At 41.4% G+C, this 72,089-nt stretch overlaps 1 long non-coding RNA gene across 1 annotated transcript; it reads right to left on the reverse strand.

Moving 5' to 3' along the window:
- Positions 1–17,392: 17,392 nt before the first annotated feature.
- On the reverse strand, positions 17,393–41,546 carry LOC133625634 (uncharacterized). Its single transcript, XR_009818933.1, has 5 exons — positions 41,461–41,546; positions 41,059–41,196; positions 23,671–23,805; positions 22,626–22,766; positions 17,393–21,111 (listed from the first exon to the last, which is right to left on the reverse strand). It is a non-coding gene; the product is annotated as an uncharacterized LOC133625634 (long non-coding RNA).
- Between the last annotated feature and the right edge of the window lie 30,543 nt (positions 41,547–72,089).

The raw sequence follows: 72,089 nt of genomic DNA on the forward strand, positions 1-72,089 counted from the left end.
ACATTTTCCAGCTGAATGTGCCAGGTGGGAACAAAAGGACTCATGAACATGGGTGACAGTACAATAATAGAATCACAGAATGGTGAGGGTGAAAGGGATCTCCAGAGCATATCCAGCCCAAGGCCCTGCTAAAGCAGGTTCCCCTCCATTAGGAGGCACAGGAATGTGTCCAGGCGGATTTGGAAACCTCCTAAGAAGGAGCCTCCACACCCTCCCTTGGCAGCCTGGGCCAAGGCTCCCTCACCTCAACACCAAAGGAGTTTCTCCTCTTGTTCCAGTGGAACTTTTCGTATTCCACATTACATCCATTACTCTTTGTTATGTCACTGGAGACATCAGAAAAAAATGTTGTTTTATCCTCTTGACATACACTCTTTAAATATTTGTGTTGATAGGATCCTCCCTTAGTCTTTCTAAGCTGATCAATCCCAGGTCCTGCAGCCTTTCCTCATAAGGAAGATGCTCCAGTCCCCTCAGCATTTTGGTGGCCCTGTGCTGGGCTCTCTCCAGCAGTTCTCTGTCCCTCTTGAGCTGAGGAGCCTGGAACTGGACACAGGACTCCAGATGAGACCTCAAGGAGAACCTCACTTGGTGTGCTGGCCACACTCTTAATACACTGCAGTAGAAGTGCATCATGACCTTTCCCACAGCTGAATGTCTTCTCCTGCTGTTTGAAGCTGCTTTCATGTTGCATTAAGCTGGGCAATGACACCACCAGGTGTAATTAATTAATCTCTGTGCAGAGAATGTTCTTAGAGAAAAGACCATTTACATGAGTAAGACATGCCAAGCAGAGCTTTGAGCAGAGGAGTAACACGCTTGTCTGAACTTGTCAGAGTTCTGACAGCCTGCAGGGACAGGGACCACAATCATTCTAGGGATTTTGGCTGGGACATGGTTAATTTTCACAAGAAGCTAGGATGGGGCACAGCCAGGACAGTAGCCAAAGGAGTACTTGATGTCATGCATCATGTATAACCTGGGGAGCTGTCTGAGTAAGGGAAAATCACACCTTGAGTCCACACTGAATGTCAGGTTCCAGGTGATGAGCAATTACATTGTACATCACTCACTTTGTATATTCTTTTATTATTATTATAGTTATTATAGCCTTGTCTCTCTGGATGGTTAATTTTGAGATCTGTCTCATACTCCAGAGGTTAAATTGGTCTGGGAAAGAATTCAGTCATTGACAGCTCTGATTTTTGAGGATATTCCCTTCCAGCCTTCTTCTGACACTTCTAGGTGATGTGGTAGTGTCTTTCACGAGGCCCTTAGCGGCAAAATGCCTTTCTTAATCCAGTGAAATGAAGTAGAGTCTGGAGTTTGCAATCACTGGAATTTCCCCACCAAGAAATGCAGTATTCTTGCCTCTGCAAATGCTGATGTGCCCACTGATAACGCTGCCTGCTTGCCTCCCTGCTTAAAACATCACTGTGCATTGCCAATGAGAGTGTGGGAAGGTGAGAGAAAGAGCAGGGCACCCACCAGTCCAACATAGCTTTGGTCCCTCCTTACCTTCTGTCTCTGGCCACATATGTAGCTCCTCTGTGCTCTCTCAGACTGTGCAATCCACACCACAGTTACAGCTAAGGCAGTACTGGGGACACAGGTCTCCTTGAGTAAAACAGCCTCAGGTCCACAGCTGGTGCTCCCTGAAGCTGTGCACCAGCACATATCCCCATAGTCACCCTTGGAAGACATCTCCTCCTCATTCCTTGGGAACGAGGCGGGTGGAAAGACAAGACCCGTGCATCCTGGGGGCTGAGGGCTCTGTTGCACGCTCAGAGGTTTCTCACTAGCCTCAAGCTTTGAAGCTGGATGCAGCTGAGTGGATCCTTGTCTTCAGCATTACTGCACTGCTCTGCATCAAAAATGATCCAGCCAATGCAGAAAGCATTTGAAATAAATATTTCTGGTTTAAAGTAGAATGAAAACTTCAAAAGTAATTTACACATCTGTTATTTCTGCTTCCAGCACTCAGTAAATCCATTTTTATTCATCTGCCTTTGGCATGCAAGCATCTGTGATTAATACTAGTATTTATGATGACTCTAACTGGCAATGACATTTGTCCTCAGAAAAAAAAAAAAACCACAATGGGGAAAAACCTTTCTTAGTCATTTTAAACTAACTCTGCAAGCCTGGGAATCACTGATGATATTTCATACATTTTCCATTAAAATAATGTAATTTCAGAGGTCTTTTTTACTCTCACAGGGGTTTGTGACAGAATTGTGTAACATGATGAGCTGGCAGTGCTGACTGCACTCACACACCTCTCATTTGGAAGTGCTTATTCCTGTATCAGCATCAATAAGTGTCTTACCTTAATGCCCGACCACCTCAAACGAGGGAAGGCTTTGAGCATATTTTTTAGAGAGAGCATCATGGGATAATTTATTTACATATTTTACACTCCAGGATCTGTCCAAAAATAGGAATATTTTTTAAAAGAAGTCAGGGACTTCACTGAGAATATTTCAGGCTGCCAGCCTTCATAATGTTCCCATATTTCTCTGGGCAGCACAGAAGGGCATGCAGCCAAGACATGCTGCAAGGATTCAAGGCTTGTTCCTGTTTTGGCACCAGCACTGGGCAGAAGTATTTTAATTTGTAAATGGCAGTTGCCAGTGATAAAGGAAGAGGTCAGGAATAATGATGATTGGCACAACAGTGCAAAACACATAGTATTTAGTTGTATGGTTCTGAAAGCACAGACAGTAAAACAAATCAGATAATTAAACAATGTACCTGTGCTGACCAGAGGAACCAACGAGGAGGGACGTGCTGATGGACCTTGGGCTAACAAATAAGAACAGTCTGGTTGGGGATGTGAAGGTTTGCAGGCAACTTTGGCTGCAGCGGCCATGAGATGATAGACTTCAAGATCCCGTGTGGAAGGAACAGGGCACAAAGCAGGGTTGTGACCTTGGATTTCAGGCAAGTTGACTTTGGCCTCTTCAAAAGACCTGCTTGGAGGGATCTCATGGGACAGGATCCTAGATAGTAGAAGTGTCCATGAGAGCTGGTCAGTCTTTAAGCACCAATTCCTCCAAGCCCAGATTCAGTGTGTCCCAACATGTAGGAAAGCAGGAAAAAGAGGCAGGAGGTCTCTGTGGATGAACAAATACCTGCTGGGATAACTCAGGCAGAAAACAGCCATCTATGAGAGGTGGAAACAGGGGCTAGCTTCTTGGGAAGAGTATAGAAACATTGCCAGAGCATGCAGGGGTGGAGCCAGGAAGGCTAGAGCCCTATCAGAATTAAACCTGGCCAGGAAAGTAAAGAAAAATAAGAAAGAGTTTTTTCAGGTACATCAGCAGCAGAAGGAAGATGAGGGGGAACTGCTGCTGAATGCAGAGAAGACTGAACTACTGAATGCCTTCTTTGCTTCAGTCTTTACAGCCAAGGCTGGCCCTCAGGAAGCCCAGTCCAGCAAGGATAGTAGGATAGTCTGGACAGCAGAGGACTTGCCCTAGGTGGAAGAGGAAGAGATTAAAGACTTGTTGGCCAGGTCTAATGCTCATAAGTCAATGGGACCAGATGGGATGCATCCAAGTTGAGGGAACTGGCTGATGTGACTGCTAAGCTGCTTTCCATCATTTTTGAACATTCATGGACGACAGGTGAGGTGCCAGAGGACTGGAGAAAGGCCAATGTCACACCAGTCTTCAAAAAGGGTAGAAAAGACAACCTGAGAAACTACAGGCCGGTCAGCCTCACCTCCATCCCTGGAAAAGTGATGGAACAGCTCATCCTGAATGTTGTCACTAAATATATGAAGGAAAAGATGGTTTTCAGGGGGAGTCAACATGAATTCACCTAGGGGACATCCTGATTGACCGACCTGATATCCTTCTATGAGTGCATAACCGGCTGACTAGATGAGGGGAGAGCAGTGGATGTCATCTGCCTTGACTTCAACAAGGCTTTTGACACTGTCTCCCATAACATCCTCATCAGAAAGATCAAGCAGTGTGGCTTGGATGGGTGGACAGTGAGGTGGATGGAGAGCTGGCTGAATGACAGAGCCTAGAGGGTGGTGATCAATGGCACAGTCTAGTTGGAGGCCTGTGGCCAGTGGAGTTCCACAGGGATGGGTTCTGGGGCCAGCCTTGTTCAACATCTTCATCAACCACCTGGATGAGGGCACAGAGTGTACCCTCAGGAAGTTCCCTGATGACACCAAACTGGGAGGACTGGCTGATTCCCCAGAGGCTGTGCTGCCATTCAGCGGGATCTCGACCGGCTTGAGAGTTGGGCAGAGAGGAACCTCCTGAGGTTCAACAAGGGCAAGTGTAGAGTCCTGCACCTAGGGAAGAACAACCTAGGTTTGACCTGCTGGAGAGCAGCTTCAGGAGAGGGACATGGGAGTCCTGGTTGATGGTAAACTAAATATGAGCCATCTGAGACCATAAATGAGGCAGCAATGCTTTTCTAAGTAATGTATTCAACAGTTGACAAGTGAAGATGATTATGGATGTGTTTGTAATTCCTTTTTCTTTTAAAATATTGGTTTTTGTCTCATCATTGAAGGAGCTAAGCACAGTAATCTGTCTCAATACCTAAGCTCTATGGACAAAACCCATGCTGACCTGGCATCATGTGACACTGGGGAGCCAGTAGCAAGAGCAAAGACCTTCACTTCACCCTCACCTGCAAGTTCTTGCCTGCTTTCCTACGACATGGGAACACAGGGAGATATTTCTAAAATAATGGGTATTTCTAAAATAAACACCACTAAATGAGACCAGCTTTCCTCACTTGTATTCCTGAAACACAAACACTAAATCAGCTCTTACCTGCAAACTAGCATGGGCATAAAAATTAATGATGGGCAAAACCGTCACCTGCTCTGGGATGGAGGCATTTGTATGCAAGAATTAGATGCTCTTTTTACCTGCAAGTCTGGGCTGGACATCTGCATAGTTCTTTTCTTTTTTTTTCTACCTTTTCTCTGGCTAGTATAAGGTAGTAATCTTTTTCTTCCACATCTACATGAGGAAAGAAAGAAAAGCAGAAGTGAAGAAGAAATACACCCAAGCAGTTCTGTATCTCAGGAAAGAAAACATGAGTCTGAAATCTGGCAAAGGGTTTTGAAAGAGTGTGAAACATCCAGTCTGTACCTTGTCAATTATTTTTCTTTACATCTTTTACTCACAAAAGACAGTCTCACTCAATGAACCATCCTCCACTTTGTCTGTAGAGTTTCACCATCAGAAGATATGCACAATGTGAGATCCCAGACATGTCTTTCCATTTGCTTTTGCATTTTATTCTTAAGAATGTGGGCGTTAAGGCCAAAGAGGACCATTAAATTATTTTATCTGCTTGTTTGACTAAAGTGTTCTCTTCAGAAGGGTATCTGCTCTTGTTTTGGTGCCGTCACGAGGTGCAAATCTGTTGTTTCCCTCAGAGTCAGTACCAGAAGTTCATCAATGTTGTAAGTCAGTGCCTTTTTTTCACTATTGAATGTCATTAGCTGTCTCATTATGCCTTTTGCTTTCTTTTTGGATTCTTTATTTCCTGCTGTTCTCCCACTACCACAGCGAGAATGTCTTGAGTATACATTCACAGTTGTGGCAGCTGTGGGTTTAACTTTCCTTTATCTGGCCATGGTACTTCCTGTGCTCAAAACCACCAGATGCCACACTTGCATGGAGGAAGCTGCAGGTGTAAACATTGCAGCTTGCATATAGGGCTGAATTAATTGGCCAGCACTGGCCCACCATCTCAGTCCAATGTTCCCATAGTTCCCCCTTTATCCCAACCAGTTGGGCCATCTCTAGTGCAGCCTATGATTTGTTCTGAAGTGACTACATTGTCCTTTCTCCTGAACGGGTTTGGGAGAGCTATATTCCTGAACACCACTTCCATGAAGCATTGAAACCACAGAACAGCGGAGGAAGAGGACACCTCCAGAGATCAATTGCTCCAACCCTCTGCCACAGGAGGATCACCCAGAGCAGAATGTGTTGAACTGGAAACTCCACAACCTCCCTGGGCAACTTTTGCCACCAATTGACCACTCTGATAGTCGACAAAAATAAACACCAACCACAAAACAGGATTTGTGGCATTCAATTTGTTATTACTCATGCGGTGGTAGCCACAGCTGAGACTAATTGGTGATGCCAAGAGGGGGATCACTCATCTGAGGCAGAAATAGCAAACAGCAATGGGCAGCAGGTGGCCAAAAACAGGTTGGATGTAGCAAGTTTCATGCCACCAGGTTATTGCAGACCTGTAGGAGCCGTGCCTTAACCTTCAATTCCCAGGTTTGCCCTGGCAGCTAAGCTGTCTTGGTGTCCGTTGGAATGCACACATACAAATCAGAACCAGTCATCTGAAAATGACATATCTTCTATGCATGTCTCTATAAAACTTCTCAAAATCAATGTTAAGAGCATCAGCCATGTTAAAGAAATTACTGTCTCAGACTTGGAAATTGCTTTCTTGCCTACTAACAAGAGTTTGGCGAGATGAATTATTGGAACTCAGTCTGCTGGAAAAAAAAATGACACCTTTGCTCATAGAAGCAATCCAGACTGCTGTACAAAAAAATGATCCACCTTGTTAGAATTCTGTGAAGAAAGCTCCCTGTTCTTACAGCAGTGACAACTTTCACTACAAATATTTCCTTCTTTATCTGCAGTTCTTTCTCTGTGCTTTGTAAACTGTCACATCATTCTGTGTGCCTGCACTGGAGTGCTACTGGGCAACTGGTGGAAGTTAACATTCCCATATTTTAAAAAGTAATTTAAAAAGCATTGCACTTTTGCTAGCTCACTCATACAGCTCATACTGCCTGTACCTGGGAGGCTCTGGTTTCCTTCCTGCATCTCTGCCTGGAGGACAGGTGCAGTTCCTCTCCAGCCAGTGTCCCTCTATGCAAGCCCTCTGTGCTCACAGTTATTTCAGTTTTCCATGAGAAAGTCCACTTAGCTTCTCCTTTCATCCTGGCTCTGGCAAATAGCCACACTGCAAGTTAGGAGAGTCAATTCTTTTTACTACTAGAAAGGATGATGCAAGAGGTAACAGCCTCATGTTGTACCAAGGTAGGTTTAGATTGTATATTAGGGAAAATTTCTTCACAAAAAGGGTTGTCAAGTATTGGAATAGGCTGCCCAGGGAGGTGTTTAAAAGCCATGTGGCTGTGGCACTGAGGGATGTGGGTTGGTGGTGGCTGTGGCAGTGCTGGGGTAATAGTTGGACTCAAGGATCTTAAAGATCTTTCCCAGTGATTCTGTTATTCTGATTTGCTTGTGTGCTGATTTATTTTGCTTTTGCAGCTTCATTAACCACCTTCACTAGATCTCTCCTTCTGCAACACCATACATTTAGGTGGGCAGTATCAATGAACTGGAGGAGCCAGAAGGTTCACACTAACGCTCTAGTTTTCTCACGTGAACCCTCTTAGAGAAATCCTGGTGTAAGGAGAGTTGTGAGAACACCTCTTCTCGATCTGCTCCCTCTTCTACACTTGACTTTGAAGTCCCACAGGTGACAGTGTGGGACTTTGGCTACAGTAGCCATTGCTGCTACAGTCTATAAAAGGATTCACATCAGTAGGATCACTTTTAGTCATCTCCCGCACAGGATAATGGAGAGCTTCATTAGCTCAGCTTAAATCACTTTTCAAACTGCCAGTAAAGTTAGGAATGCAGTCGACAGCAGGAGATGCGAGAAGGCAATTAAAGAAGCCTTTTCTCTGCACAAGCAGGAAGGAGAGGTGGCACACCCCAGCAGTGACAGCGAGGGAGTGAGGGAGTGTCACCGGCACACTCAGCCCTATGTGCATCAGTCTGGCCAGCATCAAAGCAATGCTCAGGTTGAGCTGCTTCTGACAGAGACATTTGTTCAATCACTAAATGTTTCTGTCAGGTTGCAGGGCTCACAGTGGGTGGCTGAATTATGGTGATCTGCAGTGCTAATACTGACTGATTTGAGATGGAGCCTGTGCTTGTGGGGATTTGTGACTCAACCTTTTCATGCATTTTGTATGCTTCTCTCTTTCTCATTTATTTTCTTTTCTCTTTTAACTTGGCAAAAAAAGAGTGCTCAGCAGTGCAGAGGCTGGCATCGCCTGTGAGAAAAGGCACCCAACCACAACACCCTGTGCCCTGACTGCTCTCTGTCTTCAGTCACCAGCAGCATCTCGGAGTCGGAAAATGTTGGCTCAGGAGCAAGAGGCTCATGAAGCAAAGCAGCGATTCCAAAGTGTCCTCCAGCACAGTTCCCACAGATCTCCAAACACCCAAGCCAGCAGCATTTGCACACTGTGCAACATCCTGCTCTGAGCCAGGGGCTGTGGTTGTCCTGTTGCCTATCCCATACCCAGAATAGTCTAAATGCAAATAGTTCAGTCCCTGCTGCTCTGATACAGGGTGGAACAGAACCAACACCATAACTACAGTTCTACAGACTCAGGGTGTCATTTGCATTGAGAATGTTGCCTGGACGTGCAGGTTTATATCTGTCTCCATCCAGCAATAGGCATCTGTTTTTATTAGTATTCTCTCAGTTTGAACAAGAGATACAAAACATTTAAGAAAATCGTGTCTACCAAGACAGCAAAGTGACTCCAAGGCTTCTTTAACTTATCTGGTGTGCCATTTATTATGCTTACACGTGCCAAGATCCAGACAGAGCCCAAGCTGTGTTGCAAATATACATATGGTGCACATATGCACATGTCTTGCAGGCACTCATGCTCATGGAAATCTATAAAGACAGAGGAGCTAGAATACCTAAAAGCCAGGCTCTGCCCTGTAGTGACAGTTTGGCAGGATTTCTAGCTAGGTGATTAAAGCAGGCTCCAGGGTGACTTTCCAAAGTGCCCCAGAAAAAAAACAAACAAACAAACGAACAAAACCAAAAAACCCTGTCCAAAATATAATGTATACATACATAAGTCAGGATAGGTTGGTATGTGACAATACACCATGGTAGCCCTAGCATGAGACATCACTGGCAGGGTTTTCCTGAAAGGACATGGATGGATGGGTCTCACACTGAGGCTCCTGAATTTCCTTTTCAACTGTTTCTGTGAGTGACACAAAATCTCAGCTTCACCTTAGCTGCTTCAAAGCATATCATAGACTCTTCACCTCAACATGCTAGAAGAGTGTTTGACAGAAGGGTCAGAGGCACAAGCACAGAAATTCAACTAATGTGCCTCAGTGCAGGAATGTGAGAGTAAAAGTTAAAATATCTTTCAGCCATTCTACCTCTCTGTGCTGCATCTGAGCCACAGAAGGCACAAACAGGCACCTCATCACGCAAGCTCAGATCTCTGAAATCCCAGTCTGGGTTATCAGATCATTCAAAAGCCTTTAGTAGCATGACTTTAATCCGCTTGTTAGGCCAGCACTAGACAGCAACTATAATAGCCTGTCCTCTGAGCTACAGCACAGCTGAGCAACTAGACTATCTTGGGTCTCTTTTTCAAACTGGAACTGGAAATATCAAGCTCTGTGAGAGCAAAATGGACTAAAAAAAAATAAAACTCCCATTTGCTTTTAAAAGGCCACAATTTTGTAAACTTTTAAAGTTATTCCATACATCTGAATGAGACAGCCCAAAGAACAGAGAGCTGCTGTGTATGTCTGAGGCCTGTAGACTCATGTATTATTCTTGCATCATTGATTTAGAGAGCGTTTGAGCTTGTATAGGGTTTTTTTCACCTTGTTCTCAAATATTTTCTAAGTCATAATTCTTGAATCTCATCACTTACCCTTTTGCTCTTATGAGCAATGGTAAAATCACTCTAATGAAGAGAACTCAGCTCATGAAACACAGAAACTGCTGCTACTGTCCAAGCCAAAGGTGAGAGTGATCAATCAGGTATATGTCTGCATCCACTTTGCAAGTTTCTGCCTTTAAAACCAGACATTTACATAAAAGACATATGCATATTGTACATATATGCATATTTGGGGGTGTGTACCTATATACACATGTCCATATATATGCATGGAAATGTTACAGAAGGTACATCTGAACCAATCCAGCATGTTCCTGCACTGCTTATACGTATTTCTTGACCGGCATGAACACAGGATTACTGAGAACCGGATGGGCTGTCACATCCAGCCCTCACCATTCCCACCACACAGCTCTCTCTGCAATCCTTTCATGCTCTCAGGTAAGATTATGTGGTTTGGCCTTAGTAGTTTGTAGTAAGACCCTTTATGAAACTTTGTATGACCCTGATTAAACGCCATCTAAATTGCAACCTAAATATGCTCATATATCTGCATGTTCAAGAGCCTACACTGCCTATTAGAGTCCTTTCTGCTCCCTGATTTTCACCCCCATGACTACTCACAAACAGCAGCTCAGCTGTCTATTCCTTACAGCTAGCCTCTTTCTGAACGATGCAACATGATGCAGATTTGTCTGCACACAAACCAGTATAAAAAGTTGAAGCAATTTTCCCACTCGAGCCATGAAGCTCACTGCTCCTGCCCTAAGACAACACAAGTATTTGTAAGCCCTGAAGTGGGCAGCCTCACTGTCATGATCCCAATTACCAAAATGCTGCTTTACAGGCCTGTTACAAGCCCTGGCCATTTCTGTGATGCCCTTCACAGTACAGCTGCATAGTGCCTGCATTGCCAGAGAGAAGGGAGGACAAAGCCTTCAGTGAGGTGGTGGCAGAAAGTGAGGAGCAGCCAGGGTGAGACCTTTGGCTTGTTACCAAAGAAAGCACATTATTTATGACATCTGCAGTTTCCTCCAACAAGAGTGGCTTTTCAGTACCACTTTGCCATCTTCCACAACATTTCTTGTTTTTCAAATGAATGGTTTTGAACATAGATAAAGAAAATTATTCAGTCTTACAGATTGACTTGTGCACCAGGAAAAGCCTGTTGTTTTTCCAGGAACACACTCTACATTGATTCGATGCTGCCTGAGCTGTATCTACTGCCCCTTGTGATCAGAGTACACTGCGATCCATCTCAGCTGATTCCAGCTAATGATATCCAACTTATTTGGAGAAATTCCTACAATTCATTGTTGAGACTGTGCTCTTGCAATCTTTAAACCAGTGTTGTATACAATTTCTGTTGTCATTACTCTCAAGGTCAGACAATATCTCCAAAATGACAATTCCCTCCTCTCCAGTCTGGACTGTATGTTCTGGCTTTTCACTAGGCATTGTGGTTGGCATACTCCTGAACAGGACCAGCCCCAGGACAAGTCATTGAGGACCATGCTTGCTCCTGAGATAATGAATCCCTGTCCAGCAGTGTCACTCTCCCTCAAACCAAACTCTTCTCCACAGCATGCCACCCCATCCCTTGCCCCAACAGCCCCTCCTGTACTCAGGTTTGATGTTGGGTCTCCAGCAGTGCCCATCCTCCCTCCCCTTCCCTGAAAAGCCTCACCACATTTCCCAGACAAGCAGCTCAGAGTTTCTTTCCTCCTTTTTCCTCCAGTCCTACAGTCCCTCACACCTCCCTGGCCCCTCTAGAGCTGTTCTGTGGCATCTTGGTAAGTCAATCACTCATACAGCAGCTGCTGCAAGTGCATCTTCTGGCAATGACAGTCACTTATAAACTCCTTTACAAAAGTTTTTTTAAAAACACATACAAGCTGCAGAGCAATATCAGCACATGCAAGTGTGGCCATGCTGAGTCAGGCTGCTTGGCACTGGTGTGAGCCCAGTAGCGAGCACTACAGGGACAGACGGGGGCTGGAAGCTGGTGCTCAGCAATTGTTCTCTCTATCTTGATCTTGATATTTCAGTGGGTGAAGATACTGGTGCAGCTTTTTATCTGCTCTACCTTCTCCCAAGGCTGTGTAGTCTGGTTTGGCCAAAGGAGTGCTTGATTATTTCAAATCTGAAGTGTCACTGCACCATTGTGACTGAGACACAGGCAGCAGCACGTTCCTTCTCTTGCACAGGGCAGCTCTTTCACAGGACACTGCTTCACCACTGGAGCACTCCCAGTCATTTAGTTTATTTTCTTTATTGTATTACAGTTACTGTCTACCTGTAACACCTAATAACTTACACCAATACAACAAATAATAGAGGCCTCAACAGAAGGGAACTTATGACTTCTGTTTGGTGGGTGAAGAAAATTTCATGTTGGGGAGAAAGCAGAAGGGATGGCTCTATTTTATTCTCATTTTCATTAAACTTGGTTCAAATACCTATAAAGGAAAATGGAATGCTGAAATAGATTCCTGGAAGAGAGATGAATTGATGATCCATGTAAATCAATGAAACATGCAGAACACAGTAACTGATACTATATTTACTCTGTCAAGACACAGCATGCAGTTTTTGTTTATAAAGAAGACAGTACTTAAGCTTTAAAATTCAACTGGTTCATGCATATTAGTCATTGACCAATAAATAAACCCCACATTTTTCTCTAAATCCTCATTGTTGAATCTGAATAAAATGATTTATAATGTGTTGCACACCATAATCCCAATATGCTGTGTACTTTAATGATAATGTTGCATGTATCTTTCTTTGTAAGCCTTCACTTCAAGCTGTGCCTCTGCAAAAACACTCACAAAGCTGGTCCATTTATTAAGCCTGCTCCTCTATATTTTCCTCTAAAATAATCCCAATCATAAATTATTTGGGGCTACCGAGTATCTTTACCACACGTGTGGTAGGCTAAGTATTCCCATGTAACACAGTGAATGCTTTTAAATTGTTCCCTTTTTTTTGTCATTTTACTTTTTATTTCTTCAGTTGTAAAAAATATGTCAGAATTTTTTTGGTAATTCATTGAAGACTGTGACTTCTGCATCTTGACATGTAAAACTGACAGCTTTATGTCAGTTTAAAGATCTGGCATTTGTGGGGTCTGTTCACATACAAGTGTTCACACTGTGATGTTTGTCAAATTCCTGAGTAGAGGCCACATACCTCTGCTGAAGGCTGAGGACAGTGGATTCTCTCAAACTAAATCATTACAGTGTTACAAGAGATGGCTTGCACTAATAAAATTTTACAAATGCTAACTTGTATGATTCAGTAAGAAGGTGACACTGTGGTCACAAAAACAAGAATGCAGGGAAATTGAAAATCAGTCTGAAATCTCTTGTCTTCCTCACAAGCTTACTGTTAAGGGTGTTTCTCAAATGCCTCTTCGACAGTGACTGACATCCACTACCTCTCTAGGATGCCTGTTCTAGCATTTGGCCACCCTCTTGGTAAAGAAATGTTTTCAAATATCCAGTCTAAGTCTCTTCTGGCACAGCTTTGAACTGTTACCAAATACCCTGTCCCTGGATCCCAGGGAAAAGAGATCAGAAGTCATTTATGCAACTATTTTACTTTTACTTTGTTCCTGAGTGTTTATGTGCTTCTCCAAAAAACAGCTTCAAATAGACAAAGGCACAATGCTGTCCTGAGATGACACTTCTCCCTGTTACCTTCATCAGCTGCAGGAAAGAGTTAACAGGTCTCTAGAGGATCCATCTCACCCCTCTCAGCCAGGGAGGTAAAGCAGACAGTGAATGTGGAGCGGGGAGCTGGACACACTCAGCTGAGGGCCTCATCCCTTGCCAGCCTCATAATGGCTGAGGTCAAGCACCATAACCCTAGAGCTCCCATGGGGCCACCATGCCAGAGCACCCAACTCATCCCACCACAGCCCCCACCCTGGCTGAACTGGATGATAACAAAGAGAGTGGGGGGATCTCGGAGCTGCTGTTGCCTCCTGAGCCCCACAAGCTCAAGCATGGTTAATGTATGTTATAGAGACCAAACACTGCAACAATATCCCCTGCTTACCAGTAGGCTTTAGCAGGCAGGAATACTCATTACCTTGATTATGAAGCAGCCAAGGAAATAATTTTAGCTTCAGAAGAGGACTACATTTTGGTAAGGCTGTCTGGAAGGCCACACTAGCACGTCTCTAGAATTATTCAAGACCTAAATTATATTGCAGCCAATTACTGACTGCACAGTGGAGACCTTGGTGCTGCAGAATGGCTGAATCTCCAGAGAAAAAAAGCAAGGATTCAGATGATATATCACTGCTTGTATCTCATGTGGCCATTTATCTCCCAGTAAGATATGAATAATGAAGGAAAAGGTTTTTTGCTGACTGGCACAATTTCTTCACCTCTCCATCCTGAAGTCTGTTAATTGTGCTCCAAATACATGGGCAGGGAGACTACTTGTGGGCTGCAAAGATTCAAGAGGTAGTTCTGCTTACCCAGAATGTATAGTCAAAAAAATCTCACACGAATCAGGTTGATGCCAGACTAAGAAAATACAAATGGAAATGACAATTTAAAGGCTTTTTTGCAAGGGACTACTATTTAATGAAAGTGAATCATCCCTTTGTCTAATTTAAGCAGCAGTATAGCTAGCCAAATCTAGCTCACTGGCCCCATTGCCCTTTAAGTGCACAATTCTATGCCAATACCTCCACACTTGCCTTTCCTCTTCCTCTACTTTGATACAAATTTAAAGGAGACTTTTTAAGAATTTATGAAAAGCTATTAAGAAAGAAGAAGTCCAGGATGAATGGATGAAAAATCCAAATGTCACAGAATTACCTAGTCATAGAATCCCAGAATGGTGGTGGCTGGAAGGGCCCTGCAGAGCTCATCCAGCCCAATCCTCTGCTAAAGCAGGTTCCCCTCAGTCTGGGAGAATAGGAATGTATCCAGGTGGGTTTGGAAACCTCCTGAGAAGGAGCCTCCTAAGCCTCCCTTGGCAGCCTGTTCCAGGGCTCCCTCGCCTCAACACCAAACAAATTTCTCCTTGTGTTTAAGCAGAATTTTTTGTGTTCCAGCTTATATCCATTACCTCTAGTCCTGTCACTGGAGACAACAGAAAAAGCATTATCCCATCTTCCTGACATACGTCCTTCAGGTATTTACAAGTATTGATAAAGTCCTCCCTCGACCTTCTTCAGGCTGAACAGTCCCAGTTTATGCAGTCTTTCCTCATAAGGAAGATGCTCCACTCCCCTGATCATCTTGGTAGCCCTGTGCTGGCGTCTCTCCAGCAGTTCCCTGTCCCTCTTGAGCTGGGAAGCCTAGAATTAGACACAAGACTCCAGAAGAGGCCTCACCAGGGCAGAGTAGAGGGGGAGAAGAACCTCCCTTGACCTGCTGGCCACACTCTTCTTGATGCTTCCCAGGATGCCATTGGCCTTCTTGGCCAGGAGAGCACATTGCTGGCTCATAGTTTATTGTCAACCAGCACTCCCAGGTCTCTCTCCACAGAGCTGCTCCCCAGCAGGTCAATCCCCAGCCTGTACTGGTGCAGGGGGTTGTTCCTTCCCAGATGCAGGACTCTGCACTTGTCCTTGTTGAACCTCATGAGGTTCCTCTCTGCCCAGCTCTCAAGCCAGTTGAGATCCCGCTGAATGGCAGCACAGCCTCTGGGGAATCAGCCAGTCCTCCCAGTTTGGTGTCATCAGGGAACTTGCTGAGGGTACACACTGTCCCTCATCCAGGGTGTTGATGAAGATGTTGAACAAGACTGTCCCTAGAACCAATGTCTGTGGAACTCCACTGGCCACAGGCCTCCAACTTGACTCAACTCCATTGATCACCACCCTAAACTATGTAATAAAGATTGCACAGAAGTATGACCCACAGTCTCAAAACCCGCTGAATCTCACACAAAGTTGCCTTGACTATTTTCTTTCTTTGCACTGTGATTTCCCTTAACCCTTAATTTTATATAGGAGAGGGATTCTTTACGTTTCAAAGTTGCAGAAAATAAATTGCTTGATCAGAGACTGACATATAGAGCAGTTGCTGAGTTTAATAGTGTAGATAAGCAGCTGAGAAGTTACTTGGTGAAGTTAAGATAAATGAATATATACAGACTGAAATTGTGTTGTTTGAATGGTTATTGTAATACTTCTGCATGGAGTTACATAAAAAGGAAGCACCGAGGATATTGTTGTAAAATGAGACAAGAAACAACATATCTAGGCAATCTGTGACAGTGCTCACTCACTCTATCTGGTGATTTCCAGGGCTCTTTATTTAGGGAGACACACACCATAGCTTTGAATGCCCCCTCTTCCTCCTCCTTCTCCAGGGTTTATTGCTGAGCATGATGTCCTGTGCTCTGGGACATCCCTTGGGTCAGTTGAGGTCAGTTGTCCCAGTTGTGTCCTCTCCCAAATCCTTGTGCAATCCTAGCTACTTGCTGGTGGCGAAGGGTTAGGAGCAGAAAAAACACTCAAGGCTGCACAAACACTGCACTAAAACATCCCTCTGTGATCAACACTGTTTTCAGAACAGGTCCTAAACAGAGCACTATGCAACCTACTAGGAAGAAAACCTACTCCATTTCATCCAAATGCAGTACACTTTCCAAGAAGTAAATTCTGCTCTATGATAAAATTGCTTTAGTAGAACAATTACAAACTAATTTAATATTTTTGTCTTTATTGTGAACTAATTGTAGAGCTTCCTCTTCTGGAACAAAAATAAGACAAGATACCTCATCTCACAGCTCAAAATGGATGTCCCAGAACTCTATCAGGAAACATACTGTACTTGTGGGTTTTCTGCCTACTAGCAGACAGGGTTTTTGTTTGAACTAGTACTCATCTGCTTTCCGACAATTTCCTTCTTAATCTCCTTTCTTGTGCAGTGTTGATAGGATGTAGGATCTAATAAATAGTGGGGGGGAGGCACTGTGGCTTATCATCCTCCTTGGTGGCACTGGGGTCCATGCTTCCTTCTCACTGGTCTACCTGGATGCTCTCCAAAGGGCACCAGGTGTGCAAGTTACCACTGGTGTAAAACAAGGCAGAAATAAATAGTTTGTTTCTTCCCTTTATTAACCCTCCATCCTAATCTGGATGTGTCCAAGTAGCAAAAGCAAGAATTTGCCACCAGGTCTCATCTGTGAGCTCATGATTTTTTCAGGGCAGTAATTTCCATAGCAGTAAAAAAGCCTCATTGTCCTAAGAAAAGCAAGCCTGAGCCTGTCTTAAAGCTACAGACTTTTCTGTATAAAAATGTTGATCTAACTGCCTGATAAAAAAGGATTTATCTGTAAATCCTGAAGGCACTAAAAACTGTTGTGAGCAGGGATGCTGAGTACACAGGTCAGTGAGATAAATGAATCTTGTCAGGCTATGAATAACATCAGAAGGATGTTATTAAGTTAATACTTGGGGAATGCTCAGGAGAAAGCAAGTTTCTGCGTAGTTTTACTTTTTTTTTCCCCTCCTGTTTCAAATTTCTCTGCCAACAGAGACAAAGATAGATCTTTGCAAATGTTTTCCTATAATTTTCTCTTAAAAATTAATGATGTTTTACTTAAGAGGCAATAAAATGTCTTGGGATATTCTGTGTGGTTGATTTGGAGTGCATAAGTGCATTAAAATCAAGAAAATAAACAAAAACTACACAAAATCCCCATATTTATTTTTGTCTCCTTTCTTCCCATGCACTTGGACTCAGAGGAACACAATCTGCTCTGTCCTTGATGCAGTAACTTTCTGGAGGAGACATTCAGACATTTTCCGTGTGGAATTGTTTCAGCAACATCTCTTGCTTTTACTTTCATTTTATATGATGCTTTCCAAATGTCGTATTTTTACTTCTTCTCAGAAATCTAGTTCTCCTGTAACAGAAAATATTTCACTAAACCAACTATTTGTCTGAGCCATCTGTTTTATCATCCCTTCTCATCCATTTATGAGATAATTTACGAATTTATGCTTCCAATGTAACTTACTCTGTAACTTACTCTGTGTTGCTGTAACTGCAGTTCATATTATTTGTACTCATTCATGTGTGTGAGTGTGTGTTAGTATATTTTCCTCCCAGTTTCTTTTACTGTGCTTACATTGAAGCTTTCATGCTAGAGTACAAACCAAGAATGTTCCTTGTTCATATTCCCCTGACCGTGGAGCACTAAACATGACAGACTAATGTGAAGAGTAAAAAGAGCTTTTCCCTCTTTTGAGCAGAAAAATGTTTTTGTCTTATTAGATAATTATCAGCTTTTCAGAAAGGAAGATATGGTCAAGCAGACTCCTCTTTTATTAGTCTTTGCTGTCAAAGTTTCCAAACACCCTGATATGAGTGAATGATGTTCTTTCCTTTCCAAGTACTACAAGGACATTGGACTGCTACTCATTATTGTGTCACATTCAGGGGCTCAGGAGACATCAATACACGTTCCGTTGTTACAAGAGATCACATGCTAATTAACAGCATTATACATTTACGAACCAATTATCATATTTATACAGGACAAGTGCATCCTACATATAATTATAATTGAAGATGTCACTCAGATAAGTCTGTAATTGAAGAAAAGCCCACTGTACCCTATTAGCATTTTGCAACTGAAAGTCAAAACATTTGGTCAAGTGTGCAGTGTAGCTTCTTTTACCCATAATATTAGCAGATTAAGTCCCAAACTGTGTAGCAAAGTGGCTGACTTGCACTACTGTGGTAAGTACTTCCTCATTTCCCCTGGGATATCCTCCCCAGCATCCTTCAAAGAGACTGTGTTGCCTCTCAGTGCTCACTGCTCTGTGTCAGACACAGTTGGGAACAGGCAATAGAGCCAACTGTGCCATCCACAGGCCTGGTACAGATAAAATAAATGTCAGGCATTCAGGCACCATAAAGTGGTCAATTTCAAAATACTGACTGTTTATCAAAAGTGCAGTGTCTCTCCCTCTCCTAGCCGACAGCTATACATTAGAAGGAAGGAAGGTAATTATTAACCTTAACTTTCTTTAAATGCGAATCTGAGGCACTGTCATCTTTGAAACATTGAAAAAAATGCTGAATAGGCAGATGTTATTTGCATGATATTTCCTCCTCTAGAGACTGATAGGGATCTCCTAAAACAGAGGCATATGTGTTGTGCAAAGTCCTGTTTGGTACAAATGTTGCTGTAAAACAAGTATGTGGATTTCTCTGCTTTGGCCAGTTGTGATATGTGCCTCTGTATTCCCTCAATATCATCCTTCACAGAAGTATCTTGATTCAGCTAAATCAAACAACTCTATTCAGATCTGATTAGAAATTCATAGAAAAATAACATTTTCTGAAGCTGGTCTGATCAGAATAACAGATAGATATTCTGTTCTGAGACAGATAGTCTGGGATTGCCCTTGACAAATGCACAACAGACTACAACACGAATTGTTTCAGGATGCCTGTCGTATCTGAAAGCATCCTCTTGGTCCATATTTTTATCATACTGTTAATATGAAGGATTTGCAAAATCACCTGAAGAATTACATAACCATAGTGTGAAGAACTTTTGCTGCCTTGAATCCATATGCATCTGTTCATACCAGAGTTTTTGCTTTTATAATGTTTTGCGTGGAATGAAAATAAGTTGTGCCTCAGCATATGTACCAACCTGGACATATAACTATCTTCTTACTGGCTGGAGCTTTGAGCAAATCTAGCCAGCAATCTCAGCACCTCCCAGGCAGCTCACATCTCCACTTATATGGGTGGCAGCTGATCATTGCCTTCTTGTCACAGGCATCTCTGCATTCTTTTTATGTGTTGTACTAAAAAACATTGCTTAATTGTTTCAGCCTCTGTGTCCAGTCCTTTCCATCAACACATAAATCTAGAATATTTTTTTCTCTTCCCACAAACATGTTTTTCTGCCTGTGTAACATCCACAGCCACGTTTGCTACCTGTCTACAAGGAGCATACATGGAAAATTATTATTTAAAGTATTTTAAAACAGTCATAAATGAGTCATTCAAAGTAATAGTGTCACACAGTAGTTAAGTGACACGCAGGTTGCACATATCTGCCTGGAACAAAAAAAAAATCATAATATTTGGCTCTTAAATTCAAAATATTTACTGCTTCTGCTATTCTTCCTACTGAAATATATTCTGTTACATTTTTGACAATTCCTGGATAAGGAATGGAACAACACTTTAATTTTCCCTAAGGCAGACTGTATATTTTAAAAGCTCTATAAACATGACTTTTTCCAAAGCACAGCCATTGTTCCTGTAGGCATTAATGTTGCAAACCAAATAATAAGGCTTCAAGCACTAATCAAGAAAATCAGAAATGCAAGTTGGTAACAAACAACCCAAAGCCCAAATAGCTCGTAGCACTAAAAATAAATCTAGGCTCATCTGGGATCTCCATGGAGCTTTGTGGCTCTCAGAACATAAATATTCTTCCATTCCAGCCTTCAAATTAGTTTCTGTTCAGACAACTTCAATATCTGTGGAAGAACCTTCCCTGGTAGAAGAAGCTAACAGGTTTGTAGAACTGCTTGGTGAGGTCATTATTTCTTTCACAAACAAAAGCAAAGATCCCTAAAGCCATAGACACTCTGAAATGCCCATTTAAAGTAAGCTGTAAACAGGGCTTCTTTCCATCAGTTTTGGTAGCAGAATGTGTAAATGCATGTGTTCTAAATACCTGACTATTTAATCAGGGACTTGGGGACAGGGTACATATAACAAGGATGTTAATGCCCAGGTCTCCACCACTGCCCCAAATATCACCTGTGCCTACAGTGCAGGATGTGGCCAGAGTCTTCCAAGTGCCCTGTCTGGGTGTGCTGCTGCCAAGCAGCCCAGAAGAGTGCCGGGAAAGCTGTGTTCTCCCAGGACCTGCTCTCAAGAACCAGATCTCTCTTCTAAAATGCTTCAAACAGTTGACCATTATTCCTGATAGCAGCAAGCCTGAGCCCATGGGGTGGTTAGGACAATGCTTGGTAGCATGGGCTTGCCTGGTACACATGCAGATGATGTCTGATGTTAAATGCAGCTCCTGATCCCACCAGAGTTTCTACTGCACTTGACATCATCCCAGTACACCTACACTTCACTCTCTATCTACACCATTTAGCATGGTTGGCTTCTGCCCAGGAAAAGATCTTCAACTGTGCTTTGTGGGGATGCAGATAAGGTTACTCAGAAAGACATTTGACATGTTCATGTATCATATGGCATTTGAATCTCTTGTCTACACAGTTCAGCACACAGCAAGGAAAGCATCTCTCCGGAGTAGCAGTTCAGAACCAAGGACAATACCAGTCACGGTTAGGTGAGTGATTAACATCATTGTTTTCCACTTCAGTCTAGTACAAGAAAAGTTCTGGTTTCATTCCAGCTGGGATCAATGTGGTGAAACTGAAACAAATCAGAAAATATGCACGTCTGAAGTGGAAAGGAATTCACTCATGAGACTGATAAAACAGAATTATAACAAACATTTAAGGGAAATATTCAAATCCATCTTATTCCCCTCTGTATATGAAAGTTGAGGAATTTGAAATACCAGTTTAAATTAATTTTTATTCAATTCACATGTGGAAAATGCACTTTGGCTTTGCTTAAATCAAGGGAGTTAATGAATCTAAACACATATCTATATAGTATTAGGCTCATAGTTATCATGATATTCTCTGATCAGTAACTATTACCTGTACTAGAGATACAGATAAATAGATATACTTATACAGAGATAAATGATAGATATATGTACAGATAAATAAATGAAAAATATATTAAACTACTTTTCAGTAAAACATTAGATGAAGCAAACCAATAGTTATCATCAGCTGTTAAAGCTACTGTCCCTTACAGCATTCACGTTTCAATCACTTTGTTGACTGGATACTCAGAGCTCACTCTTTGCTGCTCCTGTATGGTCTCAGTGCTACACCCACAGGACATCAGGTTCTCTTTCCTGTTTTTTTTTACTGTTCACAGTACTTCATCAGGTATTAAGCCTTCCCAGCAGTGGCTCGGGTTTCGTTGTGAGTCTTGGATGCGGGTTTACTTAGCTCTCTGAGCAAAAGCTATGGGTTTAACTCCCTTCTGTTATTTTACAAGTTAGAAAAAAACCAGGTTTTCTTCAATTTCCCACTGTTTCTACTCAGCTTTGGTCAACCCTTCGCTTTGGTTAACTACAGAACTTATCACAAAGTTTGATTTCTCATTTCACTTTGCCAAAGAATCACATGGTTTAAAATGTGTTCAATGGGGATTATGTTCTCCTCAGCTCTCTGTTCCATCTATGTAAACATTTTCAGTAGACTTTCTGCAGAAATGTTTTTCTGTTGGCAATATTTTCATTCATCTACACATCTTTTGGTTTATTCACTGTGTCAATAGCTATAGCTCCTGCCATTTTCTGTAGTATTACCACACAAGATTTGGAATGTTGCATGCAACTCTGCTGTTATTGATATCCTGCTTTTCCAGTGGGTTCTTTTTATTTAATCTCTCTGTCACAGCAGTAACCCCTATAGTTCTTTTAAGCCCTAATATGTGGCATACTAGTTTATACTCACAGGCAGTGTCCTTCCTATATACTGCTATCTGCTGCTTGCTCTTGAGTAAAGAAGCCACTAGAGTTGCAGCAAATTGATTGTAAAAGAAAAAAATTATTAACAAAAAAATCTTCACTTTTTGTCAGATAAACACAAACACAGAAAAGTCTCATTTTTTTCAAAGAATCATGGCATGTGACTAGGGATCTTGGAGAAGTCTGTCTCTCTCCAGTATCAAAATAGTGTTATCCAAATCAGTTTATTTCAAAGACATTTACCAGAGTTGTTGTTTTGCTGTCTTTTGGGGAAATAATCCACATCCAGACACACACAACTGTGCATGAACACGCTCACAGTCATTGCCCTCACCATAGATGCTTAGAGTAGTGGATCCATGAAGGGATTCCTGCCATCAGGATAATCTGTTTCTCTGGCACACGGAGCTATGATTGGAGAGGTTCTTCCGAGGATATTTGTGACTTCTTCAGATGAAACTCCAGGGATGGAACTCTGAGAAAAATGAGACACAGAATTTCACAAAAAATCCCAGATTGCCTGACAGGATGGAAATGTCTCATCAGGTGATATTTCAAATGCATAAGCCAGAAGGATCTTACCCACAAACTACTAAATAAAGAAATGGGAAATCTGTTGCTTTTGAATGTAAGTGCATTCATATGGATAATCAGACTGAAGAGATATGGGGCCACACACTTACTTTATGGTATCTGCATTTCTTTCCTGACATAGATACAAAGGTTTTCACAGCCCTGTTCAACAGACAAAATGTGAACTGGATGCTCTCAGTAATCCAATTGCATGCTCATATAATCACATAATAAAGATAAGAGTACTCTTGTAAAAGGAGAGGAAAAAAGACAAAATCCAGACCAGCTTACTCCTCTCTCCCATTACTCAAGGTGTAAATGTCATGCTTTTTATGTGTGCAAATAAATGTAGGAATAAATCTCTCATATGTTTCAGAAGCTACATTCACAAACACATCATGAACTGAACACTTTCCTCCCTACAGGTGTGTGACGTGATCCGAAGCAGGTGCTGAACTAATTTCTGTGTCATCAAAGCCCGGTACCCACTGAGTATTTAATGCGGCAAAGCTTTGAGAAGAAACAGAAGATTCAAATGTCCAAGACAGTACAGCTGGAAGCAATGCTGGTCTCTGCTGCAGGGCAACCCTGCCCTGGCTTGTGCCCGGCTGCATGATCCCTGCAAGCACAAGCTGATGCCAAACAGCAGCTGGAATGAAGCTGAGAGAAAGACAATTGACATGGCTGAAGAACTGTGGGGACAAAGGGGAATCCATGAGCCAGTAAGTAGTTCCAAAGGTCTGATTTGCTAGAAACGGTTCATTCTTGTACTGTGAAAGTGCTTTGGGACCACATATGTGTCTTACTTTGCATCATTTCTGTACTCGTCTGACATGAGGAACTTCGTCTTCTTTCTCAGATATCCTTTGTGTGTTCAGGAAATAGGTAGTCTGTTGTAATCAGGACAGCATCTCCATTTCTCTTCTCTTCTCTAGTGAGCCCTGTGGAAGATGGGAGTCATGCATTTATGTGTGGCTTCCTAAATCTTAGCTAAATTTTAAATGACTGTTTAAAGAACTAGAAAAAAGCTCATGGATTTATCTCACTCTTCCTATTCTCTTTTTTATTTTGTGTGTATGAAGTAGAAAACCTGGAACTGGAGCTGGGCCTTTATTACTGTATTAGTGGTTAACATATCTAGCCAGTATAATTGTCTTTTTGAAGATACCAGCTTTGATGCTTATTAGCCTAGCCTGGATGGTCAGGATCCAGGAATTCAGAAGAATAATATCCTCTACTTTGATTGAAGGCAAAATGTACAAAGACAAAATATTTTTCCATTTCATTGTCTGAGTTGTTTTTGCATCTGTATAATGTCAGTCTCAGTCAATTAACATTCAAGTAATACAAGTAAACTGATAAATAGGAAGATACAATACTCAGCCATATATAGGAAGAGCAAGAATAGTAACAGCAGACTTTTAAAAGAGAGTACAGATTTAAAAGATATTCTGCCTAACAAACTTTTGTTAAATGCTGAAATTCAAGTAACGTTGTGTTACTGTCAATGTATTCAAGTTCAGTTTTAAAACCTTCACACACCAGTTTTCTATTCAGAATAGACATCTTCTGATCTTAAAGCGCTTGATTTGCACCCTTGGGGAAAGCTAGACGGAGAGAAATGTGCTTACTGATTCTTCCTGGTGCCATCAGATTGAAGACATAAAAGGGGAAAAAAAGCCGCTGAGAAATGAATGCATTTCTTTTCATTCTACAAAATCAAAATCAAACCACCTTTTGCTGATAAATGTGCAAAATATTTATTTATAACAGAAATATCTGTTGTGATTGTTTATCGGCAGTAGAAAAGCTCTCACGCCATAGCATCATGAGCTACAAGTAAGATGCATCAAGGCTTCATCTCCTCATCTGCCAGCTCCCAGGCTCTTGCCAATCATGTTTGTGTTCTGCACTGACTCAGGGGCCACCAGCTGGGAAAAAACAGCTGTGGGCAAAGTTATTACAACAGTCTCTCAAGTAGTTTGTGTTGGAGATGTTCTCTGTGTACACAATGCATTTCCACAGGGAGAGAGATTGGTCCTGAGGCCTCATTATTAGGCAGCTTGTCTGGGGATTTGAATCATGACTCCTGTCAGTTAAAGTGCTCTGCGCCCTGGATTTGCAGCTCCGCTAGTGTAAGTCTGTCTCTGATGTTAAAACATAAGATACAACAAAATTCAAAGTCTCATTACAACTCCTAAATCTATGAAAGAAGAAATAAGATATTTCAAAGCAAGGACATTTTCGAGAAAGGGACATACTAGCTTTCAGATACTTCTAGAAAGAAGGATGTTATAACATTTACTTCTCAGAAGACAACTTCAAAATATGGCATTTCATAGAACCAAGGAATCATTTTGGTTGGAAAAGACCTTTAAATTTGTCAAGTCCAACCCCTCACCTCCCACTGCCAAATCCACTATTAACCCATAGCCCTCAAGTTTTCAGGCTATGCAATGTTCAGGAAGAAGAAGTTGTGGTTAGGGGAAAGGATGTAACACAAGACAGCATCACCATGACGTCCGGTCAGGAGGCAGAACGGGATGAGACTGTATTCTGCTCTGCTACTGGCTCAGCATGCAGATACCTGGTGTCCAGGCTAAGGTGATTCACTGCTGTGTGTCAGTGAGACCAGTTCACAGCAGCCACATCACTGTGGCAATACCAGTACTTCCTTCTCCTTGGACACGGGAAGGGGACAAGTCACACTGGTGAATTGGTCCCTGAAGCCACTGAGGCTCACCTAACCACTCCTGGCTGTAGGCATGGGCCAAGGGTGATGCCCCATACCTAGTATGCACACAGCCATCCCACTGCCAACAATCAGGGAGTTTAATAATCTGGATGCAATTTTTCCTGCCATCTGGCTTTGGTGCCTAAAGAGCCCAGTGTGTTTCATTTACAGCTGTAGATGTAAGCCCAAAAGTACAGAGATAACATTACTGGAGACATCCAGCTAGGGAGAGTTGCAAGGCCTCTAAAGGGCAAAACAATTGCTCAAAATGGATAAATTATTTCAAAACTACTAGAAGATATTCAGTAAAGACAAGCTCAAGATTCACAGCCCAAAGTGAATACCTCCAAGATAGCAATAGCCCCTTGCTAGTAGAGCCATGCAGAGAAATGTCCAGGGCTCTCACAGTGCCTGTGAGCCACCTCTGCCATGCTGCTGTAAGAGGAGGAATCCCACCACTGTTCCCTGAGTGCTCTCCTGGCATGTGGGAGCTGAACTGCAGAAGGAGTCAGCCAAGCAGAAAGCATACAATATGCAGTAACAAGATACGAAATGGAGGAAATGTAACTAGCAGGAAAGATGGAATGACTTTACTTTCAAAAAGGCAAACTTAAAAGAACTGAGAAGACAGTGTATATGCCTACACTGATAAACAACTGGCAGACAGGAGCAGAGTTCCACCATGGACCTGAAAGAACAGCACTATTTAGTTGCCTCACATCCCCTTACAGTAAAAAAAAAGTGTTTTCTCTGTTTAAATGGAATCTCCTGCATTTTGATTTGTGCTCATTGCCTCTTGTCCCGGACACTACTGAGAAGAGCCTGTCTGTATCTTCTCTATATCCTCATATCAAGTATTTATACACAAGGATAAGAGTCCCCTGAGCCTACCTCCAGGCTGAACAGTCCCAGCTCTCTCAAGCTTTCCTTGCATTTCTTGTCTCATGCACTGGACAGGTAATGAGTTCTCTCAAGTCCCTTCACTCCTGCATGCAAGTCATTGAACTTCTTAGGAACCTGAGACAGCTTTGTCAGTTTAATGGAGTGAGAGTTGTTCTGGGTCAGACCCAAAAGAAACACCCACAATTAAAAACTGGAGAAGCCTGAAATACATTAATGAGAACTTGTCTTCTGAAAACCAGACTTTGAGTTGGAAGATCAGAAGTCCAGGAGAAAATATCTGTTAGCTGAGTTTATTCACTTATGTGGCAGCAGAAGGAAAGAGATGGAGATGCATGGAAGCAGACTCTTCTCCAAGCTGTCAACTCAGCCAGCCAGCTCCTGTGCCAGGGAAAGCTAAGGGGTGATGGTGACCTGTAAGAAATTATCTCAGCAGGCACAGTCTGACTCAGCAGAGACCAATGACCAAACAGAGCAGACAGGAGGGTGAGTGCCAGCACTGGTGGCCCACAGGGTCAATGGCAGCTTCAGGAGGAGGCAAAGGAAGTGGCCACAGCCAAGCACCGCAGAGCTGGGCCATGGTGCTTTCCAGCCTCGGCTCAACCATGCACATTGGTCAGTCCTGCCAGCCTGATTGAATCAGGGCAGAAATCTGGGCATTGACACGGAGCACAGTGCTGCCCACAGGAACACCTTACCCTGAGAAGGGCCAGTGCACATCGGCAGTAACTCAGAAGAGCATAGGACCCCATTCCTGCAGGAGAGGACTAGCAGCACATATGTGCCCATAGCTTCCCTGGGGCTCCTTTGATTGTCCACCTTGTGCCAAAGCTAAGGGATCAGGGACTGTGAATGGGCTCCATCTCCAACAGTACTCTTCCCATGCCTTGGCTTCTGTTTCTCCTTTGTGCCACAGTAAGCACAGGCTCCAAGTCCATGGCCAGGCAAGGCTTTGCTTGGCTGGGAAGGCTTCAGGGCCAGAGCAACCACACAGTGATCCCAAAAAGACTCCCTAGAAAACTGAGATTCCCACACAGTCTGACAGAGACATGCTGTGGCTTAAAAACTGTCACATTCTGCGACAACAGGGAGGGGGGAAAAAAGCCCAGAGTTTATTTTTATTTCTTTGCCTGCAGGAATTTGCATCAAGCATTCCAGCTAAAATATCATAGTGCTCCTGCATTCCAGAGATATGAAGAGTAGGGTAAAAAGTTCAGAGCTGTAGCATCTCCTGTTTTCCAAACAGACATGCAAATGAAATATTAAGGATTGTAATGCAGTGAAAAGGGAGCAGGAAGCGTCTGAGTAAGCAAACTCATTTAGTTTCCTTAAAACATGCATTTATAAGAAGCTAGGAAAACACATTAGCTGGACCCACAGGGCCAAACAGTCTAACAAATCTGTTTGAAATTAGTTGCTTTGATAAGAGAGACATCTAAATCCAGGGAAGGGACTTTTGTTTTGATTTTCCAATTCATATGGTCTGCAGGAGACCAATTGGAAAATTGGTCCATATCCAAAATGTCAAGAACAAAACAGTACTTTTGGGTTGGCCTTTTTGAAACTTCTTGTCTACACTTACACATTCTTTTACAAATCAGGCAGGAGTTTTAAGCATTACCACAATCTAAAACATTTAATTTATGTATAACAGGAATGGCCTGTGTAAATTTGCAAATAAAAAACAAAAAAAGAAGACAATCTTTTCAAATGTTTTGATCTGTCCTTTAGTATTTCAATATCTCTATTACAAAAGTCTACCTGGAGTTTTAAGGCAGTAATATCACAGAAAGTATCTCCACAGGAGCCTATTATTTTATTCTTCCAGATTCCTTCAGAGTTTTTCGTGGCTGTCAGCTTCAGCTCAGATTGTTCAAGCATTTCCCCTTTCTCCCTGCCTCTAAGAGCACTGAATGTGTAATTTAAAACAGCAGCTTAAACTCCTTCCCAACAACAGCTCTGACCTACTGGCTTAATTCCCTTTAATTTGCTTCTCCTATATTCTCTAGGAATCACTTCCAAATTAAAGCTGAAACTTTTCTGGTTGGTTTTGTTCTTTCTCCTTTAGTCCCTTGTGCACTGCTAGCTCAAGGATGAAATTTCCTATGTCTCATCAAAGCCATGTGACTATTCTGCTAGGCCCTCCTTTAGTCCCAAATGCAAAATGAGACCATCTCTCAACCCACACAGTCCTCTCTTCTCCACTCCAGTGCTTTGACAGAGAGAGATCAAGGAGTGTCAGGGAAGGCAGACTGACCACTTCATTGTCCTCTACTGGAACTGGGGGCAAAAACGCCATTCCCACAGAGAAAAATGAGCAATCTCACACAGGTACACTCTCATGGCAGTACAAGATAGAGAAGAATATTTAAAGCATAGATTAATAGAATTGTTTTAGTTGGAAAAGAACTTTAAGATCAGTTCCAGCCACTCATCTCACACTGCCCAGCCCACCACTAACCCATGGCCCTCGGCACCTCAGCTCCACGGCTTTGCAATAACTCCAGGGATGGGAACTCCCCCACCTCCCTGGGCAGCCTGGCACAGTGTCTAACAACCTTCTCCGTGAATGAGTTTTTCCTAATATCCAATCTAAGCCTCCCCAGGGCAATTTGAGGACATTTCCTCTTGTTCTTTAACTTGTTAATTGGGAGAAGAGACCAAACCCCTTAGATAATGCTCATGTCTTCCCTCAGCCTTCCCCACCTCCACTGCCCAGCTCTGGACACGCTGCAGCCCCTCAGTGTCCCTCTGGCAGTGAGGGGCCCAACACTGAACACAGCACTCGAGCTGCAGCCTCACCAGGGTCCAGCACAGGGAGACAATCCCTCCTCTGGGCCTGCTGACACACCAGTGTGCCCAGGTGGCCAAGAAGGTCAATGGCTTCCTGGCTTGTATTTTTGTTAAATAAACAGAAAAGTTTACTTTTGTTTAAATAATTTGACAATTAAATGCCTTTAAAGCAAATGCACAATTAATTGCATCAAAAGAGATAAATAAATGATCTTCAGAATAATTTTTGAGACTACTCTAGCTTAGACAGAAGTCAAATTGAGACATCATTAGTGTTTAATATCTAAAGGGGAATTCTCAGCATGGTTTCAAATTTTCATTATTTGTTGTGAAGCTGTAAAAAAACTCCAAATTTCCTGCAGACTGATTATTTCCATTTGACAAATATTGGTTTTCCCCTGCTTTCCTGCAGCAAACAAATTCACATTACTGGTACTAGAGAAATTCAGGTTAGAAGCCAAACATCCTGCATAGATTTAATCACTCTGATTCATCCACAAAGTCCCCTATGCAGCAAAACAAAACATTGCCCATGGGAGATGCTTGCCCTAGGAGAATGTTGACCTTTTGCCTTTCAGCTCAGGGCACAGAAGGAAAAAGCTGCAGGTGTCTCAAAACACTAACTAGATCCCAGCTCAAGCCTTGGTGCATAAAAGTATTATCTATTGAAATTTATTTTCCTTGGTTTTTAAACTTCACTGTACTAAGTCTGGAAGTTCCTAATATTCTTATAAATGTTTGATCACCTGTAGCTGATGCAAAGGTTTTGGCCTTATTGATAAGTCTCAGCAATGAGTCTAATTGTGTGAAAAAGTATTTCACTTGGTATATTTTCTTAAACTTGCACCCACACTTGTTCAATGACTGACCTTCTGTTTCCCATTACAAGATAAAGGGTATCCAGAAACCTACAATTTGATTTCACAACATTCCTCATTACCTCTTATAATTAGTAGGTCTCTCACCTAGGCATCTAAACTAAAAATAAATCCAAGCTGTCTCAGCCCTGCAGACCCTGCAGAATTCTCTGCGAGATTGTAGTAATTTTCAGAACTCATCTCTGAATCCAGTCGTTTCATCTGTGTCCTTTTTGAGATACAGTGACCTGAATTGAACACATTATTTCAGATGAGCATGTAACACTGATTTACATGACAGCTTTCCAATACTTCCAGTGCTTTTATCCTGTCCCCTCTGCATTTTAATGATGCTTACTCTTTAGCAAGTAGGTACATGTTGAGTCTTTGAGCTTTCCCAGTGATGCAAAGATCTTTTTTTTCTGGATTATTACAGTTAATTCAGAACCTAGCCAGGAGTATAAATTGTTCAGATTAAGTCCTCTGTGCACATTTTGCCTGTCATCTTATTACCCATTAACTCCACCATCTTTTTGTACCCTTTGAAGATCATGGTCTTGATTGACCTAAATAATTTTTGCTCAGGTTACATTTCTTGCCTCTCCTTTATTAATCTTCTCTTGCAAAATATGCACATGTGTGTGCACACATATATATTTATGTGTATGAAAATTAAGCATGTGCACTCTTTGGGGGAATTTAAATACAACACTCCTCTGACTTTCTGTAATGGCATTAGTTTCCCTGTCCATTTCTGGAAAAGCCTTTTCATTACATAGTGCAATATTGTGTCTGCCTTTGTGATTCTATCAGACCAGCCTCTCATAGCTGACCTTTGGATATTCCTCCATTGTTTCTGGATAATCAGTTTTCAGCAATTCTTCTTATTAGCCCATGAGTGTCAAAAATGCCTGTGTGATGCACATACATCTCTGGAATAGCAGCTTAACAAAAATCAGGATAGTTACATGTCTGACCTGTGGCTGGAGTGAATTCAGTCATTCACTAGTTATACTATATAAAGTATAATAATAAATAATCATCACTGGACTTCTTGTAATGTATTGCTGTCTTTGCATTTAAAGCTTTTGTTCCATATGACCATTCAAACATGTGGTGTTTATCTCCTAGAGATGGAAAATATTTGATAATTAATCTTTAACACTATTTTCTTGCTGTCTAGTCCTAAGGCATTTTAGTCATTCTGTCCTGAAAGCACTTACTCCAATAAAGCCAGCTGTCCTCTGACACTATCCTTTCCCCATCAAAACACTGAACACAATTCTGCAGACATTTGTACTGTTATGAGTCCATTGACGAAGGCTGAAGGTAGATATTTGGTTGAGAGTGAATTTGTCTCACATACACATTCTTAAGAATGCACAAAGTTCCAAAAATTTCCACAAGTATTTGCCGAATTTCCCAAACTCCCTCTGTGAGCTTGACTCCTACCCAGAGATGTACCCATGTGTCAAGGCTCTGCAGCTTTAGGTGGTCACCTGGGTCTGGTGGGAGCTGCCATGCTAAAGCCCTGCAAAAGGCTTTGGCGTGGAGAAGAAGCCTTCCTCCTCCTCCTCCTCTTCCTCCTTCTCCTCAGGGAGGCTGAGAAAAACTGCTTTAAAAGAGAAGCAGGAAGACAATCCTGAAACCTGTTTAGTACAAGTGTCAATGAAATTAAAATGGAAAACATGCTACACTAATCATAACAGTGGGATCAAGAAAGAGTTAGGGACCATATCTGACAGTCAGAGTATTTAAAACCCACTTTGCTAGGGAGACTTTGACTTAGCTTTTTACAGCCATTTTTCAAATCTGGAGCAACTCTAAAACTACTCAAGATGCTCCATGACTAATTTCTATCCATACCCAGATCACTCTTTTCTGAGAGAGGCACTGTAAACGGCATCTGAACAAGGCTCAGGAGTATCATGACACTCCATCACCCTGATGCATGTCACCAGGCTGTGACCAGCTCACAGGCACAGCTCCAAAGACAGATGCAGCACCCAGGGCTGTAAATGTCGTAGGTGCTCAGCATAAGTCAGTCCCCATTGGGTCTGGAAGGTGATGTAACCTCCTCACACTTCCCACTGCTACAGTGTGGGCTCCTTCCCATGGGAGACAGTCCTCCACAAACTTCTCCAATGTGGGTCCTTCCCATAGGCTGCAGTTCTTCACAGACTGCTCCAACATGGGTCTCATCCATGGGGTGCAGTTCTTCACTAATTGCCCCAGTGTGAGTCTCATCCAAGAGGGAAATATTCCTTCAGAAGTGAACTGCTTCAGTTCACAATACATACATTAAATGCATTTTTGGTTACCCTAAGGAACAGATAAAGCTGGAAGGATGTTCCCTATGCCTGCAGGGTAATGATGGCAAACTCAGAAAGTAAAACAAAACAGTATTTTTACACAATAATGACATTATTTGAATTGAATATATATCTTATATACAACAAAATCAGGATAAAATACAGGCTTTCTGGTTTAGTAAGTGGTTTGGTTTAAGGCAATAGGTTAGAGGAACGTTTACTACACTACATTAGTACTGTAGGTACTACTTATTATTAATTGAATTAACAGTTTAAAACTAACTTAATGATTATTTCATAGAGAATGATGTTACTCACTCATATCAATGACAGTGGGTGATTCCTTTTCTCTCACCTCCGGAGGGTAACCTTGAGTGACGTCCCTGCTCAAGGGAGAGATTTCCATACTCTAAGGAAGAGTATGCAGGAATCCCCTACCCCACAGAAATAGGACTGGGCTTCTACAAAATAAAGTATTTGGCTGTCATTCATTTATTACTGAATTTACACTTCAGCAGAGCTAGCAGGGACATGTTTCTAGCAAGAATGTTATCTTGGGGATGTCTGTCTCACAGCCCACTAGCTCAGGATTTTTCTTGTCTCTCCAACTGTGCTTGGAGATAGCCAAGCGGTCAGGATGGCTTCTGCCACTAAAGACAGTCTGATTCTAGTCTGTATCTTTTCCTTAGGCAGAATGCCCTGCTACAAGGGATATGAGATGAGAGCAAATAGCAAGCTAATAGAATACAAGGTTCAGAAGATACATGAGAAAATAGGGAGCTTTGGCTTAACTTTACATTCTGTACCCTTTACTGGTTGTCACAGGAGATTTTTTTTTATTCTTGCAAGCAGCAGATCAATGCTAGAGACATGGAAACAAGATAGTGTCACCAGAAGACAAATATCTTAAACAAAAAGGTGAGTAGTGCAAGTTAAAATTCAGAGCATATCTTTGGGCACTTGGTGTTGATATATTTTTTGGTTGGTTAGTTTAGTAGTTTTGGTTTTTTCAGTTTTTGAACTAGACTGCATTACTGCGTTAGCTTGATAAAACATGTGGGTAGTGATGGATTACTGGAAAACATGACACATAAATATGAATGGAGTATCCAAAAGTAAAAGCATGTTCTCTTTTAACTTGCTTTTTTATTCTTTTGCATGCGATATACATTCTTGAACTCTAAATAGGCTTTTTGAGATGGAAGTATTTTATATCTAAATCCTTCCTCTACAAGCATAAATGTCTAAAAGAAGAGTAAGATTAATATTTTGCATTACATATGTGTAAGAAATGAGGAGTGATTTGTGATTCACAGTGTCTTATTTTCTATCACTGTGACTATCAGGAGCTGCCAGTTATAAGTGGTTTAGGAATCCCATTAGTTTTGTGAGTTTTAACACACAGGCTCGTGGTGTTGAAAGTTTGAATCTGAGTAAGCTTGTTTGTTTTCCATCACACAACAATAGTCTTCTCACCAAATATTTTCAGCCAGTTAACAGAGGAGAAATGTCCACAATATTGATTGTAGAGAAATCCACAAAATGCCTTTACCACAACTGTTCTTGATGATTCCTTGAATAAATAGTGATCTGCGTGCTTATTCCGGCCATATTCTCTCACATGGTGCCACTGGAACAGTGCCCACCACCAACAACACCTCTCCTGCTATCTTCAGTGGCTCTGTGAGCTGCCTCAGGTTGGTGGGACAGTGAGTGCCCCTGCTTTCTGGGACAGGGCTGGCAAGGGGTATTCCAACTCAGGAACCATGTCCTTTGCCAACCCAGTGGCTAGTGCACATATCTGGCTCCAGAGGCTGTACCTATCAGAAAACACTTCCTTCTAGGAAATGGTTGGAAAATTCAATAGAGTCTTAACTTACATACATGTACATTTATAAATTAATATATAATTTCTGTATCCAGATATCACATGCAAACTACACTTTCCATGCTAACACCGCCAGGCTTCATTCTTAATGCTTGTAGGATATAATACATTGATAACCAATTGCTTTATGACAACAAAGGACGAGGGAGCTTGACTTTTTCCATCTCTAGACGTGTCTTTGAATCATTCTTTGGCACATGAGCTCCACTCTGCCTCCTTGTAAACAGTTGCCTCTTTCATGAGAGCTGAGCCAGGCCAAAGAAATGAGGAAGGAGACCTCCTATTGGAGAACAAAAGTGTAGTGGGTGTGGATGTGCCAGGGAGGCCAACATCTGTGTCATACTCCAGACTACGCAAGATAAGAAGGCTGAAACTTACCCCGGAAGGCCCTTAAAAGGCTGTTATGAGGAAATGGGTTCAAGTTGCACCAGAGGAGGTTTAGATTGGACATTAGAAAGAACTTTTTTACCAGGAGGGTTATTAAGCATTGAAATGGATTGCCCAGGGAGGTGGTGGAATCACCATCCCTAAAGATATTCAAAAGATGCATAGATGAGGTGTTGAGGGACTTGGTTTAGTTTAGTGGCGGGCTTGGCAGTGTAAGTGGTTGGACTCAATAATCTTAAAGGTCTTTTCCAAAAGTGACAATTCTATGATTCTATGACACTGCTTTCTCTGCCTCGTCTTTGGTGCAAGTGGGACATGCTTGGAGAGCACCTCCTTATCTAGTCCCACTATCTAGATGGGCAGAGACTGGCTTGGTGTGGTCTGACAGGATTTAGGGTTCTCTGGAACAAACCTATCTGGAAAGCGGAAGCGTAAGAAAGTGGTTTATCTTTGTACATCACACTTGGAGGCCTATGTCTCTGGGCACCTAGACCATATGCCAGGGCAGCAGAGGCTAGCAGTACTCAGTGGGGTCACCGCTTTTCCACACGCTTCAGCTCCTGTTGAAGGCAAGACCAAACTTCTCCTGAGAGAGCTGCCAAGGCCTGCCCAGGCACAGGTACTCAGCAAGGTTTGGCCACCCCTGCATCTCATGTGGCTCGTAGGCAAGTGACATGGGTTAACAACACATTCTGCTGGTCATGCTGGACACCTCCAGGTTAAGTTCCTGTGTGAATCAAGACTCTTCCTGGTAGCACTTGTGTCATCTCACTCTGCTTCCTCAGCACGAAGGATTAGGAGGTTAGAGAGAGAGATGCAGTAAGTAAAAATTGAGTTTCAAATAACTCCTGTGAGGATTTGTTGCAAAAGTCATTTAAATCCATATTTTGAGGGAAGGATCAGGAGTACCAGTACTAGAGCCATCCAATTTTAATTTGTCCTCTGGGAACTTGCCCTATTTATATCTCTGTTCTGCTGTTAAGTCATTATCCCAGCATTTCTCTGCACTCTTTGAGCTATTTTAACTGCATTCAATAACAAATATCCTTCTTTTAAAACTTAGTACTCAATATGTGCTTTAATAATGCCTGTCCTTAGTACAATTTTTGTTTTTTCAAAAAAGACAGTACACTTTCATAATGTTAGGCCCCACTCTGGTATTGCTTTCCAAGGCTAAGACAACCCCAACTCCTTTTCTCAGTAGTAACCTCTCCTGGAATGGTAGCTATTGTCTGGTTGATTATTCCTAACTCCCCTGGCCATGTAAGGTTATAAAATCATGACTTTTCTGGAAGAAAGAAGCGTATTGACAAATAATATAATGATAATGCTGATGTTTATCTGGAGTGCTGGTCATTTTTGCAGTACACCAACTATCTGATCACCACCAAGTGCCAAACTGTGAGTGTAGGAAGACTGCATCTTTGAGACATTGGATGGAAACCTGGAGTCATTTCTGGGTCATTTGGACCTCAGTAGTTCCCATCCAGAAGTGATTAGTCAGTTATCACATGAGCCCTCAAGTTGAAAAACAGTTCTCTCTAAAAGAACTGATGGATTCAGAAGCATGATGACCAGCAGCAATTCCTCAGCAAGTGGAACAGCACACGATATGATGGCAGATGAAACAGGCCAGATCCTACTCACATTAATAACCCACCCACCTCAATATCCCAGTGCAACAAATGAGGTTATCCCAAACTGCATTATCTCCTGGAATTCATATTCCTCTGATAGATGTTATGATGCAGTTGGCTGCCTAGCTGAGCTGAATGTTATTTATCCTCACTTGATCTTTCCCAAGGCCATTGACAGAAAGATAGATAGAAAAACATTTATTCTCTCTATGGTTTATGTAATTTTCATGTAACATCACCTGATCCCCCAGGTGACTATCACAGTTCAATGAGATTTATGTGGGGTGCTGAAAGAGTATAATAAAGCTGATGAAAACAGTAAACATTACACACGTAACTTGTGTTTACTAATTCCAAAACCTCACCCATGCTATTATCTTTCACTCAGTAATATTGTTCCCTGAAAGATAACAATTCTGTTGCATCACCCATTCCATGTCGTTCACGACTGTGTTTGCCAATACACTCCCAGCACCCATACACTCAAATAAACGTATTCACCTTGTCAAAACACTTGGTCTTTAAGCTGGTCCTTAATCATTCCCAGGTTAAACAAGATGATGTTGTGTTTGAAATCATTAATAAATACCTCAGAGGGTAACAGTAAGCATTTCCTTAAAAAAAAAAAAAAAAGTCACTTGTAGCTTTCTCAAGTGAATATTAGGAAGCAGACACACAGAAAAAAAAGGTCAAAATTGTGGACATTAAACCAAGGAGGAAGGAGATTTTTTCAGATGGAAAAGATACACTTCTAAGAATACCTTGAACAAAAATCATTTCACAGCTATGTTACCCTAGGAATGCTCCCATCTGCTGAGGTGAGATCGGTGCATCAGGTGGCCAGATCTGGCATGCACCTACCACAGGCTGCAAAGTGCACACACCTCCTCTGAGTTCTTTCAGATATTCCCTATACAAGAACAGAGTATTATGGTATCTTATTTTCCTTTCTGAGATTAGCCTGTTAGAGTTGGATGCTTAGATTGTTGTTGCAGAGGAGATGTGTTTGTGCACACCCCTGTGTCTCTGTGTGTGTGCATACACATGTGCACACCCACAGTGATACTAATGTATTCCTCCTACTGCTGAGAATCAGTGAAATTCTTATCTAATTTCTCATGTTCATGAACAAATAAAGACATTTCCCAAATCTGAACATGGGAGCTGGAGCTCTTTAGCTTGGAAGAGACTGAGGGGTGACCCCATTCATGTTTAAAAATATGTAAAGGGTGAGTGCCAGGAGGATGGAGCCAGGCTGTTCTTAATGATGTCTAATAACAGGACAAGAGGCAACAGGTACAAGCTGGAACATAAGAGGTTCCAAGGAAACATAAGGAAAAAATTCCTCATTGTGAGGGTGACAAAGCACTGGCACAGGCTGCCCAGATGGATTGTGGAGTCTACTTCTCTGGAGACATTCCAAATCCACCTGGACCAGTTCCTGTATGACCTACCCTAGGTGATCCTGCTCTGGCAGGGGGGTTGGACTAGATGACCTTCCAACCCTTAAGATTCTATGATTCTGTGATATTTGTGTGAAAACTTAGGTTGACTTGAGAGATCAGCCAATCACAGAATGGTGGGGATTGGAAGGGGCCTTTAGAGATCATCTAGTCCAAACCCCTTGTTCAAGCAGGTCGACCTAGATCAGGTCACAAAGAAACACATCCAGGTGGGTTTTGAAAACCTCCTGAGGAGGAAACTCCACACTGTCCCTGGGCATCCTGGACCAGGGCTCCCCTACCCCTACAGTAAAGAAGTTTATCCTTAAGTAGAATTTTTTGTGTTTCAGTTTTTATCCAATACTCCTAGTCCTATCATTGAACACTACAGAAAAAACTGTTGTCCCAAACCCTTGACATACACATTTCAAATACTTGTAAGTATTAATGAGGTCCCCCCTGAGTCTCTTCCAAGTTGAATAGACCCAGTCCCTGCATCCTTTCCTCATAAGGAAGATGCTCCAGTCCCTTGATCATCTTGGTGGCCCTGTGCTGGACTCTCTCCAGCAGTTCTCTGTCCCTCTTGAACTGAGGAGCCCAGAATTGGACACAAGACTCCAGATGAGGCCTCACCAGGGCAGAGTAGAGAGGGAGAAGAACCTCCCTTGACCTGCTGGCCACACTCTTCTTGATGCATCCCAGGATGCCATTGGCCTTCTTGGCCACGAGGGCACATTGGTGTCTCATGTTCAGTTTATTATCAATCAGGACTCCCAGGTCTCTCTCAGCAAAGCTGCTCTCCAGCAGGTCAATCCCCAGCCTGTACTGGTGTACAGGGTTGTTCCTCCTGAAATGCAGGACATTGCATTTGCCCTTGTTGAACCTCATGAGGTTCCTCTCTGGCCAGCTGTAAGCCTGTCCAGATCACACTGAAGAGCAGCACAGTTTCTGGCGAATCAGACAATCCTCTCAGTTAAGGAGGACTGTCCAATTACAGCATGGACTGTATTCAGGTGGACACATACAACGTGTGGTGGGATACTAGAGACAAACAATGAAGTTATCAACAGGTACTTGGTGAATCTGAAATGTTTCAAATGACATTTATGGAAAAAGTTATTAGAAATTCCCAAACTTTAACTGTGAACAGTCTTTCCCAGTATGTGGGTTTTGTTGTTTCTGTGCTCTGTGAAGAAACTGTTACCATTTATACATTAAAAGTATCTCCCTCAATGTTACTTAAGTGAACGGTTTTGCTGTTTAGACCCATCCTGCTTTTCCAATGAAATATATAATTATTTACTTTTCCTTGGGAAAGTGAAGAAATAATGAAGAACACAGCAAGTAAAACCTCTAGAAGCTATTTATACACATCTAGGTTCATAAAATGTTAACTGAAACACCAATGCTGGTAATAAGAGCTTCATACCTCTGACTAGCTAATTGGTTTGCCAGCTATTTTCTCTTCAGGGTGAAAATGAAAAATCACCATAACATTTACCAGTATCAAAGCAACTGATTAAAAAATATTTTCCATATTAAAGTTGACGTTTATTTGGCTTCGCTCCAGTGAGCCTACCCTGCCTGAAAAAGAAATCCCTCAAAAAACTGAATAAAGCCTCTTTATTTATGGTTTCCTGTGACTATGTATATTTCTGCAGCCATCCTGTGTTACCTGAGTAGCAATTACATTATGTTAAAATTACGCTCATTGAGATAGCAGTAAAACTGTCATGTAAAAGTGCCAATATAACTGTTCCAATAAGCCAAATCATATATTTAGCTCTTAAAAGTATGTCCTGCCTTACTCATATTTTATTAAAACATGAAGACACATTGCCAACTATGAAGGCTGTAACTTTCTATGAATCCTCTGGAGAAAATTATCAAACAGAGATCCAAAGTACACAGTAGAAAAAGGGTCAGAGGGTGGACTTGTTTCCCTGTAAATGCAAAACCTGCAGGTTTGCTATCAGGAGGAGTGCCAGGACAGCAAAAATGTTACTGGGGAGAACTGCCTTACTCATAGTATCTGCTCTAATAGGGAGCTGCGTTGAGATTGCTGCACCTGCTGTGTCCTCGAGAAGGTGTCACATCCCAGGAACTTTCTGGGCAGAGCAACAGGGAAGAAGATACTGGTTGTTATCTGAAGTATGATCAGTAACTGCTTCAGACACTTTGCAGTGATTTCTGTAAAAAAACCATCCCTCTGTGAAAGACGCTGTCCCAAAGGGCCAAGCTCACACACAACCAGCTGCCCAGGCAGCATTTCCTTGCGACACTGAGAAGCAAAGGCATAGCTGTCCCCTCCAAGGTGCTGCAGCTCTGCAACTGTATTGACATGGCTCACCTTTCCAAAGAGGTACTGAAGCATGGGACAGCTTGTGCCACTCAATTTCAGAGATGGTGTGTACTTGAGGATGAGTACATAGAGTTGTCAGCATTCACTAACAAAGCACCAAGATGTCCCCAAAAGGTGGGTCATATTGGAAAAATAAACATATTTGAAATGTTAACAACTGCCAACTAGGAAGTATTTAAAAGTTAATTAGAGAAGAGGAACAAAACTACCCATTTTTAATAATAATTACTGTCACATGAAACAGTGGAAGGAATGCTTCTGCACTGATACAATCACACACTCTTTCAGAGCTTCAATATTACAGCAGATAATTTGAGTAAAGGCATACAGTGCAAGGACACAGAGGTCTTTAAAAAACACATTCCAGTCAAGTTCCCTAAACAACAGATCTGTAACACTTACTTCAAGCAAAGTTAACAACCCAAATTAATTATCCAAACTGAACGTCAGTGTTTAGGACAAATATTATCTCATCAGCATTCAGTGTTACAGCCCCACACTAGAAGACATGAAATAAGGAACTATCAGCAGATCAGCTAAAAACTGAGCAATGGAAAGAGGTGTACGTTTTCTTAAATTCTCTTTCTCAAATAGGTTGCATTTCTCCCTTGGAGTGAAATTTATTCCATTACAGATCAGTACAAACCCCATATAAATGGCAATGAATTTCATAAGCTGCCTTCCTAGTATGGGTAGAGTAGAAGCAGTTGGCATGTACACAGCATAGCAGAGACATTTCTGATTTAGTACATGGAGGTCTAATAGTTTTGTGGTCAATGATGGCTTTGTAGGTGGATGATGTGAAATATTGACACTTTGAGTACCTCCATTTGACACCTTAACTGCCCTTAATAGGAAAACTGCTCCAGGTCAGCAACTCACCTTCTATGAAATCCTCTAATGAAACTTCTGAGCTCAGGGGAAGCACAGCTGCATCCCTGTGTCCAACACATGAACACAGCCTGAGCTCTCACAGGCATTGGGCCCTCTCTCATAGGCTCCACCTGTTCAGTCTCTGTTCTGCTAATGGACGGGGTGATGGACAAAGAACACAGACACCAAGTTAAAGGGAAGTAGGTTGATTTTTGCTTACATTTAAAGTAATAACAAGCAAAATAATACAGCAACTTTAGTTTAAATTTTAAACTAAACTTAAACTTAATTTAACTTTAGTTTAAAGGAGCAGAGAGAATAAATAAGGTAATGCATCTAATCATTACTACATAAAGTTAGCTATAGTGATTAAGATACATCACCAAGTGCCTTAATTATCATCATCCATACCTGCAGTGACTGGGGACTCCCTTTCACAGGGAGGATTTGGAGAATCTGTCCTGGTAATTGGAAGTTCCTACACAGTATGTCCACTTGTAGGGAAGGTCTCCAAAGTCACTGCAAGAGGGTCCAGCTTTTATATAGTTGAATAAACAATGTTACATAACCTCAAATGTGTGAACATCTGGTTTCAGTTTCCATTGAGATATGACCCAAATTTTGGCCAGGGTTCAGGGAGAAATCAAGGGAGTTTCTTTATCTATTTGGCTTTGGTCACATGTTTTCACACAAAGCCAGACACTCAGTTTCACAGCCCTGACAGTTGCTTCTGAACAAGCAAAGGAATACATTCTCATGAAATCTATCTTCACTGATAATTATATTCTGCCTAAGCTACATCTTTCACTAATAAACATACATATTTCACTAATAATAAGTTACTAATTTCATACAACATTTGTCTGGGAGATTCATCTAGAAGTCAACGTTGATTAGAGACCTATTGCTCAGGCCTCAGTGCTTCAGTCTCCCATGCATTGTGCTCATTCACACAGTTTTTCAGGAGCAGCGTTAGTCCTAGAACACACTGCTCTGAGTTCATAGTGGTCAAACACAGACTGGCAGAGAATCTCACCAGACAATGCCTCAAGTCACATGCTGTGTTACCTGGGCAAGAATTTCACCGTCTGCCTCCTGTGTCCTCCAAGTGTCTTTGCCAGCATTAGCACACAACACGATGTTTAATGAGTTACTATACCATTTTTTTTCACAGGAGAAAAAAAAAAAACCCTGATATTACCATGCAAACAATGTGTTGGCTTTGTTTTTTTTTTTTTCACCCCAGGAGGCCAAAAAGTATAGTCAAATATTTGTGCAATGACCTAAATCAGAATCGTATGATGATTTGTAACACAAAAAACGCTACAAAGACAAGTGAATAATGCATCAAATTATGGATACATTATTTTAAAATGAGCTGTTATTCTGCTATATAGTCAAATGCTGCTATGGGGAATTAGTTCTTGGTTGTCTTTATTTCATGAGCTATCTTTTCATATGAAATTAAATTTTAACTTATTTGTACAGAAGGCTAAAATTGGGAAACAATTGGGGTCTTTTTAAGTCTCTGGTGACTTCATATCTCTCTTCTCTGTATGGTTGTCTGCTGACAGGATAGATTTTCCAGACTTTGCTCCTATTTACTGTGGCTTGATAAAGATTTCTTGAATGTAATCCTCAAAAATGTTTTCTGTGTCTAATCCTTGTGTTGTAAGGCAAACACAAATTCAGCATCTGGTTAGTAACTCTAAGATATATAGCACTATTTTTTTCTTTTTCCCTTGGAAACTTGATGAAATCAGTCTTATTCCACCCATTATGAATTGTGTTTTACGATCAAAAGAATTTGGCCTTAACACATGAAAAACACTTTCTGTAAATACTTCCTTGAAAACTTGTCTCATGCTTTCTCCAGAGCTATTGAAATCCATTGAAGTCACAGGCTTAGGCTTATTGATGTGAGTTTCTGTAAAACACTCAGGCTTGGTACCTGAGCCCCACCGTGCTGTGTGTTCTCTGCACACAGGGCAAAGAGGGGACTCTGAGCTGCACTTCACTCAGCTGACAAGAGACAGACAAGCAGGAGGAAAGCCAGCTGGAAGAAAGGACAAAAGCTGAGAGAAGAACAAATCAGAACAATGTGATGGGGGAAGAGAAGCAAATGGGTTCAGAAATGGAGTGGCCATGAAGAAAAGCTTTATTGATGTTCTTCAAAGCTGGTGTTCCATCTTTAGTTCAGGATATACCCCCAGGGTGTTGGAACCAGGGAAATGTCCTTTGTCGCAGAGCTGAAGGCTGATGGCACTGGATACTCAGGCTCAGCATACAGCCTTGCTGGTTGCATGGCTTCCCGGAAATCAAGCCCTTCACCACTGTCATCCTGTCAGTCAGGAGGACATGGGGCTCCTGCACACAGCAGCCATCATCCCACCCCATGCTCTCTGCTCCAAGACATGGCAGCAAGTAGTGAGTAGTGTACATGAGGATAACCTGGGAGTATCTGTACAAAGGTCTACAGGGAGGATTCCATGCACCCACAGCTTAAATCTGTCTGTCTTTGAAGAACTAGTTAGCATTCAGTCACTGTCTTGGGCTGAGCAATGAAGGGAAAAAAGCCCACTCTGCCCGTGCACACCATTTCATACTCCTATAGCTTTTATTGGCTTGCACATAGTTGGTTTGCATACAAAAACCACGTCCCAGGACTTTCACACTGGCATGAACCTTGTGAACATCAAGAACAGCTTCCCCCAGCTGCCACATCATTCACAGGCTTTTACACAATGCCTGCAAAGTAAAATGCTCATTGCAAACAAGGTAAAAGAGGTTTGTTGTGGCTTTTTATCCTAAAAGTCAATACACAAGCCAACTCTGTTTGCTCTGCAGAAAGTTTCTTCCTACAGTGCATTGCATGAAAGAGAAAGTTTAATGACTTCCAACTTCTGTCTCTTCCCTAAAAAGTAAACTGCTGAGCTGAAGCAATTGTATGAAAACTTCAACAGTTACACTCCCTCAAGAAGCCATTAAACATGGCATGTTGAGTCAGTAATTTGCATATGGTTGATTGTTTAGTAAACAAACTGTCTCCTGAGAGGGTGGTAATTAATCTTTTACATCAAATCTGTTGATTAGTCTTTCTGGGAATAATGCTAGATGTTACAAGCACGTGTGAGTCATGAGACCACTTTCTTTGAAATGTAAGATTAAACATGGCAATAAACAACATTTTTGGTGCATTGAAAAATTGCATTGAAGCTTTGGAAGCATCGTTTGGTGAGAGATTTATTAATTTTTTAACTTGAAAATTTAAATTTTTTGGTGTTCCTTCTATGAAGCAGAATTTTTTTAAAACTCTGAATTAAACTCAGGAGTGACATCCATCTACGGGCTCTTGCAGATGTGAATGATTGCCATATTGAAAGTGTACAAGGAGATATACATCTAGATGCACATTACCATCTGTGCATTGTTTTGATATTATTGATTTTTGTTATTATCACCAGCATGGCTCAAAGCTCACCAAGACTGACCCTGCACAGCAGGGCTGGTGAAGGGAGCCTACACACTGTAGGGACAGCAGTGTCCCTGACCTGCTCTGTCCCACACACATCAGCAGTATTGCAGTTCCTGTGGTCCCAAAGCCAGAATTTCCCAATGGGGATGTGATTCAGAAGAGGAAAACCTGATAACCACCCACTCCCCCAGACTGAGATCAAGGTTTGTTTGATGATAGGTAGGTCATTTGAGCTGCTTGTATCAGAATGGACAGTTGTGGACACAGTCTCTTCATGTCACAGAGGGCACATCTGGACTACTGACATCCCATTTACAGCAGCAGGGCCAATCCATGCCCCCCACACTAAGCTGGGGACCTGTAGTGCCCCGAATACAGCTATACAGGCTCTGCTCAGCCTGAGTATTGTCCTGCACTGAGGCAGCTGGCAGTGCCCAGCCCAGGCAGCACAGGCTAGCTCAGCTCTGCTTTCCTGTGCAGCAGGAGTGTAGTCTCAGTATGTTTACTTGTGTGACGCAAGAATGTAAAAGCAAAGAATTCCACAAAGAGGATGCTCTTGGACCTAGAGTAAGTTAGGGCATATGGTAAACTCTTTATCTTTTCAGAGGACTTGTCAGTCACTTTCCCTGTGTCAGATATTTTATGTAGTAAGCTGTTAAACAAGAAAATAAGGTAAATTGTCTTTCTCATTCACTCATTTCAGTCATGCAGAACCTACCTATCTCACCTGCAATATATTGGTTTTATTGTGACATTATACCTATGAGAGCTCTTCCTTGCTTTAGGGGTGTGATCCCGAATTTCTCTGAATTTCCTTGAACTTCTTTGAATTGGAGAGCAGCTCCTGCGGTCTCCATGCTGCAGTCTGGCTGCCCGTCTGCGGCACCAGTGCTTGGATCCAGGTGCTGTCCTCAGAGAGCTGTGGGTTTTTTCACATAAGAACTGAAGATAAGCAAACATTTTGCTGTTTAATAAAGTACCAGGAGAAGGGCTCCGTAGTCACCTTTTATGACATTTGGTTAAGCAGCTATTGATTTCCACTACACACTTGTTTGTCTCTGCTTCCCAGAGGCAAAGTGTATGGTAGCTCTGGGAATCTGCAGAGGGAAAGATACGATAAAAAATATCAGCTGTTGGAATCCAAAGTCTTCAGGCAGATAGAAAAGTCCTTAAGGTACCATGGAAAGATTATAGTTTATAAAGAAATAGCTGCCAGCCTGGGATGGTTGCTGTGCTTTTCTTTCATTTTCTCCAAAAAGATTTTAGGCTGTAGATATCTACTATTTGCAAAAATAACAAGATTAAATAGACCAAAGTAATTTTTCAATTAATGATGTTAATTTCTTGAAAAGGTATTTGAGTACTAGGTTAGGAAAGGAAAAAGGAAAAACAGTGATCTAAAAATGTTAGAGTAGTTCAAATCACAAAGGAGTTTCTTTCCTCCTAACAAGGTAGGACAGAAAGGTGAAAGTCTAAGTAATATCGTGTGTGAAACCAGACTGAGTATCTCTGAGTCAGAACCGTGTCACAAGAATGAAAAATCATACTGGAGTGAACTTCAAAATTATGGTGTAAGGGATCTACTTTCCCACTACAGGTTTATCACATCTTACTTAAGCAGGAGCTCACAATATCAGCCAAAGTTTCTGTTGGTTCATCTCATCTGCTGGCTGAAATTCAGTTTAAAGAATAAACAATTGAAAATACCAGGCTCAGATTGTGTAGTCCCTGTCAGTTCTGCAGTAGTCAGAGTAAGGTTTCCAGTGCTCAGTGGCTCTGCTGGGCTGGAGGCAACCCACATGTAAAAGGACCAGCCCATGAGCAGCAGCAGAAGCATTGCATTACCAGGGAGAGAGAGGTGCTCCACGAAGAAGATGGGAATGAATGTATTGCTGATTTGTATTCCAAACTGGTGAATGAAGAGTGGATTGCAACTTGGTTGTTGCAGGTTGTATAGCTGTTGGTCTACTCACATCCAGTCCTTGGTAGCCCTTTTGAGGGCCTAAGGTTTCTGTGTCCAGTTAGTGTTAATTAACGCTAATGAGGATTGTCATTTTAGACAGCCAACTGTGGAGACCACGAAGAGTGTGTGTAGGCAAGGTGACCAGGACAGGACAGGCTTGGCTCTGCTGGGCTCAGCTCTATTAGAGGCTGAAGTATGATCAGCCTTTCCCCAGGGCAGGCTTGCCCAGCTCTGTCAGTGCCACGGAGGAGCAAGTGCTGTGTGCAGCCACACAGATGCTCCCCAGGATGGGATAGAGGCTATGTCCTCAGCCACAGTCATGCCCCAGTTATGGAGCACCGATGAGATGCCACAGACTTCTGCAGGGCTTGGAGTGGCAGCATCCTGCAAATGACACAGCTGTGATCTGCTGTGCGCAGTAGGCTGAGGGCATGCTCAGCCTGACGTGCTGAAAACTGCCCTTGGCCGGGCTGTGACATGCTCGTGTGACATGCCCTGCCCTTGAGGTATTCCTCTGTCCCTGCTTTAATGTTTTTGGTGGCCACAGTCCATCAAGAGCCTTGCCATATGTTGTGTCGAGGAAGTCCTGTACACTGAGGGTTATTATCCATGTATGAGCACAGTCTGCTTCTCCTCTGGCTTGTCCATATAAAGACGATTATATCATGAAGTTGTATGCAATGAGAAGAATCTGATTCAAGATATCTGGTTTGTGTCCCTTGAGGGAACAAGAGAATAGAAGTAATGTGAGAAATTCCATCTGAACCATCAATACAGCAGAAAAGGAAAAAAATCTGCTCCATCTCTACACAGGATAGGTAGGACACAGTACAAGCAAAGGGTGTCTCTGTGTAGGAATTCAGCTATGCAAACAGTCCTCAATCTCGGTGAGAATTCTTTCACAGAAGCAGCCACTGTCTTCTTCATGAAGGGGCAACTAGAGCAAAGATGATGAGCTGTCTTTCCATGCTTTTATCAGCTAGTTCCTCCCTTACCTGTTAAGTCCCAGTCACTCAGCCCTGAGGCTACAATGTTTGGCATCAACTCTGCTGTTACAGGGACATGGAGTGTCTCAGACAATAATTGAAAATATCTTCCCACTTTGGAAGGTGTCAGGCTGCTTCTTCAAGAGGACCTCACAAATTCTGCTGCTCTGCATGCTTCAGTCCATGAACTAACTGGGAGTCTTGAGACAATTCAACTCAAGTGGATCTTTAAAGACAAACGTCAACATAAACTGTTGAAAGAAAAATTAAGAATCAGAAAACAGTTTAAATCACCAGAAATATCTTTTATTGAAAGTAAAATTACACACAGTGGCTTTAAAACAAATACCAGCAGAAATATTCCTTTCCTAGATAACTAATTTTTAGAGGCTATGAGTAAATAAATAATAAAACAGTTTTATCGTTCTTATCTGTTCGTTTTTAGAGGAGAAGAAAATATTTCTGCATGTACTTAGGAGAACTGCTTCTCACTTTTAACTTGTGGAATGTCCTTCTCTGGAAGTTTTCAAAACCTGCCTGGACACATTCCTGTGCCACCTGATATAGGCAGATGTGCTTTAGCAGAGGGGTTGGACTAGATGATCTCTGAAGGTCCCTTCCAACCCCTACCATTCTATGATTCTATGAGTAGTGACATTCTGAATCAATGGAAGTCAGGGGAAATTTTGGTACTGATCCCTTCAACACTCTAGAGCTTCCACCTGAATGAGACTGTGAAGGCTCAGAGGTCTTGTATGGAGTGTCACTGTTGCTGGAATACAACCATTAAAGGCTGTCTCAAGAATGACAACATTGTCTTCCTAAATTCCAACCCTGTTGCATATTTAAACTTTGGCAATTAGTCTAAGGAATCAAAATAAGCTTAATTTGAAGTATTTAAAGTTACTAAGATGCAATATTCATTTTTTCATCTTCTCATCTCAATTACATTTGCATTTCAAATTATTTATCTCAGTTAATTGTAAACAATTTTATATTTTGCTAACAAGTCTGATCTTGATGAGTGGCTAGAGCAGTTGAAGGTCAGTGCAGATGACAAGAGACCCCAGGGCAGATGAGCACACCATGGATGCCCTGCACAATAGAAGTTAGCTGCAGAAACACACAAACTTTTCCTGCAAACTGTTAGGAGAGGTAGACTGTTTTCATCATTGCACTTTCCTCACCTTCCAGGATTTAAACAGCTGTCATGAAAGGAGAGGCTCTTCTAGATAAATCAGTTACTAAAGACAGCAGAGCAGCAACAATAATGAAGATAGCATCTTCTTTATCTCAGCAAAGCTCAGTGTATGGAATGGTTCACCTGGCTTGCACAGATGGAGCTTTCATCTTTAATTCCTTTGCTACTGCCCTTTTCATACCACAGAAAATGGATTCCTGAGTGCCAGCCAAAGCTGTGTATTTCATTGCCAAGGCCAAGCTAACGAAAGAACCACCCTACATCAGGATAACTGTTGTTCTATGTTGTGTCTGTCACAGCACAAGAGACTCTGGGGAAATCCACCTGCATACTGTACTCAAAATTATAACCCACCAGGCTTATTCTCCCTAGGGAAGAACCGTCTGTGAATGGAAGGAGAATGCAAGGGAAAGATCTAAAGTCTATGATTTGAGGACTAGCCATTGTTGCAGGATCCATGCAAAATGCAGCTGGTTTCTAGCACCACCTGCTGTCCCTCACTTTGAGGTTTCCCTCCTGCCACTGACCATCAATCACCTTGTAAAGAGCTGTTAGAAATTTCATTTGCATGCTCAAAGAATACTGTAAAGAGACTCTGGCATCTCTCCAAGCAGAAAAAATGGTATACCAGTACACTGGCAGTATCATCTCTACTTAAAGTCACGATGCCCAGGGCCTCCCCAGTACTGCAGAGGAAGGGCCCATTCATGCTATGGCTGAGCCTGGCACCCACCCTGCTCCCACCACCCACCCCAAGCCTGACCTTTGGCAGTTCTCAGCACTGTGGCTGTCAGCAGAGAGGCTCAAAAACCCTGGAAGGAAAGGATCAGGTCATGCAGATTAGTTAAACCCTGAAGAACTATGGATAAAAATTTCAGACCATTTAATCTCTCCCTTGCCCTATTCCCTTTTTCCTACATTTCTCATAAGGTTTTGTTAGGCTTCTTAAGGCTGATGGATATTTTCAAAGAATGGAGGAGGTCAGGAGCTAACATGGGAAATGGCTTTTGACAGCAGATTCTGATCCCATTTATCTGAGCACAAATCTCTGCTATTTCTGCTGACTCCACTGGAGTTTCTGTAATCTACAGAAGGTATTTGAGAACAGGCTCTAATCATCAGATGATGCATAAACTCAAACATTTCCTACGGGGGGGAGGGCCCAACTGAACATTCAATCATGTCCAGTGGTCTGAAGCAGACCCTGGTTTTAATTGAAAGAACCAAACAAAATTATGAAAACTCAAAGTGCTTATAGCAAAGAACTGAAGGAAGGGCACTTTCTGTGGCAACAAACAATTATTATCCACAGCATTATTCATAGCAACTACTACCAGAAAAAAAAGATATTTTGGAAGAACACCTTTAAAAAAACCCACTAAAATTAAACTTGTATTATCTATGAAAAAGTGAATAATGTGTTACAATGTAACAGAATGTCAGAATGAGCAATTGTTCTGAGCAATGGTTAAAAAGAAAAATCTAAACTAAAGAGCACAATCAGCCTTTGTTAAACCACAAACTCACACTTTATGAAGATATATGCATAAACAATTTTAAATAATTATTCCATTTGAATAATGATATAGTTTAACAGAAACTAATCTATTCTTTGTTGCCTTAAGTTTTAACAAGGGAAATAAAAGTACAACTGATTATGAGATCACGTCTCCAGAAGTTGGGTTCTATGAAGAAAATAATGTCACGAGATTTCTCATCACAGTTCCAAAATGGCAATACTCACAGTGTTTACCTTCAGAATTGTAATATTAGGTTTTTCTAATGTGAGAATGACTTCTTCAGAGGAAAACCTCTATGTTCTATATTTCCAGTGAGTTGATAGACTCATTCACTTTCAACCGGAGCCATCGAGGTACAAAAGACAAATGAGTACATCTTTTGTAAGAAAAGATGCTTTCAAAGCACTGTTATGTATAGTCCAAATATATTACAAGCCTACTTATGTTTACATCCTTACAGTTTTCTTGCCTGTTAAAAAGTAGGAGAGTACCCCATGAGAGTTCCAGATTGTATCATGAAAAGTAAAGATGTAGAAATCCATAGTAAATGAAAAATAAACTTAGGAAAAAGTATAGATCTTAGAGCCGAAAAACATGACTGAAATTTAACTTGAAATTTTTGAGTGAAATGTAGAAAACATAACATATAATACTTGAAAAAATAGTGAACACCAAAGGATTTGAGTATTTAACCTGTCTTGAAAAAAAAATCTTTTACACCAATACCTATATACTAGGAGCTGCAGTGTAACACCAGAAATGAAGGACTTCACTGCTGAAAAGCTTGTATTTGCACTAGGTAGCATTCAAATCAGTGATCCCACCAATCTCTCTTGACTGAAAGTTATTTTCTGTCTCAGCACTTGGTGTCTGACTGTTAAACCACAAACATGTGCTGATTTGGACTCACCTCGCATTTGACAATTTTCTCAAAAGCAATGCAAGCACCAAATACATTCAATGTAAAGTGTATGAACATCAGTTTCTTTTCCACTCTATGATATAGCAACAAATTAAAACCTCATACCTTATCTCTTGAACTTTAATTTTCAAGGCAAAAGGACAATTCTTCTTTATCCATGGAAGATTTATAAGCTTCTGTCTTTGGCCAATGAAGATTTATTGTCCCAATTCCTTGATGGATCATTGCAAAAATTCACTTATCTCCTGAGCAATGCTCTACCACTCCTCAATATATTGCTATTTCTAAAGCTTTTTATAGAGGGACTTGATAATCACTTGTGTCTCTAGTTAAAGAGAATAAACATCCAACCCCTTTGAATAAACATGCAACCCCTTCTATTTTCTTTTAGCAAGACAGACTCTTCCTTTGTTTGTGATGAGACTGGCAGTCATGGTCTAAGTAGATGATCAATGCATAACTGGGGGGTTGGGTGACCATGAGCTCAAGCAAGGAAGATTTGTTTAAGAGCTAAAGGTAACTGGTAAGAACCCACTGTTTGTGAGCACCTTTTTTGCAGGCTCAGAGATGCCAGAAAAACATCTATTTCTGTTCTCTGTCTCTCAGAGATGGGCTCCCTACACATACACAGCTAGCATTGCATCTCAACATTAATCAGAAAAAAACCTATCTGCCACTAATAAGCTTATCTCCATCAACTTATTCTGTGTGTCTCCTAGCAATACTCAAATCTACAAGGAAAAAATCCCACTAAATATTCTCTCATTTATTTATTTTTTAAAGAAATTTGTAGCAGTTTTGCTTTCTTGAAAATCCATCACTAATAACTATGATGCAGCTAGCAAATGAATATCATTAAACACAGAACAAAAGTGGAATTAATGTCACATATAGTTTAATTCAGTCTTTCATGGCAATCTGTTATTCAAATTGATTAGCAGCAATAGAAAGCAGGAAAATATGAATTGTTGTTAATATCTAGTAGGCTGGTTAATTGAAGCTTCAAGGTAGAGTTCTATAACACAGTTTATACTCCTGTAGTTTCATCTGAAAATACCTAGGGAAAAAAAAAAAGAAAAAAGACTGAAAGTTGCCCAACTTGGAGTTTCAGAATAATAGTTTAGGCAGCATTTCACCAAGAGGAACACCACTTCCTGTATATTAGTTGTGTGTGCCTAGGTTAACAAGCTATTTGCATTAATGTAATTGAAGCTGGAGGGAGCTTTACTAACATTTCTGCCAAGATTAAGTGGGCTGAGAGCAATGTGGGGGGGAAGGGGGGAAGCGGTATTAATATACAACAGCTGAACACAAGCCAGCAGTGTGCCCATGTGGACAGGAAGGCCAAGGGTATTCTGGCTTGTGGCAGCACAGGTGTGGCAGCAGGACCAGGGCAGTGATTGTCTACCTTTGCTGGGCCCTGGGGAGGCTGCAGCTCGAGTGTTCAGGGTTGGGCCCCTCACTGCCAGAGGGACACTGAGGGGCTGCAGCGTGTCCAGAGCCGGGCAGCGGAGCTGAGGAAGGGGCTGGAGCACAAGTGTGCTGGGGAGCAGCTGAGGGAATGGGGGTGTTCAGCCTGGAGAAGAGGAGGCTGAGGGGAGATCTTATCACTCCGGCTCCCTGAGAGGAGGTTGTAGTGAGGTGCATGTTGGCCTCTCTCCCAAGCAACAAGAAGAGAGGAAGCAGGCTCAAGTTGTTCCAGGGGAGGTTTAGATTAGAAATTAAGAAAAACTTCACTGAAAGAGTCATCAAGTCCTGGCACAGACTGCCCAGGGAGGTAGTGGAACAACAATCCCTGAAGAGATCCCAAAGTCTTGTGAACATGGCACTTAGGAACACAGTTAATGGTGGCCAAAGCAGTGCTAGATTAATGGTTGGACTCAATGATCTCAAAGGTCTTTTCCAGTCTAAGCTATCCTATGATTCTGTAACACATTTTTTTCTTTCTTGTCATTTGTGTTTGGAAAATTCTGTGGCACAATTAAAGGCTCCATGTGTGATAATGTTTAAATTAGAGGCTTAACTGGACAACACTGATGATCAGTGATAAATTGTTATTTTAATTTCTGTCACCTCTGTAGCAGAATCCACATGCAGTTGCTCAACCAAGGTAATTATTTTGTCCTACTTAAAAAAGTTATAAGATATTACTGAGTGCAGTAAGGATTGGAAAAACATGCTCAAAGCACTGCCACTGTTACTCTCTGGCCATCACAGAGCTTCAGAGAAATGTGCTCTCTAGGCATTTCTTCCTTTCTTACTTGCATTCATACTTGTTTATATTTTCCTCCTGGGTGTTTTCCTCAGTTAGGTTTTTGAGCTGTTTAAAGCTCTTTGAAGGTGTGAAATAAAAGCTCATCAAATTCTTACTGCTGGCAGTTGTGCCACACAAAACAGCAAATGGGGTTTGACAGGCTCCAAGGAGCATGTCTTTGCATCACACGTGATTTCACTTTGGCAGTCCATGTTTCTTTAGGTAGTATATACTGTTTCAGCCTACAGTGAAGGATACACTTCCCAGCTGTAGAAAGCTACCGTTGTCTGAGGAATCACATACCTAGCACTTTGAAACATTCATGTGAAAAATGAATGTATGCTCTTCAAAACCATGTAATATCAACAACCCAGCAATGAAAAGGCGGCTTCAACAGAAAAACAATTCTATTTAGCCATCAGTTGCAACCCTAGTTATTTCTGAGGATCACGAATGTCCACCCCTGCCAACATACAGTAAAATATGAGTACAGTGTGTGCAGAGATGTTCCCTGACAAGTCAACAGCAGTGAGGACATGATGTCCTCTGAGTCATTCAGTTCCCATTTCTGCCCCTGCAGGCTTTGTGACAGGTGTGGTAAATAGGTACCCAGAAAGCAGACAAAGTGAATAAGAAACCCCTTAATTTGGAAATTTGTCAATGTTTATGCTTCAAGACTACCATAGTTCAAAAGCAATGAGCAGGAAGGCACTGCCTAATGTGTGGTGTTCTTGCAGATGTGTTTGGGGAGGGGGTCATTGTCTAGGGGCAGGGAAATAGTATTTAGTTTTTATATTCACATCTATTTTAGTGCAGTTATTTAGTGTGGGTATGGACTTTTCTTCCCCAAAGTTACTGGAAAACTTACTAAATAAATAAGCAAGTTTGTTCAGTGTAAAAATGCTGGATAAATAAACATGGAAGGGTGTTGGGTCCAAATTTCCTAGCCTGTATATTGTTTGTTTCTAAAACCATTCTTACAAAATATATCAGTTTGAAGAAGTCACACATTCGTGTGTGTGTGGGGAGGAGTGTGTGTGTGTGTGTGTGTGTGTGTGTGAAAACTTGCATGTTCACTGGGAAATACAATCCTGTGTGGAAAGCAATGCAAGTGACAAAGTCAAAGGTAAAACTCCTCTCCAAAAAAGTGATACACCACAATTACTCCTGGAGGAACACTAGACTTGTGCCCTTAGCCAGGTGACAAGGACCTCTTGCAGTGAGGGGGTTATTCTGAGGGGTATCTGTGCTGGATGACTATCTCACAACCAGATGTCAAACAACATCCACATTCTTTAGGCAATCGCACAGAAAAAAACACTGCTCTGCCTTCCCTGTCAGGCTGAATGATCCAGGTGGCAATGTACAGCTCCATCATCTGCTTTGGGATGCAGAAGAACAAGACAGACAATAAAAATAAAATCAAACCACACAGATGGGTTGTAAATAGTTTAGACAGAAAGTTTCAGCTCTCTTTCAATGCCGTGTTTCCTTCTGCCTGCAAACTTAAGCTGTCTTTGTGCTCCAACAAGGAGCTTCTTTATGAGGCTTTAGAGCTGTACGGCAAGGCTTCTGTGCACTTCAGTCAAGAGCAACAAGGTAAGAATTGGCTCTTTTCTACCTGTTTGACACTTCAAGTTTATTTACCAGTGTCTCTTTCTGTTTTTCCAATAATTATTGGACACTTCTTTCACCAAGCCCTTAAGAGATCAGCTAGGTGTACTTGCTGTCAACAGAGCTGTAAAGATTTTTGAGCCAGGCAATCCTTTCTGCCAGTCTCAGGCCAGCTGGGATCAGGGCGATGTGCTGAAACATACCAAACCCATTCAGGTTTGCTGAAGGGGGAGCATTGACGTGAGCAAGTGCTACTACGCTGTGTGCAGGAGCCATCAGTTTATTGTAAAGAATTATATAATCTCTGGTTTTTACATCCTGCTGACCTTCAGACTTTGCCTGCTTTCCACTCCCACTCTGCTGCTTCTCACATACTCAACAGGGTATTCTGTAACATTACCTCATTTGCCCATAATCAATCTTGTAATCCAAAGGTCCATTTACAGTTTTTTGCCAATTTCCATTTTTTTTTATTTCCACACCTTTCTAAGGATATAATTTTGTACATTGCTCCTGATATAAGAGGTTGCATAAATTTCATTAGATATTTGGTTTACATCCAAAGGATTCTTATTACATGGACAACATAAAGCCTTGAAGGTACAGGAGAAAAAAGAAGTCATAATGCTTGAATACATTCCTTTTTACTTTCCTCTAATTTCATCATCATGTTTTCCATGTGAGAAGAAATTATTCAAAAATTTTATCTTGGATTATAATTTTCCTGATTGGTAACACTGAGGTGAAGATCTCCTTTTAACAAACAGATTTTTTTGCTCTTGTTTAAAGAGGCAAATAGATAATTTTAACATTCAAAAATAAGTGCTTAAAACACACAAAGTGGCTGAAGAGCAGTCTGAGTAAGGCAGTGTTTTGAAACTTCACAGGTCAAGTGCTCTTTTCCATGTTTTACCTTTATATTAAGCACTCATGATTTTAATGGTAATTTGTGTAAATAGAGTAAGAAAGTTTCTTTGCAATATTAGCTCTATCATAAGACTATGTTTCTAAAGTGTCTTGACAACATTCTGCAAAGAATAACATGACAGCAAAGTCTCTGTTAAAGATGTCAGATGGACTGAGTCTCTTCAAACCTCAATGTTAGATTTTTTCTACTACTTCTCAGTAGTAGCTATGTAAATAGAAATAAGATGCTTCTTTATCATCCTACTGTTCCTGTGAGAATAAAAGATGATTTTTGCAGTAAAAGACCTCTGTCTCAGTAAAACAAAAGTTATCTCTCTTGAGAAGAAAGTAGGGGACTCTGAGATACTGAAGGCTGGTTGCATTTCACATTTTCTAGCAACTTGAAGGTTTCTCAAAATAATTCCAGAATGACTCTTTTTGTTAGGTGTAAAGTGTATTTTATGTCATTCTTCCTTCAGCTCTCAGAAGAGTTTTGGCCCTGAGCAGCAGTAACGTCACTTCCTTTTGCTGCCATATTCGTAGAGTTATAAATCTGTTGCCACTCTGTTTTCAGTCTTGTTTAAGGATACACTTTATTTTCAAGTGAAAAGTCAATGGTTATTGCAATAATGAATACAATAAATAAAGATAGAATCTAGAAATCTGATACTGGGCAGAAGCACAGATAAAAAGCCAGAGGGAATGCATTTATCTGAGAGCCTGAAATATTTCTCTGGTTAAAGAGTTATTCACACAAGAAACTAGATTCTGAAATTCAAAGAAAGCAGTGTAGGGTGTGAGCAGACACATTTTGTCATGATCTGGAGAAAAAAAATACATGTTCAAGTATGTATTGGATACTTCCTGAGCAATTGTTCCTTTTACCACTGCATGAACTAAGCTCACAGTGCACCAGGCAAGAGATGACAGAACAGATGCTGTTTCTCCATCATGTGTCCCCACAGAGGAAAGGGCTGTGAGGCCCTTTCCAATGAGAATGGGATTGTGAATACTGCATCAGGAATTCCTGGTGGGGAGAGGGGCAGGGGGCATGTCTTGATAGGTGTGTCAGATATGCTTGATGTCTTAACCAAACTCACGGCAGTTTGGTACAGGTTCAAAAGGAGGTAAAGATCTGAGCTGTAGCCAGGCCAAGAACTCGTCTAGTTTCAATCTGTTCTCGGAAAACTCACGAAGGAGCCGAGTCACACTGTGAGCATTGATTCATATGAGCTTGGAACACCAGCCATGTGACTACTACATGAACAGCAGGTGGCTTTCCCTCAAGCCAATGACTTTACCACATAAATATGGCTGCTAAGTGAGCCATCTTTGAGCTCTTCCCACTCAGCAGTGTGGCTGCACTGCAATGATCTCTTGAGCTGAGCAGCCTCTCCAGCCTGCCCCTTGAGGCAGAGTGTCTTTGACTAATGGCAGATCTTTGGTAAGTGACTGACATCCTACATAATCTTGCAGTGTGGTAACTTCTCACTATGAACTGTTAGACACAGAATCCCTAGCTCTCAAGAAGATAAGAAAAAAAAAATAGACGTGGTAATAATGAAATCCAACAAGAAGCTTGATTTGGTTATTATTTTTTCTGCATTGTCTTGTGCATCACTAACACAGTATTTTTGAGATTATTGTCATTTCTGATAGTTCACAAAACTGCTCAAACTATTTCCTCAAAATAAAAAAAAATCTACATTTCAGAGACAAAACAGGCTCACAATTAAAGCTACAGTGAAGTTCTTTGGTACCACAGAGATCACATCAACCCCATGCATGGGAAGGCCCTGGTTGTAACTCTATCCACTTCTCAAAACCACCAAGTGTTAATCCAAATGTCTTTTGTGGTTTTGGAGACATGTAAATGTCATGCAAACTCTACCTCCACTCTGGACACGCTGCTTCTTCCTAATACTATGGTAAGTCAGTATCTGAGAAGTTGGGCTCCCGATTTCCTTGCTCCTAAACTGCCAGTGCTAATCCAGGCTCTTGCAACCATGTGAAAGCTCAGATGGGTGTAGACTTCAGTCACTCTGTCGCTTCTCTGACTTGACCTAGAGATCTGCTCCATAGGCAGCTTGGCTTCTCCACCATAGTTAGAGCTACTATAACAGTTAGTTTTCCTCTTATTTCCACAACAAAAAGCTAACAGGTCCAGACTGGGGGATAACAAACCTCAGGACCTTGAGATACTGACACTGAATTACTTGGTTCAGATCTGAGCTCTATACTTATTAAAATGATATAAGAAAAATGAAAAAGGTCACAAATAAATATTTAAGATCTACAGAAAGTGCCTTGAACCAGGGGGTTTAATAAGGTCAGTTCTCTTAGTGAATCTTAAAACACAAATAAATAAAAGATGTGCATGAAAGCCAGTTAGTACAAAAATCTCACTTGGCAGGTGACACAGCAGCTAAAGGGTTTACAATCCAGTACAGAAATCTACCGCTGCAGATTCAAGCCAAACACACTTAAACAAGCAGTCAGGCACAACATGAAATACTCTGAATTAGTCTCCTGAAATCTAATAACTTCTTATCTAATTAGATAGTGGTGTCAAAAGCTAATTGCTAATTAAGAATATAATAGCTGTGAAAAACACACAATGCCTTTATCAGTGTGAATGTCCCTGCCTCATACAGAGGCTCAACTAGCTCCTTCTCAAGGGCAAGCTGGTTCTCAAGGTACCAACAATAGAGGATTTCCAGCTGGGCAAGAGCAGTAAAGCCTCCATCTCAAAGCTATGTCTTCAGCTTATATACAGCTGTGCACTGCACCTCTACCTCTGGCTGCATCCTTTCGGTGGGCTGCACCCCATGTCCCTGGAGGTGTTTAAGAGATGGTTGAATGTTGCACTTAGGGAAATGGTCTAGTGGTTGATAGGGCTGGGACAAAGGCTGGACTCGATGATCTCAAAGGTCTCTTCCAGCCGAAACGTTTCTATAATTCTATTTTCTGAAACACTCTGGAGTCCCTACAGAACAATCTTTTCAGCCCTCTATTTTTCCTCTTCTTCTTAGCACCATTGTAGCTGGATTCAATGTTTGACATCTTAAAGGCTGCTGAATATTTTGCCCACAGCAGTAAATCAGCCTGTACTTGTTTCCCTGACTGATAGTTTCTGTGAACGGCCTCTGAGGACATTTTAGAGGAACTGAAAAACCTCCTGTCAGGACTCTCTTTCTTCATAGATAAAACCCAGCCCTCCCTTAGCTATATTGTGAGCATAAAGAGTTTACTCACTTTTCTCAAGTACTTCTTACGAAAGTGGTACAAAAGCAGCCACTTTAATTGCCTTTGAAAAATCCTATGTCAGCTCTTGGGTGAAAAAAAAATGATAGTTACCTCTTCATTGTTATGCCAGAAATTATATAAGAAGAAGAAAATTTGTCTTGTGTACAGGAAACATTCCTTATCATCTTGGTCTCCCCACCTACTGTAGCTTTCAAATTTAAATCTTTGCCAAAAATAAAAAACCCTAGGCAGCATCTGCATGGAAGGGGGAAAAATGAAAAGTAATTATATGTGTATATATACACACACATGTTTCTTATGGAAAAATCTTACATAATTTAATGAAAACAACAATATCATGGGAGAGTTTTACTTTGAAGGAGTACATGTGTCAATAGATAATTACATCTCTCAAAAGACTGTAAAAAGAACAAAATTCTTTATTCACTTCTGCAGGCAGGTTCTCAGCAGTCAAGTGGTCACAGTCACATAAGTCTCATTATTTCTGAATGGATGCTGATCTTTGTAGAGAACTAGAAGACTGCTAAGGGTCCTGAAGGACAATGCTATAGGAAAAGGGTTCCCAGTGCAGAGTTTTAAAGCATTCTTTTATTCCATTAAGTACAAAGGCTGGCCTTGATACAGTGCATAACAAAATCTCCACTCTGAACAAACAGGAAATTCATGTGCAAAATACAGGGGGTTTCCCCACAAGGTACATTTCTACTTTTCCACAGGTGTTTACATCCACCTTTATCACTGATTATGTACTTCAGTGTATTTGCTTGTACAAGAGTTTCTTGATTATTCATCTGTATAAGCAAAATTTATTGGAGGGGAAAAAAAAAAGCCCTGGAATCTCAGAACGTACACTATACCAATTTAATTCAATTCAGGATTATTTTATAACAACTGAGGTGTACTAAATAGATTCTCCATAGCTCAAACCACTTCATAAAATATATTACTAAGCAGTAAAGTTTCTCGCAGTGTTATATGTTCCCTTTTCCCTTACTCAGCTAATTTTTTTTCTCCTCTTCCCAACTGAGAGAAAGAATACTGAACTTATTCATAGGGATACATTGTTCCAAACAGACAATGTACTGCCTAGGCATCCAAGTCCTAGCTTTGATAGCAGCACAAAACCGGATCCTGAGATCCTCAGGGGCCATGTTTTGTTACATGTTGCTCTGCACAGGCTGAACTCTTGGTGTCCAATGTCTTCTGTTTGAAAGCAGCAAATTCTGTTGTAATGCTATTATGTTCCTTGAATGTCATGCTAAATAATTTTGCAACATGAGTCTTTCAAACTGTCATGGTTTAACCCTAGCTGGCAGTTAAGCTTCATGTAGCCACTTAATCATTCCCCTGGTGAGATGAGGGAGAGAACTGAAAGGCAAAAGGGCAAAAACTCCTGGGCTGTGATAAAGACAGTTTAACAGGTAAAGAAAAAACTGAGCACACAAGCAAAGCAAAATCAGAGCTCATTCACTGCTTCTCAGGTAGGTGTTCACCATCTCCAGGACAGCAGGGCTCCATTGCATGTAATGGTGACTTGGAAAGAAAAATGACGTCCCTCTGAAGGTGCCTCTGTCGTCCTTCCTCAGCTTTTATTGCTGTGAGGATATTGCTTGGGTATGTGCTATTTGAGTTTACTCCCTTTTCTTGTTTGGACCAGTTTTGGTCTTCTTTCAGTATCACTGAGCTATTTTCCATTGCAAACGTCTGGAGGGGCCACCTAATTTTGACTTTAAATTAGAATTAGAATCATTATTTCAATAGAGAAAAATGTTATGAAATATTAAACAATGGGTATCCACAAATAAAATTAATTACCCTGCTCCAGGTAGCTTTCACTTTCCCACTCACCCAAGGTCTCCATTCTCCCACAATTTAAGTTTTTCTTCTCCTCCAATTTAAGTTCTATGTAAAGTCTGAGTGCTAGAAAACATTTATCACAGCTCCATAATCAAAAAGTCATGAATGTAAGCTGTAATCAAAAAGGCAATGTAAGAGCAGGATAAAAATCTGAGCTAAATTTGTTCAGCAAGTTCACCATATTGGGGAATTCCTATTGTTCCAGAATGTTCTGTAGCACTAGCACTAAGAGGACATGCAAGATGAGGGAAGTGCACTGAGGAAAGCACTTTAATTGACTATCATTTAACACTTTCATATTATGAAATTGTTATGGCATGAGCCTCTGAGACTAGTAAATGAGTAAGGTGTAAATGAGATGATGATCTAGAAAAAGATATCAGTGTTGTATATTATTAATATGATGCATAGAGTTGCTATGGAGACATGAAAGCAAGTCAAAGATTACACTTATGTATGTACATAGAGTGAATACTTGATACAAATTATACAGTGTTGTGACAGGCTGGGTATGTAGACTTAGAGAAGGCACTAATCAGACAGAACAATGGCAATGCACACTCAGCATATAGTCAGTTGTAGTTGAATACTCAACCTTCTGCATTGTCTATGGTGCCTCAGGCATCAGTTTCTGAGGGCTCAGAATCTTTGCAGTGAGTTATTTTACCAAATCCAGAAGAATCAACTTCTGATAAACACTCACAAAAGGCAGCTTAGATAAAGAAAGAGTATTTTGTAGAAAGACATAGAGGAACTGCAGCTTCTTGATGGAACTGCTCTTTGCGAGAATGGTAAGTGTGTCCATAGAAAAAGCAGGAGAATACTAGAGAATATCAGGGAACTGCAGAATCATCCAGTGAGATAAGATCTTAGGGGCTAGGAGTGTCTCTGTTTCAACCTCCTGCTGAAGTCAGCACTGGCTCTGATCAGGTTGTTCAGAATTTTACTCTGTTGACTCTTGAAAACTTCTGAGGGCAGTTTTCCCACAACCTCTCTTGACCTCTGCTCCACTCCTGGGCACTCCTTCAGTGACAGCATCCCAGAACCATGCCAAATGCTTATCAACGTGTCTGCAAGGAGTAAGGTAGAAGTATCTCCGACACCGTGGAAGCCAAACTCTTACTGTGATGCCCATTTTATGTTATGGAATGCAATGTTCCAGATAAAACTGATAATTTACTTTTGCAGCTTAGCTAGCCTAAATTTTATTAAAAAGTCTCATGGCACTGTATAATGCAATGAAAATTTTATATTCTCATCTTTATTATTGCAAATAAAAGAATAGCTAAATGTGGCTTCACCTCTTATTAATGTCATTTCTTAGAGAGCAATATTCACAAACATGGCAAACTTCCCTAGAAGACAGAGAATCTTAGAATGATTAGATATGAATTTATCATAGTTTAAGAGGTCAGTGAATAGAAAAATAATGAATGTTGGATAAACATTCCATCCTGTCCAAACCTTCCACTCAAGCATGGACACCTTGTAATTATGCATGAGTTTTATGTAGATAACTATGTTATGAAAAATCTCATTAAAAAAAAGTCCTGGTTGTAGCTAGAGTCTGGAATCTTAGAATTGCTTTTTATTGGTTTTAACAGGATTTGCTTTCCAGAGTTTATCACATAATAGCACTGCTTTCCATGATTATAAATTGTCAGCTGAAGATTAACACCAAGATGTACTGATAAAAAACACAAAGAAATAGAACAGAACCCCAGAAAAAATTTAAACTGTAAATCATCCTTCAGCTCTTCACCATGTACAAATTGAAGCATTAGTAAGCCCTTGAGGCTTAAAAGCAAAGCCACTTGTTACCATAGTCTCAGACATCTTTTCTTAAATCGCTGTTTTACCAGAAGATCCTTCAGTGTCTCATCAGCTTTACACCACTGTAAGTCTAGCAAGAGTGCTTGAGGTGACTTGACACGTATTTTCTGCCAAACACTGGTGCTGTCTCAGTAGCCTGTCTTTGTTTGTGCTACTGTCCTTTGCAGGGATGCTCTGAAAAGAGTTATCCCATGGTTATTATCCACTAAGTAAAGCAGATCAGTAAAGAATATAATCCAAGGGGAAATGGTTAGTGACCTGCTACACTGCTTAGACACATGTAAGTCTGTTGGGGATGGATGAGATCCATCCAAGGGTACTGAGGGAGCTGGAGGAAATGCTGACCAAGCTACTTCCAATCAGTTAATCCTGCTAAATGGGAAGGCCCCAGTTCACTGAAGGTTAGCAAATGCTGCAACATCACAACAACTGGAGGTTAGCAAATGCGGTAACAACTTCAAGCAATGGTTCAGGAAGAGGGTCTGGAAAACTGTCTGGAGGAAAAGAAGTTGGAGATGTTGGTTGACAGCCAATTGAACATGAGCCAGCAGTGCCAGCAGTGCCAGCGCCCAGGTGTCCAAGGCCAGTGGCATCCTTGCTTGTATCAACATTGGTGTGGCAGCAGGACCAGAGCAGTGAATGTCTCCCTGAGTTGGGCCCTGGTGAGGCTGCAGCTCGAGTGCTGTGTTCAGTGTTGGGCCCCTCACTGCCAGAGGGACACTGAGGGGCTGCAGCATGTCCAGAGCCAGGCAGCGGAGCTGGGGAAGAGGCTGGAGCACAAGTGTGATGGGGAGCAGCTGAGGGAGCTGGGGGTGTTCAGCCTGGAGGAGGCTGAGGCTGAAGATCGTATCACTCTCTGTAACTCCCTCATACCAGGCTGTGGTGAAGTGGAGGTATATCTCTTCTCAAATGTAACAAGTGACAGGAGGAGAGGAAATGTCTTCAAGTACTGCCGCAGAGGTTTAAACTGATAAAAAACTTCAGTGAAGGATCATCAAGTTCTGGCACAGGCTGCTTAGGGAGGTGGGGGACTCTCCATCCCTGGAGATATTGCAAAGCCATGTGGCTGAGGTGCTGAGGGACATGGTTTGGTGGTGGGTTTGGCAGTGTGATTTGGACTCACAGATCTTAAGGCTCTTTTCCAGCTTACATGACTCTGTGGCTCTATGATTAAGCTGAGACACAGTGAGCCGAGCTTTGTCTTAATTTGATATTTCGGAATACTGGAAGCCAAAGCTGACTTCAGGAAGTTATTCTTTACTCTTGTAGTAGAGATGAAAGTATCTCCCTTGCTTCTGCTGAAACAAGGGTAGATTTCTGTGTAGCTATTAATTTTTTGTTAAATAAATGTTTTGATATAACATGTATTGTCATGTAAGAAACTAAGAAATCATATATTATTCATAGCTCGGCAAGATGAAATACTTTTCAACCTACAGAAATAGATTTGGTCAGTACTAGTAACTATTCTCCAAAGGAGCCATTCACTTGTAGATTTTTATAAGCTGATGAAACACTTATCAAGTAGTTAGTCTTCTCTATTAATCCAGGCTAAAGATCTTTCATTCATGCATAAAAAGATAACTTTGCATAAAACAGACATGAAATCTTTAGAAGAGACATCCCAAACTCTCCTAAAACTACAAGTGGTGGAGGTACCACTAAATCCTGGATATATAACAATGGCTTATTACTCCCATTCTCTTATTCTTCCCATGTCATATATGATGTCTGTAATTCTTATCAGTTTCTTCTTTACAAATAACCTCTCTTTATAGCTGCTTTATCTTTTATCTCTATCACTCTTTGAAGGTACAAAGATGAGTTGAGTCGTTCTTGTGACACAGTTGAAAACTTCATTCATAAAGCTGTCATCTTAAAAAATTGGAAGAGATGGTAGGGGAGTGCAGGTGCAAATTCTAAAGAAAGAAGTTTGTAATAGGACCTCATAACACAGTTATGGTGGCCACTGAGAGATGTGCAAGCCTACAACCATTTAGTGTCCATGTGTTCTGCTTTTGGCTGGGATGGAGTTAATTTTCTTGCTAGTAGCTGCTACAGGGCTCTGTTTTGAGTTTACAGTGAACAGGACGTTGATAATACCAGGATGTTTTGGTTATTGCCCAGTAGTTCTCAAACAGCATCAAGGCCTTTCTGCTTCTCCCCCTGCCCTGCCAGCAAGTGGGTTGAGGGGCACAAGGAGCTGGGAGGAAGCATGACCATCACAGCTGACATCAACTAGCCACAGGACTATTCCATACCACAGAATGTCATGTCCAGCATACTGGGGGGAATGGGGGGGAACTGGTTGAGCACTTCATATCTCTGCGCAGGCATCAGTCAGCAGGTGGGGAGCAATTGCACTGGGCATCACTTATTTTGGATGTTTATTCCCCTTGTGTTTTACTTCTCTCTCTCTTAATTTCTTTTCATTACACTATTATTGTTATCTTTTCTTGAATGTCTTTAATTTTAGTTAGTATACTGTTCTTATCTCAACCCATGAGTTTAACCTTTTTTTCCCCAACTCTCCTCCCCATCCCACTCTCCAATAGGAGTGAGCAACTGCATGGTGCTGAGCTGCTGGCCAGGGTTAAACTGCAACACCATGCCACAAAAAATACCTCCTCTCAGCACATGACCTGTCTTGATGCAGCTGCCAAAGTGTTCTAGTGGCATTTTTTTCCTACTGAAGAACCAACTGCTCATTCAGTGTCTGCCTTTCCCCCTCACTGTGGTTCATTACAACTGGTTTGTGGCTAATAGACCCAGACAACTAGCCCATGCAGTGATTTTGACAGAGTATCTGTGCAACACTCTCACTTGCCATAATCTATCACTCTCTAGAGACCTAGCCTGTTGCTCCAGACTGTACCTCTGGCTCATCAAAGCTAATCCTGAATAATGCAGCTACTGTTTAAACATCTATGAGTGCCAAAATCACACTATTTGTCAAAGACATCTTAAAAACACTAGAAGTTCTCAAAGAAAAATTAGGTATAATAAAAAGGAGTTTTAATAAAATGGTAATTGAAACTTAAACTCTAGATAAAGGTAAAATATATATTCACATTCAAGTGAAAGTTTTGGCACGTATGAGGCAATGTATAAATGTCTAAAGTACAAAGCATCTTGCAATTATGATGAGTCTGACAAGCATACATTACAACAAATGAGAATGAAACTCTTCTATCCACAGTTTTCACACAATCGTCTGAGTTTTTAAAGTTCCCTGGAACTTTGTACATCTCATAATGCAGTGAAGAAGCTGAGAGAATAAGTTCACCGTCTCAGAAATTAAGTGTCTGAGACCATAAACTCAGAGAGTTACCTGTCCTTGCCCTCAGTTGCCTCCTACCGCTTGCATCTCTGCTTGCCCTCTATAGAGCCATTCTGACCTCACAAGAAATCACCTGCTTGAAAGGTCCTTTGCCATTGCCTTATCTCCTTCTCAGGATGGGCAGGGGTGTGTTCAGAAGGTGCTGATCTCTTCTGTCTGGTGACCAGTGACAGGATACAAGGAAATGGAATGAAGCTGTGTCAGGCGAAGCTCGGAATGGACATTAGGAAAAAGTTCTCGACTGAGAGGGTGGTCAGTCACTGGGACAGGCTACCCAGGGATGTGGTCACAGCAGTAAGTCTTTCAGAGCTCAAGGAGCTTGTATGACAGTCTTAGTCACATGGTTCAGTCACAAGTAGTTCTGCAAGGAGCAGGGAGTTGGACTCAGTGATCATTGTGGATCCCTTCCAACTCAAGATGTTCTGTGGTTCTAGGGAATGCTACTGGGAGCTCTGTTTATCCTGAAAGTTTCAAATTTTGTTTTTAGATTTGCTACAATGAACAGATGATTATACTAAATGACTAAGTAATTTCTTTGCCCTCACTTAGAGTAAAAAAGTAATCTTTTTGCAGCTATGCCAGCAATTCTGACAGTAGGACTCTGCCTATTTGGTTAACACCATCTGCTTTAGTTTATTACACATTTTTGCAATGCATACTTTGCTTTAACAGGAATGCAGCTGACCACTTACAATCCTGACTTGATCGTGGCTTTTTCTTTGTTTTGTTGATATTTTTTCCTAAACTATTTGGAAATGTCAGTTTCCAAGGAGAAATATTTTATAGAAACACTTCAATAACAAAAAGCAGACAGGACTCCTCTGCCTCAGCTAACATCCTGAATGTCAAATCAGACACTTACGGTCTCTTGATGCTTCCTTTCTAGGAGGATGCCTGGCATTCCTTTCTGCTCTGTGACAGCACAGGAAATTTCTGATCTAGCTGTAATAATGAAACTTCTACATGCTGATGGTTAGGATGTGGAAGTGCTTTAGATAAAATTACTTTTTTTGTCCCATTTTTCTAGAACTAGTGTCCACCCTTGCTTTTCATACCCACATTAGCATGTTAGATGTATTAAAAACCTCCTCACAGATTTATACCTTTGAGAAAAGAAAACAATGTCTTATTAAAACACTGCAGATTTTTTCAGTCTTGCCACTTGCATCTTAATCTCCAAGACCAAACTTAAATTTTAACAGTGTGCGTAAGTCTCCCTAAGCATGTAGAAAACATGTGGTCAGCTCTAACAGACACATATCAAATATTCTACCTAGTAATTAAGTCTCTCTCTAGGAAAGTATTAAGGCTCTGCAAATTACAAGTTTTTGTGGTAGAAGCTGCAGCCACTCAGCTTTGTGTAAAGGCAGCAGGATGTAAAGGACTTCACTAAGAAAAGTGAAGACTCAACCAGCATGAAGAAGCTTTGAAAAGCACAACACTTTTGGTTTTTTTTTTTTTTTCTGGAAACATTGTTTCTACCACAGGTGAGGTGTGAGACTTTAGGAGAGGACTGAAGGCCCTAAAGCAGGACCAGGGCGATGTGGCATAAGGACATGTGCAAACCTGTCTGTTGTGGTGAAACTGAGCTCACTGTCATCAGTGCAGCAGCAGACCAGCCAAGAACCACATAACCATTACAGCTGGAAAAGATCTTTAAGATCACTGAGTCCAACCACTGACCTCACGCTGCCAAGCCCATCACTAACTAAACCACATCTCTCAGCAGCTCATCTGTGCATCTTTTCAACATCTCCAGGGATGAGGACTCCCCCACCTCCCTGGGCAGCCTGGCACAGGGGCTGACAACCCTCTCAGGGAAAAAGTTCTTCCTCATCTCCAATCTAAACCTCCCCTGGGGCAACTTGAGCCCATTTCCTCATGTCCTATCATTCATTACCAGAGAGAAGAGATCAATCCCAACCTCACTACAACTCACTTTCAGGGAGTTGCAGAGACTGATCACATCTCCCCTCAACCTCCTCTTCTCCAGGCTGAACATCCCCAGGGCCCTCAGCTGCTCCCATCAGACTTGTGCTCCAGCCCCTTCCCCAGCTCCTGTGTCCACCTCTAGACACCTTCCAGCAGTAAAATATCCTTCTTGTAGTTAGGGATTCAGACAACCTCTCTCCATATGTGCATTCTACAGTAACCTAGTCCATCACCCTTCCGGATTGACTGTGGCCCTGGGCATGGCCCCGATAGTCTGTGAACATGAAGGAGGGAGGAGGCACAGGGAAAATACAACTTTTGGGGTCATCTCAAGTGTTGCAGAGTGAGTAGCTGTGTAACACTTTGGATCTTCATACAATCAACGTTATCCTGAGTTGCCAAGATACTATGGCTCATAAATCCATTTAAGAGCTGCCACAGCCCAGAAACATTCACCTATGTGTGATTCAGTTACCCAAGATACTCAGTGAGCTTTGCAGTAGGATACAGCTAAAACATTAAACAGACCTTCCTGTTACTGCAGGTAGACTTCTTCTGAATGTGGTGGTGGGTGAAACACTCCTAAAGTAGTGGCACAGAGGTCATGTCTTATTTGACACAGTACTTCACTAACACCTGCTGTACGTAGTGTCCCTTGTATTAGATGCTGAAGCATCAAAGTTTCCAGCTTTGGTTTTTACATGGCAAGGGAGGAAGTTTTATGTTGGCCTGAATAACTAGTCCTTGAAGCTGTTCTGTTCATCCTTGCCAACCATAAAGTTCTATTTGCAATACATTTCAAGTACATCTCTTTACTATTTTTCACTTGTTTCTTCATGAACGAATTATAGAAATGAGAGACTTCTAAGGCTATTGGAAGCTTTCATTTCACAAGTGTAATGCAGAAATCTACTGTGAACAACTCATCCCTGTTACTGTAGCTTCAAAGATTTAGACTGAGACCCACTTGCTACCTTATCCTGGTCACTCTCCTTCAACAGTTGAGTTGCTTAAATCATCAGTCTCCTATTTCCCCCTTAGACACCCAGTCTCTTTGTCATAGTACAGGATGCTCATTAACTGAAAGTGTTGTACAAAAAAGCCAAAAGATTCTGGATGAGAGATGGTATCTGTCCGAAAGTTATAAAAGATTACTCTGACATCCACTCAAAAGGTGTAATTTTTACCTTTCATAAAGCCAATTTCCTGCATAGAGGTTACCAATTGGAAATTTACAGAACTCCAGTAGGCAGCTCACAAGCTGTTTGCAGACTTTCTGACTCTCATTCTACTAATGTAAGAGGCAATGAAAAATCATAAAAGGTGAATAACTCTTATTCTCTGTCTTACTCTATTCCATGACTCCCATCAGGTGTCAGTTTCCAGGCCCTATACTAAAGCATATATGCTATGATTAAGTCCTGAGCTCTGAATTTAGGGGTTTTATATCTTCATAAAGTTCCTTAAAAAAGTATGTTACTGCCAATACATTTTCTTCAAGATCTGCTGTTCCAGCCAAAAATCCCTTGATCTTCTTAGCTTCTGAATTATCATTCTGATTTCCTTTACTCAGTTTTTCAGGCAATAAAGCCACACATCATTGATATATTGCTGCACAAAACATAACCCATGCTAGAATCTTGGATTCATTTCTAACTAGAATCCAAAGTTATTAACTCTGATTTCCTTTTTGTTTATCACCAACCCTCTAGAGCACAGTAAATGTTTGTTAATTGGATACAAGGCATGAACATATTTGAAACATATGGGAGGCAGTATCTGGATCACAATTTTGGCACATGCCCCTTTTTAGAGTGACTCTACCTGCTGAATCAGTGTTTCGTGGTTTAAATTCAGCCAGGAACTGAGCCACGTACGGCCCCTCACTCACTCACTCCCCCCATCCCCCCTAGGACAGGGAGGAGAACTGGAAAAGAGAGCAAAACCTGTAGGTTGAGGTAAGAACAATGCAATGACTAAAATTAAATATTAAAATAATAAGAATAATAAAATATAGTAATAGTAATGAAGAGGAACAAAACCCAAGAAGAGATAAGTGATATCCAATGCAATCGCTCTCCACCTGCTGACTGATGAATGAGCAGTGATCTGCTCCTTCCCATCAGCTCCCTCCAGTTTATACACTGGGCATGACATTCTATGATATGGAATAATCCTGCAGCTAGTTGGGCTCAGCTGTGCTGACCATGTTCCCTACCAGCTCCTTGTGCCTCTGCAGCCCACTCAGTAGCAGGGCAGAGAGAGAGACTATAGATAAGCCTTTGAAGCTGTGTGAGACCTGCTGGGCAATAACCAAAACACCCTGGTGTGGTCAACATTCTGTTCAGTGTAAACCCCAGAGCCCCATAGCAACTACTAGGAAGAAAATTAACTCTATCCAAATCACAACCAGGACACATAGTTTGAGCATGACCCGTTTGTTTGTAAGCCCACCTTAGGTCAAGTGAATCACAGGCCATCTTCTGTTGGCTTGTCAATCTTACTGGTATCCCACACTACCAGCATCACTTGTCCCAACAGACTGCCCCAGAGGGAGGAGGTAAATTCCTTCCTACTTGTTGTCTACAGGTTTTTGGACTGGAATTTTAGGTCTATGCCTCTGTCATTCATATACTTTGAAATATATACGTGTAGGGAATATCCTTAAGAGATAAAAACAACAGCACTTTTCTGACAGTGCTGTTCCAGATAGCGTAAGCTCAGAAGTTTGAGTCTGCTCAACAGACTCATAACAAAGAAAAATACTGAAGATGTTTAAAAATAATTAAAAATTATTACACTGGCTAAGTTTATATGCCTTAACAACTGTTTTGTCAGAAGACAAAGGGAAAAAAATCTATGGTGAATAAATGATTAATTAGGGAACTCTAGTGTATCATGCAAACATTTTCCTTTTTTTCCCCATGCCTGGGACTACATTGTAACTAATCAGGACAAATCCTTGTCAAACATTCATATTCAACACGGAGAAATCAAAATTACTCACCATGAGTTATTGGTATGTTTACCCATGTGGCTGACATAGGTATCTCTTTTAATTACTGTTGTAGTCCAAGCACGGAAAGTATTTTCTGGCACCAGCAGGAAGTTGCGTTCATGTGAAGAAGTTTATCCACATTCCTACTTCTTGAGACTAGCAGACCAGTCAAGAAATACATTTAAAACTCTAATACTATTATTTTACAAGTGTCAGAGAAGCAGACCATGTTAACTCTCAATATATATTCATTTTAATGCATTACTACCAGATCAAAATGTTAAAAGGTAGTTCCCTGACTTTTACAGTCTTTCTCTGCTGTGTTTGTTTAAGATCTTTAAATCATTTTAAATCAAACAAGGCAGTCTCACCTCTCTATTCTCCTGTTCAAAGCTTAGTAGTGATTAGAAAACTTCTTAAAATTTATGTTTGTAATGGTCTGAGAGAATTTTAAGATACATTTGCAAAGAAAAGCATGCAGCATGAACATATCAGATGGGTTCCTACATATGCATTGACCATTTTGTAAGGAGAATTTTCTCTGCTCACAAAAAAATCCATATTCTTTGCTCTTATTTGAAACAAATTTACAGCTGTTGACCTGATGTACAAACTGAACCTTTTGCATGCTTAAACCTTTTGAATGCCTTTCCAGATAACTGCAACACACTCCTTTAAATCCTAAACTGATAGGTTTAATCATCAATTACCAGTCTTCCTTTAAGACTATCTTAGAAAGGCCTGTGATGTTCGAGCTGCTTGGGGGGCACTTTGTCAGAATCCTATAGTGGAAACACCACTTACTGAAAGTGTCAATGGAGCAAAGAACAGAGGGTAGTTTGAACATCCTCTGTAAAAGCAAGCATGGATGGCACACAGAGGACTGAGGAATAGAGAGCACAAGAGCCCCGTTTGGGTTCTTTGTCATCATCTTAGATTTATGAACAAGACAGTGCATTTTCCATAAAGGAA

This window comes from Colius striatus, chromosome 6 (assembly GCF_028858725.1).
Source record: "Colius striatus isolate bColStr4 chromosome 6, bColStr4.1.hap1, whole genome shotgun sequence".
NCBI classification, from domain to species: domain Eukaryota; kingdom Metazoa; phylum Chordata; class Aves; order Coliiformes; family Coliidae; genus Colius; species Colius striatus.